Source organism: Echeneis naucrates, chromosome 8 (genome assembly GCF_900963305.1).
Source record: "Echeneis naucrates chromosome 8, fEcheNa1.1, whole genome shotgun sequence".
Taxonomy (NCBI): domain Eukaryota; kingdom Metazoa; phylum Chordata; class Actinopteri; order Carangiformes; family Echeneidae; genus Echeneis; species Echeneis naucrates.
Genome location: NC_042518.1, coordinates 11,976,778 through 12,040,504, shown reverse-complemented (window position 1 = coordinate 12,040,504; position 63,727 = coordinate 11,976,778). Strand labels below are relative to the sequence as shown.

At 40.7% G+C, this 63,727-nt stretch overlaps 1 protein-coding gene across 6 annotated transcripts; it reads left to right on the top strand.

Annotated features, from left to right (window-relative positions):
• The first annotated feature begins 3,390 nt into the window (after positions 1 to 3,390).
• Positions 3,391 to 57,043, top strand: mgat5b (alpha-1,6-mannosylglycoprotein 6-beta-N-acetylglucosaminyltransferase B). 6 transcript variants are annotated; one of them, XM_029507743.1, is made up of 18 exons: positions 3,391 to 3,523; positions 6,942 to 7,054; positions 16,079 to 16,223; positions 20,453 to 20,562; positions 22,044 to 22,117; positions 23,712 to 23,879; positions 25,709 to 25,873; positions 34,014 to 34,183; positions 43,761 to 43,892; positions 45,694 to 45,827; positions 47,256 to 47,386; positions 48,070 to 48,075; positions 49,188 to 49,343; positions 49,484 to 49,630; positions 49,775 to 49,891; positions 52,206 to 52,280; positions 55,582 to 55,853; positions 56,515 to 57,043. In XM_029507743.1, exons 2-18 carry the CDS (start codon positions 6,985 to 6,987, stop codon positions 56,711 to 56,713), a joined length of 2,271 nt encoding a protein of 756 aa, XP_029363603.1. In that variant the 5' UTR covers positions 3,391 to 3,523; positions 6,942 to 6,984; the 3' UTR covers positions 56,714 to 57,043. The 6 variants fall into 6 exon arrangements, with proteins under 6 accessions (XP_029363603.1, XP_029363602.1, XP_029363606.1 ...); XM_029507742.1 differs by lacking the exon at positions 3,391 to 3,523 and adding an exon at positions 5,101 to 5,529; XM_029507746.1 differs by lacking the exons at positions 3,391 to 3,523; positions 55,582 to 55,853; positions 56,515 to 57,043 and adding exons at positions 5,101 to 5,529; positions 52,627 to 52,661; positions 52,977 to 53,558.
• The last annotated feature ends 6,684 nt before the right edge of the window (positions 57,044 to 63,727 follow it).

Below are 63,727 nucleotides of genomic sequence, written 5' to 3'. Positions count from 1 at the left end.
TACACACACATCTATCAGCACCCTTGCTGTGGCTGTGTAGCTATTTTAGATTTAAGTTAGCTCTGCAGTGTATAGTGTGAAAGATATTTTCCATTATGTACAATGAACCACCATAAATGCATATACGTAGAACAGTGGTCTCCTCCTTAACACACTTTTCTTCTTTTCTAGAATTTCTTTGAGATGAAATCCACTTTGTTTAACGTGCTTGAGCTCCAGTGGATGTGTTGAATGAAAGAGCATTCAGTGAGTCATGGCGAGTTTACTGTGAGCAGGAATCGGGAGTTGTTTTTTTTTTTCAGAACGTGAGCGGACATGTCCTGGAATGACTGATCGCTGACGCTTGCCAGTAAAAGGAAAAGAACATAACTTATTACATTTTCACACACACAGAATGTGTTCGGCAGTCTTTCGACTAATGGGATTTCTAAATATGATGACCTCTCAACCTTAAGGTCAATTCTGACTGAACATGTTATTTTGTCTTTAAGGGGCATAGATTTGAAAATGTTTCCCAGTAACTTGGATTGAAGTAGTTTGATTCTTGTATCTGCTTTACTCTAAAGAGCAACTCGCTTATTTTCCATGAAAACATTTCTCTGTGCCCCTTTCTTTAAAATCCAAACAGTTCACAAGGATGTTTGAAAAATTTTTTTTGCTCTGCGTTTCTGTTTCCGTGTGAATTTCTGTTCACACTTGCCCCTGAAAGTATGAGGGTTTGGGATTACTTTTATTTTATTTTATTTTGGATAAGATTACCTACTTCCACTGGGTGTCTGAAGCATTCCATCTCCCTCATAGTCATTTAAACTGTTAGTTTGTGGAAAGACATGCCTCAAAAATGCCTCAATAACCCTCACAAAGGATCTACACACACATCTATCAGCACCCTTGCTGTGGCTGTGTAGCTATTTTAGATTTAAGTTAGCTCTGCAGTGTATAGTGTGAAAGATATTTTCCATTATGTACAACGAAGCCGCCATAAATGCATATACGTAGAACAGTGGTCCTAAAAGTTTTCTGCCAAGCATCTGAAAAGGAGAAGAGAAAGACTTAACAATAAAGATGATAATTCTTTTCTTTTACATCATGCGGTTGGCTGATTTTTAGTTACACACCTTTTAGTTGCTGTTACATGGAAAGCCATTTACACCTTAATGGATCAGAATCTCAGTGGAACATAGTGAACATTAGGACAGCGGCTACACTTTTAGTACCCATATTGGAGCATCACAAGTGCAATACTGTTGCTTTCAGTGAAATTAATGGGTTTATGTACATTTATGGTAATGTTCGGCACAGAGATTTCTCCTTTGTGAGAAATAACTTACTCTGTGGTGAGTGGAATGGGCTTGGAGAGAGGGAAATCAGGAATTGAAATAATTACTTTGAAGCATCCTTGGTTGGACTCAGTCAGCATAAAAACATCTGTCTGTCTTAGTTTGGAAACGCTATTTAACTGCAGTTTTACAGGAACTGCATGAAATGCTTTGCCTGCCCTGATACGTCTTGAACGATGAGGTCTGGCAACACAGCCAGAGGGTTCCACTTATTATTCTTAGTTCAATTTCAATGTGTATTAAAGCATGCAGAGGTTTTGTCATTTGGAAAAAAATATCTGTTCAGATTTAATTTAATCACTGTGCTCTGGTTTGATATGATATTTTCCTTTTCCTCTTTTGACTGAATTTATGAGTTTTTCTCACTGGCTGAGGTTACTAAATAATACCAACCATCTACGAGAGCTGAGAAGTACTTTCGAAGCTTAACTCATTGGAAAAACGGTAAACTGCAGAGCTAAGATCATTTATACACGTAGACTGAATAACCACATAAAACCAGTTTACAGATACTGTTAACTAAATTTAAGGCCATAATAGATTATATACTTCTCTAGCCAGGACACACTTTACCTCACAATGCCTGTTTGCTAGTGCACTTCATGTTTGGTGTTAGCAGCTATCAAGGGCCAGCTAACTTTGTGTAATTTATTTATTTATTTTGTGTGTGCTCTGTCTTTCTTTCATTTTTCTTTTTAACTTTTGTAACCTCTGAAGCACTTTGTGTTGGCCACTTGCATGCAAAGTGCTGTACAAATAAAGTTTGGTTAGATTTTTGATTAAATAAGTATGACACAAGATGGCGGCCATCAATGGGAATAAAGGAGAGCCACACTCAAGGAAAGAGCGGGAAAACAAATGGTGTAAATTTCAGTTCCCATCAAACAAACAAAATGTCAGCTGCACTCTTCCTTAAAGACGTAGCCCTGTGGGGTTAGAGACGGCCCACAGACAAAGGTATCTGACCGTGTCCCAGGTCAGTTGTTAAATTATATTATAAGAGGAAAATGGAAGTGAACTGCACGCTAACTTCCATCATTATCATGAAAAGGGTGTCATGTTTAATTTCTACCCTACTGAAAGTCGACCTCAGCTTCATATGTCTCTAAAGAAAGACCATCAAATTTATGACAACAAATAAAAGTGCAGGTGATAGACTTAATACGTTTTTAGTTTAATTTTGTCTTTTTTAAGCATAATTTAAGAGTCAGGATTTATATTACTTGGTAAATGCCAGGTATCCTGTCGTAAAAATGCTAATTTGAGCTTTGAAGAAAGCTTAAAGTTTAAATCACAGATGTGATCATTATATCATTTCAACCGGGCACCAAAAGAAGAGTTTCACCAGAAATGGTCTCCAAGATAGCATTGATATTTTCAACCATGTACTTTTCCATCCAATGTTATAGTTTTTTTACCCTCCATTGTTTTTATATCATTTGCGAATGTATAAAAAGCTGTTTTATTGCCTTTACCTTACCTTAGTTACTTTTCTCTTCAGTCTCTGAGACATTTTTACTGTCCAGTCCAGATAAGGTCACCAGAGACAGCAACATCTGCTTCTGTTAGGATGATGTTTCTACTTTTTGTTTTTCAGCTGCCTTGAGTGAAGTTCTGATGAAGTAACTTACTGTATGTGGGCTGAAGTGCTGTGAGCTGCTTTGCTGATTTTTCAGTCTCAGATTTTCTCCCACATTCCTGGCAGACAAAAACTGGTAAAAATCAGAGATGTTCCAAAAAATGATTGAGTCTTACTTCTACTCTGATCATACAGCTACAAGCCTAACACATTTGAAATTTTACCCATTTTGAAACACAAGCCCACATTTTCCGCCTCTGCTCTCCCCAGTGTATATTTTCTTGTTCAATAACAATACAGTATTTATTATGAAGGCATTACTTTTAAGAGTTCTTTGTCCTTGGGCGTCTGCGTCTGTGAGTCCAAACCAAACAGTGGGAGGCGGAGAATAACTTTAGAAGAAGTACATACTCAGGAGAAAAATAAACAAATGGAGAGAGAGATAGAGAATTAGACAGTGGAATAGAAATGCAGTAAGTGAAATAAAAAATACTCAGGACAATGCAGTGGAGAAGTCAAGATGAGGCAGAAAAAGACAATAAGAACACCATGAAAAAATAAAGGAAGGGAAAAGGAAGAGGAGCAAAGTTGCTCAGGACTACAGGTAGGCAAGAAATGGAGAGATGGGAAAAGACAAAAACAGATTAAAGATAAAGAATGAAAGAGACCATGACATGGGGCTTCTGTTGTAAGGTCTGTCTTCAGATAGCATTACGATTCATCCTCGTGATGAGGATGAATGTGTTTTACACATTTGTGCAGCTGAAGCGAATAGAGCTTTCAAATAAAACAAACATTTTCTAAGTTTTCTTGCATTAGACACACGTGTGTAATCCTTTTTTTTTTCTCTCTCTCTGGTTTTCTGTCATCTAGCCCTGTAAGCTGTCATTCAACCGGTCAGACGAAGACCATGTCATGCTGCGATTTACAGTTAGTGAGTGTGTTCTGACTAGTGGCACATTTTAAATCTCTTCCCAGGCGTTTAATGTCAACACAGCCAATCTTTCTGGGCTATCGGCCAAGAGTCAATATGGCATCAACAGGCAGAGCCAAAGCTTGGCACAGTAAAAGTGAACATAGTTGCTATGGCAACAGAGAATGCTGTCACTTTCTGTGCATTAAGCCATCATTGGACGAGGCTCCAGCCCAGTCACATTTCTTTGGCGTTTTTCTTCAAAAACTAAGAGTAAAAAAATAATACGAGTAAGGTACTATGGGAAGTGACAGATTTCAGCATGATCAAAATAATGAGCAATCTGGTGGCAGAACCTTTTTCTGAGGCTAGAAAAATGACATTTCCCATTGATGACTGAAAGCCTCCTTATTTTATCTACTTAAAGAATTTGTATTTAAAATTGAATTCGTAGTCCTATACGTCTCATATTGTGTAGTTTGTTTCTAAATCTCTGTTATCTCACTGAGACACCGTAGTGAGAGTTGAATTTGCCCTCAAAAACATATCCATGTTACACATTCAATAATGTGATATAACATTCCTTTCAGTCGAGTCAAAATGAAATACTTGGTTGGTAGGTTTAGAAAGACAACCTCCTTCTGTACTGCGGAGGGGTGTGAATGGAATCAGCACTGAGCCGTGATTCACCGCTTGTATCGGTGCATTCTGTCTTCCGGCCGCTGGGCGTCGCTGCTGTCCGGCTGGCTGCGGCTCGGAGCTGTCCGCGGTGCTGAAAGCAGGCCCGACGCTTCGAGGTTAGAACGGGCTCCAACGTGATGTTTGAAAATGGAGCCATGCTGTAGATGAAGGCCTTTTCATTATCATGTAGGGATCTATTAACCTGCCATTAGAACAGAGTCACGCAGTGACAGCCAATTCGCGTCACGATGGATAGTTCGCCGCCTTTAATCTAATAATTAAAACGATTTATAGCATATTCCAACTGTTTGTTAGAGGCATCAGTCTTATTGGCTCCCCCGTCCAGCACTTAATGGCATTGGAAACGTATTGATGTACGATCATTAAAGTGGACTTACTTATGGCGTATTTTGGTGCTTTTGTCGTTGTTCTTCTCCGTTTCTCTCCACACGGGCTGTCGTGTGGCTGCTTTTGCCGCACACACACAAAATGAACCAACTTTCATGTTCCGGTTTGAAGCATTAGATGGCGCTATCAGTAAAGCGCCGCAGCCCGGGAGCTGCTGATAAAGGCCAATGAGAGGAGAAGGTCCGTCAGTGCTCCGTCCACTCCGAGCATTTCAACAACTCGGCTCTCCGAGCCCACGACAAGCCGCCGTGGCAGGAATACAGCGAGAGCCGACGGAAATATGTTTCCCCCTCCGCGCTCCTCCGCAGAATCGGACTAACCCAAACGCCGCTGCAGGACGCGCCGGCGGGGCTTCCGGCTGAAGTTGTTTACACCGCAAAGAGCGGCCAGGCCAGGGAAGTTGCTCCCAGCGTCAAACCCTCCTCCGGATCGCCGGCACTCAAAAGTTGGAAGAAGAGTGAAAGTTATGCTCTTGACGCCGGTTCTCTCGCGGACTTGGACAATGATAAGGACACCCGGTGCTCTGTACGTGTGCGGAAAATGATCGCGACCAGCAGCGACCTTTCCATTATGGTGAGGAGATGTCTTCTCACTTTCAAACCGTTCAGGTAAGAGTGTCCTCCCCCTTTGATATAACCCAGCCTGAAAGCGTTTTGGTTTTGCACTCATATTCAAAATGGGTGAAGTCGTATTTTAAGTACAACATCGTGGTTGTCTTTGTTATTCCTGCAATGTTATGGAAAATGGAATTAACAAGTGCGGAGCAAAAAGAAAGAAAGAAAAAAAAAAGCTAAAGTTGGTCCTGCTGGCAGTTTATATGGAACTCTTCAGATCCAGACCCTACATATCAATACAGTGCCGGGGGGGGGTTCCTCTAAGCTCAGCCCCCCATGAACTGGAACACCTGGACGCAAGCTGTGGCACAATCGCTTATGCAGCTTAAAGTTTGAGTACCAGCAGCTGGAGAAGCCGCGACAGAAAATAAAGCAGCAGCAAACTCATTAAAAGTTTCAAGTGTGACCAGATAGGTTGTCCACAAGCTCAAGGACTCGTTAGCATTAAGGGATTAGTCATCACAACGGCAGCAATGGCTTCCTTCAGCGTCTTTCAGGCATAAGCTTCCCTGATGTTTTACAACTCACCAAGCGAATACAACTGAGTGCACGCTCTGCCAGGGCGCCAAACCTGATTTAACATGCCAGTGAGCAGCTCACATGCTGATACAGCACTTGAGTAGCTGGCACAGACAGAAGAGGTCTCACCTTAAAGTGATAAGTACAGTGGGTTTCTTTGTGCTTCTCACAAAGCACGCAGTCTCCCTCGCACAGCAAATCCCAGTTTGTCACCATTACCGCACATTTTGGATAGCAATACCTCACCATCCCTCAGCCTGGCTCCCCACTGACTGAGTGCAGCCTCTCTGCTGACAGTTTTCTTCCTTAAACATTCAAGAAAGCGATCTGAGGCCTGCAGAAGTGTGACAGTCTGTCTCCCGGTTCTACTCCAGGAAGATCCTGTTTGCAAACATTTCTTCAGACTGGCATTTGGTGTTTGTTTAAGAGCTTGAGGACTGGAGAGATGTTTGCTGTGTGTTTACTGCTTTCTCCAAAGCACAGCCGTTCACCTGTGATTTTTTATTTTAATTTTTTTAAGTTTCAATTCCGGCTGTATTGCTCACTGAGCACCGTGTGAAGCAGAAAATCCACCCATGCCATGGTTGATTTGAGATGACTACACAATTCCTTTCAGTGAGTTGATTAGTTCAGAATCAGCTAAAACCATTTTGTTTCCATGCTCCATAGAGCTTCACAAAGGACTTGGAAAGATGTTTTCTCAAAGAGCTTGTTGCGAAGTCAATGCACATGTGCTTTTACAAGGTTATGTGTGACATTTTTTCTTCTGCTATCTTGTGCTGTCATTTTTTTTTTTTTTTTTTTTTATTTGGCTGTCTTTCTGTCTGACTCACAAGCCGTAACCATCGCTCCTTATTTATCCCAGTGTTTCTGTTCCCCTCTTGCAGGATATTTGTGGTGGGGATTGGCTTCTTCAGCCTCTGCTTTCTAATGACCTCTCTCGGGGGCCAGTTCTCGGCCAAGCGACCCGGAGATTCCCCCTTCACTGTGCGAGCAGAGGGTAAGCTTGCAGTTGGACGTCAGCGCTGCTCACTAGCCTGTGACTACAGTGGCTGTGCCATGCACTGGTAATGAACAGGCTGGAAGCGTGCTGAGACCTCCACGGGGCTCCCTTGATTGCCGCCAGCAGGCTGACAGACCTGCTCACTTTGCTCATCAGGAGTGCGTCAGGGGGTGCTGTCACCCGCAGAGACATCTCTCATCTTTCCCTCCATCTCTTTTCACATCTCCTTTCATTTCAGCTTAGTGCCTACATGACCTTGTTTTGACCCAAACCCATCTTTACTGTGGTACAAACGCTGGAAATTGTGGAAGTTTAGTTCAGATTTTATATAGCCTTTTTTTTTTTTTTTTAACGTCTATGTGGTGGCTGTGTTGACTATGAATGTACACTCCAAGTCAAAACCCCTGGTAGGTCACATGCATGAAATCTAGGCAGCTCAACAATTCTAAATGTTCCAAAGATTAGCAATAAACTGGAGAAAAAAAAAGACAAAACGGAAAAACCGTGTACATTTAATAGTAGCTAGGTCTTGTTCAGGGATGAAGAAAGTTCCCTGCAGCAGTGGGTGCGAATGAAGTCTTTAAAGTTCATGCAAAGACTTTCTAGAGGTGACGTTGGGCAATGTTGGGGACAATAGTGCGCTGCGGGGAGTGAAACTGTATGTTCCCATCAGTATGGTGGATCAGTCTGGTTGGTCAGGGGCTCGTCCTACAGCTAGATAATGAGCTTTAGAAGAAAAGGAGCAGACAGTGGCTTCAAATGATGGAGGAGCAGCATAGTTACAAACTTAAACCCCACTGAGCTGGTTTGGGATGAACTGGACAGAAGGTGAAACCAAAGCAACTTTTTTTTTTTTTTTTTTTTTTTTAAACTCTGAGACATTGCACTGCAAATGTCTCAGTAGCAGCTACGAAAATTGAAGTGCTCTGAAACCTTTGACTGCTGTGAAGCTAAATGTGCAGATAGAACTACATTTCTCATGTAGTGGATGTATTATACCACCCTATGCAAGTTCAATCAATCAAAAATAAGTCATTCAATTTGGCAGTGGAGCTATAAAACTGAAATGGAAAATACAATTGCCATGAATAATAAACCTGTGCTTTAGATGTCATTGTGATAATCTGATAATCAGAGAAACTGCATCTTCTCTGGTAATTCTGTATTTCCATTTGTCACAAAGCACAGCCAGTCCTGATTCAGTGTCCCTTTTTAACAATTTAACCAGCAGATTGAAAATTTTTTAACAAATCTTATCAGAAAAAGAATCACCTGTCTAATACACAGCAGCACTGACCACATCAAAGCCATGCCAGAGAGAAATCAGAACATTTCAGTGACGCCATTCCTGAAAGGAACTTATCTTTTTGAGCACATTGTCTGTGTTTGCGCAATGTGCCGCCGCATGTCAACCACTACAGCGCAATCTACGTGGGGGATTTGGTGTTAGCTCCTGGACTATTGTTTCCTCACCTTTTTATCGCTGCCTGACTCAATGTTGACATTGCGTGTCAGGCTTTGTGTCAGACACCAGCTGGCACGGAAGAAAGCAATGTGTCTATTTACCACAGGCCATCCAAGGGCAGGAGTTGTTTATAGTTTGTATTAGTAAAACGCTACACTGATCTAAACTTATTTCTGTCCAAATGAAGCAACGGCACCTGTTTCGTCCTTGTTGAAGTACCCAGTCTGTCAGTGGGCCAGGCGGGGACAGCACGACGCCCCGTGGTTGGTTGTTTGTGCAAGATGTAAAGAGACTGTTGGATTGAATGATCAGTTCTTAATATTTGCTCATATTTGGCTTTCCGGAGCACGTCCTTCCTGAAGTGGAGAGGTGCATCAGGTGTCATCATGGGAGACTATATCAAGGATCTCACCCATTTAGAAGTAGTTTATGCAAAAGCTGGTACAGCGTACGAGTAGTGGGGAGAAGAGGGGGGTAAAAAGACAGGAGAGCTGTCTGATTAATTAACCACTCACAGGCTGTAGTCAAGGGAGGGCATCCAGCCTCTAGCTCATTAAACCCTGCCATACCGTCAAACAGGCAGATCCAGGCTATGTAAATTCTTGTCCACTGTGTGCTTTTGTACATGGGCATGTTTGGAAATGAGGATTAGCGGCACGGGGCGTTAGCATAATGAATGAGCAGGGTTGAACTGCTCGGTGGAGCAGCACCTTGATAGCGCTTGCCACTCACAATCTTGCGGCTAATGCTGCTGGGCACTGTGGAATTGTGGGAATTAAATGAAAGAATGCCCCGGCACCTGCTTTTGTCCCCTTTTAAACTGACAGGTATGTGACACGGCTCCATTTGGGGGAGGGGAAAAAAAAAATACAAAAACAGCAGAGGCAACATGAGATTTTGAATCTGAAGCCGTGAAGAAAATGGTCAAGCTGTGCTGACGGGTAGTAATAATACCCTTTCCAGTACTCACTTTATGAATGACAACATTAAAAGAAAAAAGAATGAACTCATTATCTGGCTATCTTCTCTTTCTTGTTTTCTTGTCTCCCTCTATGTGTCCCCCCCAATTTTTCTCTGAGCTTCTCTCTCTCTTTTTTTTTTTTTTTTTTTTATTTATTTATTTATTTTTCAAAACCCTTACCTGATACAGACTGTGGCTATAAAACATGCTTTCAGGTGCTTTTCGGTCAAAAATAGGCCTTTTTTCAGAGATATAGGTTTCTGTGTACTGTGTATCATGCATTGTTGCTGTCCTTGGCTCTTGAGAGACCCAGAATAAGAGATGCATTTGGTTACCAAGCTGTATCCAGATTTAATGTGCATGCATTTCCTTCATTACGTTCTTTTGAAGATACACGGAACTAATGATGTGGAAAAGAAGTAAGGGGAGGACTATTTCTTGTGGAGTGAGGAGCATGAAAGGCAAAAGTGTTTGATCCTAGATATCTTAAAGGCTCCAGAGGTGTACTGTAGCTTTCTAAAAAGCTGTTTGAAGACCACCTTCACACTGTATCATTTTACCAGAGGTCTTAGTGTGGCTTAGCCACAAAGAGAGGAATGGGTCTGAGGCTGCCTTCAGGTTTTACCCCGGTCACAGTAAGACTAAATGGTTCAGGTGTTAATGTGTTTCCCATTCTTACCTGCAAGCCTCATTACCAGTCGTCCTCTAAGTGCAGGGACATGTGTCTTTTTGCATCTCTCAGTCAAGGCAGACATTTTTCTGAAATCTTCACACACACCCTGGAATTACATCCTTTATATTTACTCTTTGTATTTGTATTTGCTGCTCTTCATGCATGTGGCCAAAAATATGTATGAAATGCTCTTGAATGAATAATGATTACTTGGTGAGGTGGTGCTGCAGCGTTTTTACGATCTGTGGGGTTAGATCTTAAAAGAAAACCTACCGTTTCAATCCTGTGCTGAGTGTGACCCTTTCACAGATGCTGACAGATTTATTTATTTTTTTTTCCGTGGCTCAGCAATTTTCACTAGATGATGCATTGAAATGAGTCTTTCCTGACATCACTTGTAGCAAGGGTGTGGCATTTGCAAAGGCTTTGAATTGAAGTATTTGTCTTGGATGGAAAATTGGAGAAGTAATCTGCTTGAAACGTAAGTGCACTCCCCCACTGTGTGTAGATGTTATGAATAAAATAAAACTGACCTTTGCTGCTGATAGAACTTCACCAAATAGTTAAGAAGAACTGGAAATGATTGTGCGGGAGACTGCCTGCCTCCCTGCCTGACACGAGTCGGAGAGGTTTAAATTAAAGATGAATATGCTTTGTTCACCCTTTTGCAAGATCCTGCACCTTGTGATTTGCTTTGCTTTTTGTTTTGCTCATGGTGTGAGTGACTGACGAGTGGGGGGTTCTACTTGGGTAAGCAGTTGGAAATGAAGTCCTACAGTTTGTCTGTAAATTAGATGCTGCATCATTTACTTTATCTGACAGTGCATGTGAAGTGTGCACACATGTACATATCAGTGCTCTCTCTCTCTCTCTCTCTCTCTCATTTTTTTATTTATCCGTCAGGGCTGCGGTGGCCAATCCTGGCCAACGCTCCTGCCTAGAGTTGCCAGTCCATCGCGGGGCCAACACGTAGAAACAGATGGAGATAAACCTAATCAGTGTTCATTCGAGCAAAACTTGCACAACTCAATCCGAAGTAACGAATAAACGAGCAACATTTCTCCCAGTTTAGTGGAGAGATCCTGCGTTGTAGGATAATATAGCTGAGCGCTTCATTTGGAGCTTATGTTCTGTTGATCTGGCATTGTTGGTTCTGTGGAATGAGCAGCAAACTGAGTGAGGAAGTTCACTTTTAGACTTGGTTTAGGTTTTCTATTCTTTTTTTTTTTTCTTTTTTTTTTTGCACACATGCTGTGTGAAAACAGGAAATATGTTTATGCAAATGCTCATCATATTTTATGGCACGATCTGAGTAGTCTCATTTTGGGGGGGAAAAAAAGTAGGTTGTTTGCTCTGACTCTCACACTAACCCAATGCAAGGTGAACTTAGAGGTGATTGATACACTGGAAGATGGAAAAAGCACTCATGTATTCCACATAAAATAGAAATATGCTTGGAGTCTGTGCTGCATTGATTAAAAACATGTTGGTCTGCAGCTGCATAGTTTGGATAAGAAGTGAGATAGTGAAGGCGAGATCTAATTGAAGCCACAGAAAGACACGTTGTTGTTGTTGTTGTTGTTGTTTTTTAATAGATAAATAAATAAATAGCACAGGTTGTTTCCCCTTTTCCAGACTGTCAGGCACAATAGGAGACTGAAGCCGCACAGTCGATAAGTCACAGAGGTTTTCTGTTCTAATAGATCCTAGCAGCTTCCCCAAAGGTGTCAAAAAGAAAAGAAAAACTCAATCTCAATCAGCCTGTTCTGTAATGAATATTTGAGTCTGCAATGAAAAGACAGGCAGAGGGTTAGCTGTGCATGTGTGAATGCGAAGAGTTTATTGCAGGAGGGAATTTATGAATAGACGCTGGTGGCAGGTGAGATGGAGGGGTCTGACTCAGAGCTCCCTCACAAGGAAAAGCAGTCAGCATGCATATTAGGGATGACAGCGTTTATTTATTTAGCTTTCAATGGCACCATGGAGGAGGAGAGAGAACTGCTGTAAATAAATCAAACATGGTGCGCAGCTTCCAATCAATAGTTCTGTTGACGTGTGCATTACCCAATTTAGAGCTCATCGTAAGATCAGGTTTTATACAGGAAGTGATAGAGCTATACTTTTAATCTCACTTTACATTCTGTTCAGGCTTGCAATGCTCTCAAGATAGTATTTAGTCAACGTTCATATTTGTGGTAAGCCAAAAGAAATTATTAAGAATCAGATTCAAGCTTAATCATCAGCAGATCATGAAGAAGTTCACTTTAATAGCGTTTTAATTTCTGTGTAATGAAACCTGCCACATACGGTTAATGCACATCACCTGCATTACACCTGATACAGATTACAAATCAGATGTTTTTTTTATTTTTTTTTTTTGGAGCCTTCACGAGCTACTGCTTCTAAAAATAACACATTGGCAGCAAAGGTTCTCTGCAGTGTATTACATTTTGTGCTTCTCTCCAAGAGGTCTTTGCTACTTTTGCTGTGGGATCTTTATGTTCCTGCTATGTTCATTTCAGTGACCAATCTCCCCGGACACATTGACTAGATGTTGTACTTTGCAGTTAGACCAAGTTCTAATACTGAGGTGAATTTCTACATTGCGTAGGAATAAAAAGAACAAAACAAAAACGTGTGCTAAATAATTAAATAAATAAAATTTCATGTAAAGTTACAGAATTAAGGTTGTGATTTATTAACAAAATTTACAAAATTATTATAAAGGGACAAGTCACTTAATCTACGTGTTAAGTGTTTGTTTGTTTGTTTTTTTTTTATATCGTGCAGCGATAACATCTGAGCTGGAATTAGTCCAACGTAGTGGAGACACCATACCCAGAGCCTCCTGCTGAGATAATGTTGAGCAGCGTCTAAATCCATACGCTGCACGAGAGGGAAGCTACTGAGATATATGGAGAGATTTTTTTTTTTTTTTTTAATCCTCCCAGATGGCTGCATGTTTAAAGGCAACAACAGTTAAATGCATGCAAACAGTGTGCATAGTGTGATTTGTCAATCCAACTTTTTGTCAAGCTTTAAGAAGCATTAAGTGGATTATTGGCCAGAACAATGGGTCAGGACGTTGACTTGCGTTTTCAGTGTTTAGAGGTCATATCTAAATATACCATGAAGAAAAACATCAATAAAAGCACCACTTTCTCTTTCTGCTTGACTTTAGAAACTCATAGCTATTCACCTCCTAGAAATATGAGGAAACAATCAGTGGTCTGTGGATGTGCCTGAGGATGAGCTTGATATGCCAGTAAACATTCAACAAGGAACATTCAAAGTTTTAGAAAATATTTATCTGTCGGTCTTGTAAAATATTTTGGCTTAAGCAGCTCAATGAAACAGCGCGATGATATAAAAGCAAGAAGTCTGCAAAGAATTTTGCGTAACCTTTATTTAAGCAGCAAGCCCCGGAAAGGATGACGCACCCAATTATCGGCCAGAGCTTAGTAAATCAGACAAGGAACAGAACAGGTGGTGTAAAAGCAAAGTGCAGGAAGGTCGGTGTATCCACCAACAAAAGGCAGAATAGGCATTTACATGGGAGACTGATCTGAAAACAGCTTGTTTGAGATCAAGCAAAGGTGTTTACAATGAAAATGGCATGTGATGGACATTAGCCATATTAGGTGTTTTCGCTCCCTTTAACACATCTTCAGCGCTGGAGTTAGAAGTGTTTTCTGCTTGGCCATGCACAAAGCCAGTGAGTCTCTATGGGAAGCTGTTTATAGCACGCTGGTCAGTGTTCAACTGTGGACGCAGCAGGCTACAGTACAAATGATGATCTAATTGGAATTTGTTCATAACATTGATTGTGCTGTGGCACTTCCGAAAAGGAGTCGTTAAACAAGATAAGCTGCTCCTAAGTCGGCCCCTTGATTAAGAGCAAATGTTGAACAAAGAAACACATGAGCCAGTTTTTCCTGAGAGGCGAAAAGAAACAAGAGTGAAAGCTAGCCTTATCAACAGTTGACTGTAAACACACATAAGGCTCAGCTCTAAAATTGTACTGTGTAGGAAGGGTGTTCGGTCTCAGCAATGGTGCTTTACGAGCACAATGCGCACAAGGAGCATCGCTGTGAAGAAACACGAGTTCTTCTTCCCACACTTTAGCCCAGAGGCTTTGTTTAGATTTGCTGCAAAGAGTGAACTGCAGCGCATGGAGGAGCCCCTGAACTTAGCAAATCTTTTGGATCCTCCTCATGAACCTTCAATCTTTCTTTTACAAAAATCTGGATAAATAAATACACATGAGGATGGGAAAGAAATTGTTTGCTGAGATTTTATTCTGTGGATCTGGGGTCTCACTGGCTTGCGTGTGCGTGCAGCAGGGTTTGGACAGCATAGTAATATGTTACCCATAGTGCTTTACCCCCGATGGAATGTCTCTGTCTTTCCATCTGCGGAAGGAAAACTTGTTTTTGAACTCTTGAATTATTCAGAGAGAGGTGTCTTTGGGCCTTTGACTGAAGATATTCTGGAAATAACTGAAGATTTATTAAAACAAAGAAGAAAGTATGTACAGGCAATAAAGGAAGAGATTTGGGGAAATATCTTGCCTCTCTGCGTTTCATTTAGAAGCTGAAGTCTCACCCTGCAATTTTCTTGTTGTAGCTCTTGCTTCTGTTGCTGAGCGCTTCTCTTTCCCTTTTATAGCTCGACAACAAATATACACAGAGGCCTCTCTCGCACCTTATTTTATTTACGGGTGATTTAATACAATTTTTTTCTGTGAAAGGTGACTTTTGCCTGGGCAGTGATGAATGAACTCTGGCGGGGAAAGTGAGCCTGCACACATTGCAGTTTCTAAGGCTTAATGCAATTGGTGAGGGGAAAAAAACCAAGATGGGAGGCTTTATTTTTACTCAGTTTGCAAGAAAGGCTGTTGGTTTCTGTTTTTCTCAGAGTTTCAGACCACAAATTTAGTCCCAAGTCTCGAGAGTGGAATTATTTATCTTCATTCTTTGAATTTTTTTCATCAAATAAGACTCAACACTTTCTGCCTTGGGGAACAAGCTAATTGTGTTTTCTTAGCAGCAGAGGCACATGCTAAGCCTTTGGTGGTGGGGAATTCTGGTGCAGTCACGGGTTAATAATTACCCTCTGTATTGAGTTTAGTGTGATCAAACAGCACAGTGTCAGGACCTCAACACAGTAGCAGTGCAGTCTGAGACCTGCTTTGACCTTATTGTCTGAAGCTGCAGGCTGGTTAATTGACTAGGTGCTCCCTAACAGCATCATTCCAGTACACCATCAGTCAGGTCATTAATAATTTGAGCCATGCGGAAAGACAAAAACCAATTCTGTCAGACTAATTTGCCCAGCTCTGTGTTTTGTGGCAGAGCTGTTTTCCCGGTGAGCTTCTGGTTTAGTAATGAAGGACAAAAATAAATAAATAAATACATAAATAAATAAATAAAATTAGACTGAACTATTGTTTTAAAGTAGCACAACAGCAAAATAGGACATGAAGAAATGTGGCCTTGATGTAGTTAAATTACAAGGACACTACATTACTAGAGAGAAATGATTCACTGTACCGTTTGTGTTGTTCCTTTGGCCTTTTATTTTAAAATACAGGAGGGTACATATTGTTATCCAAGTGGCAACTAACTAGAGAAGTTCCATCTATCCATCTATCCATCCATTATCAGTTCCTATTGTCTGAGCAGGCTTACCTGGTACACCTTTATCTGGAGTCACTAATTAACATAACTGCATGTCTTTGAACTGTGCTCCTGGAGGGAACCCTTGTGGGCCTAGGAAGAACAGAGACACTAGGTTTGAACCTCGAAACCATAACAATGACAGTATACCATGCCAAATTCATTCACTTATTAACTTTGCTTTGCTTATCTATTCTTCATCCCCACTCTCTTTACCATCGCCTTTTTGCTGTTGTTGTTTTAGTGCTCGGTGGCCAAGAGTCTCGTGGGGTGCTGAGGAAAATCAGCGACATGCTGGAGGTCATCATGAAGAGGATGGACACGCTGTCTAAACTGGGCAACACTACAGATGCCCACAGGTTGGATGAGCTCAGCTCAGCACTGGACAGGTATGGCGCCTACTTGTTGCCTGTATTCTGAAGAAACTTGTTCCCAAGTTATTAAGTCCAAGAACATTGGTTTAGTGGAGTAAGTGCAAAAAGCCTGAGTTCCAGGATAAGTGAAGGACATTTCCGTACCAAAGTAAAAACTACTTAGTACTACGTAGTATTAGAGGTAGTCACTGCGGTGGTGTGATTGAAAGGTACTGAAATGGAAAGGCGCAGCAGCTCTAAGCTGCCAAAGCTGAATTTGAGGTGGTCTCCATCTTATCCTGTCCAGCTCAGTCCATGTGGCAAAAATGAATACCACTGGCACAGGACAGGGGAAAAAAAACATGGAAGCTTAAATGGACTTGAAAGAAACAGTGTGAAGAAAAGAAGGGGGCCAAATATGGAGCCTTGGGGCAACCCATTAGAGCAGGGCAGGCATATGCAGTGGAAAGGGGCTCATGCTGTGGAGGCCTGGTGTCAAAGAATATGATAGAAGGTGTTGGAGAAGATGATACGTGTTAAAACAAACTTCATCCCTCTCCCTGGGCTGCTGAAGAAATGAAAGAGACTGTCACTTCTATATATAAAAAAAAAAAGACCATGGGTCACGCTGGACAGAAACTGCCTGCAATGAAAGGTGTGTGTGTGTGTGCGCGTATGAACTCTTGTTTCCTTGGCAACAAACCTTTTCTTATGCCTGCACCTGCTCAGAGTTTGAGGAGAGGATGCTGCCTCCTGTTTCTGCCTTCACTGTCGTTTTCCCTCCCGAATACTACCTCCCTCTTCCTCAAAGCCAGGAAATATCTTCTTTGAAATCCACATCAATAGAGTTTGCACTCAACGACAATCCATAATATAACCACCTCTCTTCGTACATTAAACGATTTTAAGGGTCTTCACTATTCTACAATACTACTGGCCACTATTTGTTCTGCAAAATATGAGCAATAACACGTTAAGAGGTACAGCACCTGAGTTGACAACAACTGTTTTTCAAACGCCTGGTGAAAAATGCTTATTGCGTTCCAGCTAAAACTCTGTTTAGAATTATTTTTGCCTGCTAATTGATATTAAGTCTCTCTATAAAATGCTGTGAATGCACTCTGTCATATAGTTCTAAAAATCATTTAATTGGCCTCTCAGGGACGGACCTGAAAATATTAATAAATATATATATATATATATATATATATATATATTTATTTTTATCTAAATTGGTGATATAAATCTATCTAACACAGATAGTAGGCCTTAGTTTGCCTCACTCAGGTGATTTATAAAACATCGTAATGGCTCAGGTTCAGACCAGAGAATAGTGTGACATTTTCAGGCAGGAAAAACTTGCTACCTGGTGTAATGCGAAAGAAACAATTAGGTTGTCCTCCTGCTCTTTATCTACTGATGGCACCTCCTGGGTCAGAATCCAAGCTGTGTAAATATTGGATGGTTCTGCGTGCCTGCACAAGTGAAAGCCTTTTTGCCGCTGCATATTAAATATTGTCTCTGTGTGTGTACTTTGTCCGCATTGTCCGCCAGTGTCACTGAGTAATTAGCAACTAATTTCAGCGGACTTGCTGGTCTACGTGGGGAGAAAAAAATATTTGGGCACCACTTGCCTCCTGGGTGCCGCATGGACAAACACAACTGGGGTTTAGGATTATGTTAAATTATGCATATAAGCAGAGTTAGATTTGTTTTCACCTCACAAACACCCAGAAATACATGCTGCCTCAATGAAATCAGACTTCTACTGGCCCAGAACTGTTCCATTAGGCTTTCAGAGTTCCCTGAGTTTACATATTCAGGGATTTTTAACAAGCAATCGAAAATCCAGAAATACCCGCGCACAAGTGGGTTCATTTAAATTAAATCATTTAAGTGTTTGTTTTCATGTAAAACAAGCCAAATAATGGTTTATTATTACAGAGATATGATGTGAATAAGTTTGAAGCCAACATATGCATTTATCTGTTATTGTTGCGTGTGACACGTTAGTTCGTGGAGTGGCCTAAGTGTTAAGTTGTGTAGAGACAAGATAACACTGCTAAGGAGTACCACATCCCAACTTAATGGAATTTGCCAACTACTGCAGACATAAAGTATTTAGAAGCTTCTTCTCTGAAACTAGCAAGTACAAAGCTTAAAAAAGACAACAGGAACTTTCTCTCTGAAGACTTAACGTTTCATTAGTTTGAAAGTATTAAACTTCTGTATGATGGATTATCATATAAAGTATACACCAGCATAAACCCAGACCTATACATGATATCTATGTACAGGGTGTGTATGGAAAAATAGCACCAAAGTAAAAATCTCTTTCTTTAGTTCCTTTGGGTTTCGTATTTTTGTCAGTTACCTGAACACAATCAATGTCAAGAAATATTATTCCCATTTTCGGGCAATTGTTTCTTCAAACCGAGCAATTTGGGGACATCTGGGCATCTGGCAAATTGTGGTGGGCATTTTTTTTACTATTTCCTAAAATAAAGTAATTGATGGGCAATCAGGGTAATTGTTAGTTGTAGCCAGGGCTGCAATAGTTAGACATTGTGTTTTCATTAGATTAAAAGACAATGAATCACAGCAATTTCTGATTGTTATCGTTGTTGTTGTTAAAGATCGCAATGAAGCACCAACTGCAATTTCTAATGTGAACATTTTCCAGATTTCTTAGTTTTCTGTGACAGTCACTGAGTACTCAGTGACAGACTATCTCTGGTAAATACCCAGACATCGCCTTGGAATTTATAATGTCCATTTTCAGTATTTGCTGATGTTTCGCAGACCAAACACTTTATGAAGTGATTAGGAAAGTATTGGCAGATTCATCAGTAATGGAAATACAGAGTATTCTCAGCTCTGTAGTATTTATGGCGTTACCTTCATAAAGACACACACTCCCCACACAGCAGATGTCTGATAATTCCAGTCAGCCTGACTATAAAACTGTTTTTTTTTTTTGTTTGTTTTTTTTGTGATCCTAGTAGAAAACTCTGTTTTGTTTTGTTTTTTTTTCTTTTTTCAAAAATATTTTATAATTAATTGCTTAATCCATTAACCATGAATGAAGGCAGTTGTGGTGCATTCCTAAGGTGCTGCAGCAAATGCTAAAACATTTGCCCTCTTTCCTTTAAAGGTTCATTTTAACTGACATTGATCTTTTTTTTCTGCATGTTGTACATCAGCTCATGTCTCATGAGCTTATTTCTGTTAAGACTGCGCAGCAGTAGGTCTTGGAAAATGTTTAATCAACATTAATATCAACAATGAAATAAAAAAAGAACTGTGCTCTTGGACTGAACAAAGGTTCAGCTAATTTGCTGTTGCTCTACTTCTCTTTTGACGTGGTATTTGCAAATCTTTTCTCAAATGTAATTCCGCACTGTGATGTGGACGGTGGGTAAAGAAAAAGGGGGGGGAAAAAAATGAAAGAAACCATATCATTACAATTCATTTCCACATTGTTGCTTCAATGTTACTACTCCACTAGGCAGTAACCACAGGAGCACATAGGCCCACCATCCGTGATTTGTCACCAGAGAGAAACTGCAGAAAGCCGCGTGAAGTGTCTTTCCACCAGCAGGCACCTGGAAGGCTCAGGGAAGGCTCGGGGAAGATACCAACACGATGGGGAAAGAGCGGAGGAGCAGGGGGAGCAAGGGTTTAAATTGGAATGGTGTCAGCCTCTACTGCTTACACAACAAAACCTTCTCCTCCTGGTTTTACCCCCCTGTGCTACTCTGCATTTCACCCCCCGATATCTCCCTCACTCTTGTAAATATTGGTTCCCGATTGTTTTTCCAAAAGCGTGTAGGTCACAGAGGTCAAGTGCGCTGAAATGCATTTGCCAACAATCTAATTGACTTCTTTTTTTTTTTTTTACCCCCCCCCACCCCCGAGGATGCACTTCAACATGCTGACTCACTTTTTTTAACTGAAGAAATAAATTATCTGTCAATGTTAAAGTTTTTCTTTTCCATTTCACGCCTCAAGTTGTAGACAGTTAGCACTTTTTCCCCCCCGCTACTTCACACTGAAAGAAAAGGGTGGGAAAACAAATACTGTGGATGGAGGGAGGCTATAAAAGAAATATACTGTCCTCTTTCTTTTGAAGATGCCTGATTGCTGTTTATCGAGAATTCAGGTCACGAACATGATACTTCTTGTTGGAATATTTTTAGACTTTGTCTTCTACTTTGCTTGTGTGTGTGTGGTGGTGTGCTTGTTTGTGTGTTGTGCACAATCAGGATCCAGCCAATAGGCCTAGTGGAGCGCATCCAGGCCATAGCGCAGAACATGTCTGACATGGCAGTGAGGGTGGAGCAGATTCTGCAGCGCAGCATGGCCAGCAACAGAGGTATGACTTTTTAAAGCTCAGATGACCAAATATAGCTGTAGCCCTTTATATAAATCCCCTCTGCACACAAAACCCACTGGAATACACAATTTCTAGGTGTAACATGCTGTTGCCGGTTGATCATATAGAACATGGCAGACATTATTCACTGCAAATTAAGTGTCCAAATAGCAAGCTGCTTTTGTGCGTCACGGTGAGAGATCTCTTTGCCCTCACACAGTGCTGCGCCACAACTACACAGCTGCAGGTTGTTGGGAGGACAAAGATGAATTACCGCCTAGTCAATGGGATCTGCATCTGTCAGCTTTCTTTATTAGCCTTCACTCTCAATTTCTTCATTGGGCACAGAGTAGAAACTGGACAGCACAATTTAATTTATAATTTCATTCCTCATTCCTGAATCCACCATGTAGCACTGAAAGCAGTTCAACTCACTGTCTCATTAAAAATTGTGGTATAATTTGTCTGTTGTCATAATGTCTGATATCATTTAAATGAGGCTGCTCTGAACTTGGCTGGGTTTTGACAGTGGCAGGCAGTGACAGTCTTCATCACGAGAAGTCTGTCATTATCATGCTAATCAGACAGAATGGATAGCAATTATTTGTCTGTGATTGTGCTCGTCGACGCTTGGCAGGATGCAGGTGGAGAAGCTGCAACTACTCCTTTAATTAGGCTCACTGGCGCCTGACTTCGAGGGGAAGAAAGGAAGGGAAAGGGAGGAGAGGAGAGGAAAAGAAAAAAAAGACGGGAGCAGTGAGTCAGCTGAGCAGCAGAGGGATGCAGGAAAGATGGGAAGAAGAAGAAAGGGGAGTGAGAGAGAGAACGGGGTCGGGGGGTAGTTAACATTTTTATGAATCCCGCTAATGCAATCTAACTATAGTAAATCCAGCATTTAGGTTGGAGCAGAGACTTGTCCCTTCAGCAGGGGAGCTCAGGCTTACTCTCTAATTGATCTGTTCATCCCAAAGGCAGGCAAATACATCCTGTAATGCCAAATATAAACACTTAATACCTGAGGCAAGCACTTTAAAGACCAGATCAATCAATATGAACCAGCCTTGTGACCAACTGAGAAGTCCAAGGGGAGTGTTGCATCTATCTATTTATATCTATCAATTTCATGTTGTGTGGTTTTATGGTGCTAAACTAAAGCCAACAAAAAAATTGACATACTCATAGAATTTCTATATAATAGAAGTGAAGCAGTATTTATGGCACAAATACAAAGCGGTTGCTTTATTTTCCTTGACCAAAGAGGTAAAAACACAACAGATTCATAAAGGATGTGCCTTGCCAGCATGTTTTTCTCCTCTAGCTTTTTGTGTGTAACGGACTGCTGTGAAGGAAAAAAAAAAAAAAAAAAAAGAACACTTCAGTGATTTGTGCTTATTGTGCCAGTGTCTAATGTGTGTGGTCTTTTTTCAAAATGTGTGCGAGTTAAAGCTGTGATAAAGAGCCTTTATTTTTCTTTTCTGCAGGTAGGGATGGAACCATGGCACAATGTGAGATTCCTAAAGATCACCGTTATCCAGACTGTCCCAGCAAGATGGATGTAAGTCTTCGTATCTCACTTCAGTCCAACCTGGTTCACAGACAGAGCAAACGTTCCCTTGTCCTCTGTTGGAAACTCACCTTGGTGCATCATGAATTCTGAATAATAAGATTAGAGAATGTTTAAGGTTCCTTGTGGAGAACTTGGTTGTTCGAGGAAAAGAATTATACTGGGTGACAGCAAAGAAATGCAGGAGAGGATAAAATACGAATGCAATAGTTTTGAGCAGAATATACAGTTGCATTGTTTGAATGATGAATTCAAAACAGCGGCAACAACAAAATTGTATTGCAGCATGTATTGTACAATCATTAGCAGTCCAGTGGGCTTTTTTTAAATTGATTGCCAGAAGAAATGCAAGGAAAGCTAATTATTTGAAAACAAAATGAATTTTTAAAAAGTGGGCTTTTAAAAAATAGCTATGGGGAAAAAGGTGTGTAAGAGGTGTGTTTGTATACAACAGTGTTTCCCCCAGGATTGGTTTTCAGCATCAGACTAGGCTGAACTGGGTCTTCTGTGAGCCGTGGCGATATTTGTGTACTGTGCTCACATTATTAAGTTGTTGCCACTTCCAAGGTTACAGTATGTAATCACCATTACCGAAATCACAAGTTTATACCATCATGAAAACATAATGAAACGTGACGTGAATAATTCTACGTATCAAGGTGGCGTAACACAAGCTGTTTTTTTTTTTGTTTAGTTTTTTTTTTTTAGGGTTTGGGTTGAGTTTCTTGAGAAATGCATAACAACAACAAAAAAAAGAAACCAAAAATCAAAAACTGTCCAAATAGTGGCTGATGAATGATAGCATATTTAATTTGTTGCCTCATCACCAGTTAATGATCAATGTATAAATGCCACTGTCACATTTAGGATGGAAAGTTAATTTAGTTGTTAATGTTGAGAATCAATGTGCTCGCATGCATGACATGTCTTAGTATTGATTGCATCTTCAATCATATAAGAAAATGTGTCTACAATTCAACCTGTTCATGTGAACTGCCAATATTCTGTATCCTCACTGACAAAAAAACCTCACTTGAGTGTTGGAGGAGTACAAAGTGACAGGCACAGGGAGAGCAAATAGAGAGACTGGATGTTTAGATTACTGCCCCCCCCGATGCGGTGACTGTCTCTACTTTATCCATCATTTCAAATTAAAAGCCGCCTATAGGGCTGTTTAATTATGACTCCACAACATTGCAGCGGTGGCAATCATTTTGGATAATGTACTGCACAGATGTAGCATCTGTATGGAGAAATGCACATATGCATCATCTGCCTTTAGCTCACCAAAGAGTGCGTGGGATATTTTGCCTGGCATGATGTTCAGTTCTGGTCTGTGTCTAAATATCCCGTCTGTTCCTTCCACGTGGACGTGTATTCTCTCAAGAAAAAAGCAAGCAAACAAACAAACAAACAAGCAAAAAAAAAACAACAACAATCGGTTAATTTCGTTAATCTGAATCTCTAGATACAAAAGTATTTTGCCTGCATGATCACATTTTGTCAAATTAAAGAAAACATGAGAGATAGGCATGTAAACTATCTCCTGAGAATTGGCCTCACAGTTTGCCTCCTTGCCGTACAGTGGATGCGCGCTCGCTGGACCTCAGACCCCTGCTATGCTTTTTACGGTGTGGATGGCTCCGACTGCTCATTCCTCATCTACCTGAGCGAAGTTGAGTGGTTCTGCCCCCCACTGGCCTGGAGGAACCAGACTGCGACACCCACCTTAAAGCCTCCACCCAAGAGACAGGTAAGCCGGAATTTGATTTGATTCCACAGCAACACAGTTAGCTCAATAAGAACCAGGGAGCAGCAGAGCAGAGAGAAAAAAGCAGCTAAACAATTACCCACTACTGCAGAGAACCAAGTCCAATTCCTGGGAAGCAGCCAAAAAAACAGAGTTGCTACTTTTCTCTGGTGGGAAGCCAATAAGGAAATGTACTCTTGTCCTTGCACTACAGACTCTTGCTGTTTTTTGCCTGACCTTTTCAAAGTAAGGAGGAAATATATGAGAAAAGTATTAAACTTTTGAAGCTATAACCTGTGCAGGCGGGTGAAACAAAGCAGCTGAGGAGGTACACAACATTCTGCACGCTGTTGTAATGCTAATGGAGCAAATGATTTCTTAGCAGTGACAGGTGATGTTAAAAATGATGACTTGACCAAACTGGTATATAATAAAGTATATATATATATTTTTTTTTTTTAAGCAGTCCTGCTGTAGATTTAATAGCTTGACAGTGATGCTGCACAATGTTTTGAGATTATTCTCTGTATGTATTGATGATTAAGAGATTCAGTGGAACATTTGTGTTTATCGGTCAGATCTGAAAGAATTTTAGCACCTTAATGTACCATATCTCCCGCTGGGTGCTAGCTGTCACTTCCAGGTTTATTCACTGTGGTTGCTACTGCGGGCAGCACGGCGGCATAGTGGTTAACGCTGTAGCCCCACAATAAAGTCACAGCCTCGGTTCCCGGCCTCGGTTCCCGGCCTGGGGCCTTTCTGTGTCCCCCACCGTTCAAAGACATCATGTTCAGGTTAATTGGTGACTCTAAATTGTCCGTGAGTGTGAGTGGTTGTCTGTCTCTGTATGTTGGACCTGTGATGAACTGGCGACCTGTCCAGGGTGACCCCGCCCTCGCCCAGTGTCAGCTGGCATTGGCTCCAGCGCCCCCCGCGACCTGGAAACCAATAAGCAATTGAAGATGAATGAATGTTACGACTGCATTTTTTCATTTTAATTTTCAGTACAAACACAGTTGCCATTCTGTCTCCCCAGTGTAAAGTACAGCAGGCATGGCAGGCCCTGATGTAAATTCGGTCTGCACTTCTACCTCCTGCTCTCATTGCCAGCCTGTATTCAGTGAGACTAATCCCAGGGCTTCCCTTGGGCACTCTGCATTTCGCTGGGCCATACACATACGAGTTGCTCCAGAGCGCAATAATTCACCTGCTCTGTGAGACTACAGTGCAGCTCTACAAATTGATTTTGCCCTTTGTAAAAATTTAAGTTTCTTTTATAGTGACGTGTGTTTGAGTGATAGACAGTTTGTGTTTGACTGATGTTGCTTTACGTCCTACTATGCAGTTACACCACTGATCAATACTCACTACTACTGGCATTGTGCTGCGATTCAGCGATTATCCTGGGCAGAGGAGGAGATGTAAAAAGAGAACAGACTATTTATGAGGATGATCAAGGAATCCCACAGGCAACCTCTCTGAGAGGCCTTGCCTCAGGGCACCAGCAGATAACTAGATATAGCAGACTTTCTGTCCTCCGTACAGTCTACCGCTTCCAATAAAAATAGCTCCACTTGTACAAATAACCTAACAATGTCTATTTTTTGGGAGTTTTTTTTTTTTTTTTTTTTTTTTTTTGGGGGGGGGGGTCCCCCTTCTGTTAAACTCAGGTGATATATTTTAATATCAGCCGGTTCTTTAGTAGTTTCTGGTGCAGAACCTTTGCTCAAAGTCTACATAAAGAAATGAAATACCACATAAGTTCTTTGTACTTATGATCTTTTTTTATTGATTTTATTTATTTATTTTTTTTTATTGCTCCTGCCATCCAGGCTGTTTTCCAGTCTGACATTGGGACTCTACTGGACCAGGTGGGCACCGGGAAGGAATCACTGAGCTTCATGAAAAGACGCATACGCAGGCTCGCAGCACAGTGGGCCTCTGCTGCTCGACGGCTGGATGACAAGCTCCGCAACCAGTGGAGAGAGCAAAAAAGGGTGAATAGAGGGCATTTCCATTTTCCATAAACAAATATGCATCTGCATGCAGTGGGGGATGAAAGTGTACAAACAAGTCTGTTTCATGGTTTTCTTTTCAAAGTGCTCTCGAGCAAGCATAGGGGGGTCTAAGTTTCAATAGATATTCTTTCTTATTTCTTCTGTAACCCTGGAAACACAGCTCCCAATTTGATGTAAACCCATCTGTTTAGTCATTGAAGAAAAAAAAAACAGGATGTTTCAGATCAAACAGTTCTGTCAAAGCGAGACAGCCCTTTAATTGCTGCATGCTAAACTACTAAGTCACCACAACAGCTGTCACAATTTTCTGGACTAACATTTGCCTCTTGTTATCTCAGCTTGTCTGTGTGAATCACAGTGTGCTGAGTTACCGACCTGAGTAGATAATGATGAAGGGTAAGCCTTTGCAGGCCTCAGTTGGCTTTAGTCCACTTTTCCCCACTGACATTTGCGTGGACATCATCACAAACTGTTAACAGCTCGCTGCAGCAGCAGTCTGATGATATTACATTACATCGCTCTGGTGTTTATATTAATAACGTAAGGAACTGACTCGCATTTTACAAAATAATTTGTGTTGCACATCAGGAAATCCCCAATTAATGTTGAATATTTAATGTTTGCTTTATATGATGCTATATTCTCCAGATGAGCCAAAGCATAGTGCCAACCCAACTACGCTTTAATTTTATGAGTTATTTGTAGTGGCTGTTTTTGTGTGTTAAAGACAAAATGAATTGCATGGTGTTGAGGTGTTTCTCTCTTGACCCAACCTTGTGTGAAACTCTGCAAGTTTTAATTGATGCTTACAGTAATCCATCCAGTCTTTCAACTCACTTTGTTTCAGCTCCATCGAGATTAAAATATGGTTTTAGAATGAGATTATTTAAAGGGCATCATTGGCATTACCATCTATTCAATATCATCATTTATATTTATTATTCAAACCTTAACCTTAAAACCAAAAATTAACATTCAAACTGCTTTTTGAAGTTTTGAAGAAAAGCAAGCCACACAAGGCAGCTACACACATGCCCATACTGTGCCTGATTAAAAGCCACACAAAACCAAAGCGCTTTCAGTTTATTCTGTTCCCGACACAGACACAGGAGCCATGGCCTTTTAATGGTTTATATCCCAGAAGTAAATTCTCTCAGGTGACCGGGTTCTCAGAATTGCAGTGATCTGAACGTTTTAGTGATGTGTTTGGCTGTATTCTGAATGAGTTGGAGGTACTGGATGGATTTAGAAATAGGACCATCGAGAGTTTGTCTTGTGGGGGCAAAGGCATGAACATTAAGCTGATAGTTTGGGGATGCAGCTGATATGCAAATGAAAATCTAAGTCAACATCTATTATAACTGAAGTTTCGGGTAAAGCACTTGGAATCCAAGTACCTGCAACCTCTTTGCCATTGCACCACACACTATGATTTCTGTTTTCTCTCTGTTCAGGTGTAGAATGTTCCATGAATTCCAGAGACAGAAGCCCTTCAAGTAGCAAATGTGTTTGAATTCTAGATGAGTGCTACAGCTGTGTGTTAACTTATGACGGAGCCAAGTTGGTGCTCGTTCAAATTAAACAGCACAAGTCCACAAATGGATCCTGGTCAGGTCGTCAAATCTCTTTGAGCTAAAATTACCTCAAGAAGCTGTGAAAGTACTCTGTTTCAGATTAGATCTGAATCAGACTAGCTCAGCTTCACAACCTTTTAATGTTATTGAACGCTAAGGTCAGGTCAAGCATAAAAGCACAGACTTTTAGCATCAGTGCTAACCTTTAATCTTGATAAGGGCTATTACATCACTGTGATGATGCTGTGATGATGCTGGTATTTGCCGTAAATGTTGGTCCCAAGATAAGTGCAGTTGATCATAAACCTCAGCAAAGGATGGAAAAGTTTAGTTGAGATTGTTACAATAGTTAATTTCTTCTTTGTTAGTAGGGACCTATTAACAAACATTTTTAAAGAATATGGAAAACGTCCAGTGATGAATATAGGCATAGAAATATCGGCAAGGTGTTTGCAGCAGCAGTAATTTGTGGAATTAGACTAAATCAGTAAAGCAGCCTCACAAACAGGGCTGAAATCTTCGAAGCAGAACTGTCAATACAAATATTCAAGTCAACGCTTACAACTATGCTCTGATAAGACCAAGATTTAGTCAACAGATTTTTAAACATCCAGAATTTCGAAAGTACCCCTTGTGAACCGACTCACAAAGACAAAACTCGCACATCACTTCAATCAAGGGCATTCAAAGCTGGGGAAATCACCAAGTGAAATTTGCCAACAAATGAAGCATTTGAGAAGATTATAGCAAAACCAACCCCTTCATCTATCCTGCTGAGGTGTGTATGTAAAAAAAACAAACAAAAAAAAAACAAACAAACAAATAAAAAAAGAAGTTCTCAAAGGAGAGGTGAGGATCCAGAATTCATCATTAGTGGATAATTTGCTGGCCATATACTCCTTATTGGTCTGGGAATATGCAGAGAAAAACAGCATCTTCATAACCTGTGAAGAAAGTGTGGTAATAGCAGAAGGGTCATGTAGTCACAGAGGTGGCTACAGTTTATACCACTAGCTTTCTTTAATTGAATATTATAGATGCTTACATTTATATCAGGTGGTAATGAATTTACATGAGGGGCATAAAAGCGCCATGGCTGCGCACAGTTTAGTCAGGAGTCAGACTAACCTCAGATAAAGCACTGTAAGGTCCTTGGAGTTTCAATTATCATCAGGCTGCAGACCGTGTGTGCAGTTAAGCAAAGGATATTGGTTTCAAGCAATTTATAACGGCATGTTTGGATAGAGGCTTTCGAAGGCAAATTCCTTGAAAAGGTTAAAACGGTCATCATCAAATACAGTTAATATTGTATTTGCTATATGCAGACTACAGCCATGTATGGAGGAATGAAGAAAACAAAGAATGTGGCCTTCAGAATGTTATTGGAGGGCAATGCCAAGATAAACAAGCTCAGCCTTCACAGCTCAGAATGCATCATTAGTCCTGACATGAACAACCACAGTGTCTACGGTGCTTTGAAAAAGGTAGTGGTACACCATCCGTCAAATCTTGGACCTCTGCAACAGTACATATGCACCAGTTTTAGCTGACCCACCTCATTAGTCACAAGTGATGAAATGGAAATAAACAAAATAACAACTAAACTCCAATTGGCATATTTCTACTGTGTAATGTGTGCTGCCTTTGGTGTGGTTCTCTCCCCTATTTCATCTACTGGTTTGAATATAAGGGTCCTTATCTCCACCTAACATATGACAAGCTGTATGACTAACACTGCAAAATCTTGGCATTCGCACACTGACATCATCATAGCTTTGCTTTAAGTGATTCGGTATACAGCTAATTTTATTCTCACACTACGGATAGCAAAAGAGGAGTCATCCTCTCGTTTGAAAGTAGACTTTGTTAAACATGAGAAATATGTGGCCGCTAATTGTTTGTCTTTCCATCACCAATGTTTTAACGCATGCGCTTCATATTTGTGATAAGGTCTTCCACTCAGCCTGTGAATTTAGTTGCATAATGTTTTCTCCAGAGGACCCTGACAAAGCCTGACAAAAATAAAACCTTGTGTTATGAATTAGAGGAATGGGATTTGCAAGAAGTGGGCATTTAAGAGGCAGGGTCAGCTTAATTAGAGGGGCTTCCTGGGTGTACTCTGGGAAGTTGAGCTTTTGAAAGTGCAAGTATGTGTAAAACCAAATCATTGGCATCCCTCTTTAAATCATTAGCAAAACAAGGAGAAGATATTTTGACCTCATGATATTATTATTTTTTTTTTTATGCATAATAAGATAATGTGCTTCTATTTAGCATCAATTCTGAGGTCAAAGTCAACACTAAATTAGGAACGAACTGCATATTCAACACTTGTCAACTGTCAGCGCTGCACAGGAAAAATATACAGTTAATAATAATAACTTTAATGCAGAGCAACAATCTGGCACATTTCAAGTTTGGTTTGGCCCGCGGTTCGTCTAGGATCCTTTTTGGACACATTTGTATTCAGTATGCATGACTTTACAGAGCATCATGTAAATATAGCCATGTCGTTATATACGGGTCTGCTTCTCTCAGTGAAGTGGGGTCAGAGCACCTGTGAGCATTGCGCTATAAATCACATCGCAAGTGTGCAGCTTGCCGCAATCCTGTGTACTTGAAAAGCGGCTTGATTTTCTAAATCCATAAATGAAACATGAGAACCGGAAGAAATGTGTGTTGTATGTTTCTTTCTGTAAACAAGCCGGCACTTTTTTTGTTTTTTATTTCCATCCCTTTCTTTCACTGGACATTTTTATTTATTTATTTATGTATTTTTACTTGGATAAATCAAAAGCCTCTTTGTTAATAACACTGCACTCTTCCAAAATTTTGCTTTCCCTCCTTTGCTTCCCCACAGGGGAGAGGACTTTGCTTATTGTAATGGTTTGCTTGACAGTAATGGCTCCTGTGCATTAGCGAGGCCATGCGAGCTCGGCTTCATTCACAGAAAGTCTACGGGCCGTTGAGAGACAGAAGGAGATGTAGAGGATTTGTAGAGGTGACAACTGTTTTATGGAATGTCTTCAGCCAACCTGTCTATTTTTTTCACTGACCCCCATTTTACTGCTTTCAGGAAACCCATTTTCAGCCTCTGCTTTACCCTCTGGATATGGTTTTCTTAGCCCCCATCTGACGTTTGAATCATTCCTGGTGTCTCAGTCATATCCCACTGTACCTGGAAGTACAATGGTGTAAACAGGATCAAATGTGTTTATCGGAAATTAAATAAGGAGGTTAAGATGATGTGTGAATTCCAACTTAGTGATAATTAATATTCAATAATTTTTTGCAAAGTGCGGCGTGCTTCTTGCACATCTGCTCTGTAAATCACATTCTGAGCTCTCCTTTGAAAAAGTAGATGATTTTCAGTAACACTGAGAGGAAAATCTGACAGCAGCCTGCCAAACAACACAATAGCCACAGACGTAGCAACAACAACTTTGTATCATTTTTCCAGTTAAAATATAGTTTTCTGAATTCCACACATAAACAGAAATCTCGTCCTTTCTGCATCTTGGGGGGATTGAATGAGTGACCACACAAACACATGCTGGGGAAACAATTTCTACTAACATCTAATACTAGATATCTAATTAGCTACTCATATGTAGAACATTAAACATCATCTAAATGCTGCAATTGTCCCTCCTGTAATTTCGACGTTGTTGTGGGCCTTGCTCTTCCTTGCTAACATTAATACACTGCTTATGACGTACAGAGTAAGTTTGCCTACTTTCACATTCATATAAAGATGGGCATGTGCATTTTGTAGTTTGTTCGCTGATGTAACCTTTGAGGAACTGGACAGTTTATTTTAAGCGTATATTCGCATGCATACTTTTTTTTTTTTTTTTTTTTTTTTTTTTTAATGAAGAAAATGTAGAAAGAGACTAAATGTGTGAAACCACATAGGTGGCTTTGAGCCATGTTCAAATTTCAGTCTGTATTTCTGTCCTTTCTTTTTGTTGATTTGGGTTAACGAGCTGTGAAAGCTCAGACTTTGCCTGAGAGCCTTCAGCAGCACCCATCTGTGTTGCTCAGGGTGCTGCGAAAAAATTTGTCAAACAACTCAGCGGAAAAACCTGTGGCTAGCTTATATTAAATGTAATGCTCATGACATAACGTTCACATGGCCACGGTAAGTACTTTGCAAATCTTTGGATTGGTTCCAGGTTATTATAAGCCTAATTTCTTGCTTCTCCAGACTGCAGAGGGTAATGACGTTTCCAGGTAATGGTTGAATATCCCAGTCCTTCACTTTTTACCATAACAACTAGCATTTTACAAAAACACGCAAACCTGGCAGCGCATAGTTGCTGCACAAAGATTACAAGTGATTACACGGTGTTTGGTTATAATGTTAAAATTGGTAGAAATGGATAAAATCATAGTGTGTTGAGAAATGTTAATGATAAAGCCAATTAAGGAGAGCCTTAATCGGGGGGCGACTCCAACACTTATAAAAAAGTAAAAAGTACTTTCATAAAGAAGTCTGTAAGAAAATGGGCCAACTTCCGACTTGATATATTGCCTCACCAAAACATTTTCCCTCAATGTTTATGGTCTCTTCAATACATTGTGATGTTGATTTTCCAAATAATGAAAAAAAAAATAGAATATAGGAGGATATGCATTTGGGCATGACTTCATTCTTCAAACTGGGAGCTTTAAAGAGACCACCCACAGACCAGTGAGTGATATTTGGCACAAAATATGTGTAGGGGCAGCTCAGCAACACTTTGGAGACTGTGTAACCCAGAGCAGGTGTTGGGGTGTGATGGGAAATTTGTGTACATGAGATGTCATCGCTGGTGTGTCCTGCCTTGGGGAAATGGCCATATACCTACAATCTACAGCCTAAGAAAGCAAAAGTTGTCAACATGTTCCGCCTACTTGGTGTCTCTATCTTCCAACAGCCATATCACTGGAGACATAACCACCCTAAATCGTGTCAGTGTGTCAGCGTTGTTTTAACAGTGTGTTTTAGGCATTGCAGGGGGTGAGTGACTGACACGTTTTCCCCTCGGGGCGTACCATAGCTGTATGTACCCGGTGCTGCGATCATTTAGTATAACAAACCTGTTTGCTCCTATCGACTCGGCTCCTGCTGACACTGGCTCTTGTGCAGCCCTGCTGTCCCACCCACTTACAGTATGAGCTGCAGACCATTCGCTGAACAATGCCTGGGAAATGAGGGGAAGCTCAATGTAGCTGACAGCCTAATATTGTGGCAGCATGATAATGCTTTCTTTCTTTCTCCCACAACAGGCCATAATAGTTAGTATCGTGCTCTAAAAGTTTGCAATTCGTGAGTTCGTGAGGGTGCAATTTGACCCCAAATTGCACCCTCTCACTTTAATGCAGGAGTTGACCAGGGACTAGACTTCAACACAAGAGATGTACTCACCTCCCAGCTGCTGCCAATCAAACTCAGACAGGGGCAAGGTGGAATTAATGGAATTTTGACATTTCTGCCATGTTGGCTGTTGGCGCAGTGTGTTTAACATCTGATGTGGTGCTCGTGCGTGTGCACAGCGCTGCAGACTAAACGACTTTGCAGCGTCCACTTTTGAAAAATCTTTAATATTAGTAGTGTGGGAAGTGAATTGATTGCAAAGTCAATGTCCAGTGCATATAGTTTTACCATCCCAGCTACTTGTAAGTTACATTTAAATAGCTAAAATAGCTTACTTATAGCTACAACATGACTGAAAAACAAACAAACAAACAAAAAAAAAATCACCCCTGTGGAAACAAATATATCCCAGTCGGTGAAATATGGGGAAGGTTTAGATACTAACATGACTTGACATCTTTCAAAACCCTATTAACCTCTTTCTAAACCAGGTACTGTCTCTGGGATATTCATAAATTGAATTTGGAGGACAGTGGGAGTTGACGCAGAGTCTGATAACAGGTGGAGGAAATGTGGATGTGGATGTCCGGCTGTCGGTTCTCATTCATTGCGACATGCCGAAACAAAGAGGTGAACAAATGTCTGGTCAAGCAGGAGAATAAACGTATTTTAAAGGCAAAAATAAACAGGACAATTAACTGTTGCCATCTGTTATTGCATTGTGTATTTAACAGACAAGAAATTCCATCCTGCCCCATCAGCAATTACAGTGCTTGTGTATCGTTCTGCATATCAATTTACCCTGAGCGGGTTAATTTTCATTTCAACCCAATGCACAGCTGATTTCTTGGAAAATGTGTTGATGTGAATATGCTTTCACTTTTCTCCCTCGCTCTCATTAGTTTCATTCAATTATATTTCAAATTTGACTTCACTGATCCATCCTGAATATGGAATCTTTTGAAATCACTCTCTCAAATATCAATTATTTACCACGGGGAGCTAGAGATTGAATGCAAGAGTAAAAAAAAAAAATAATAATTAAAAAACATACAATTGTGGATTGATGACTGTAATAACAGTCAACAGAACAACTCTACACGTTACATTTAATTAAAAAAAAAAAGAATTGTTCTTTGGCTGGCCTCTGTTGCTGTAACTTCTCTCTTTTTCCTTCTAAATTCAGATTCTCGTCCATGTGGGATTTCTGACAGAGGAGTCCGGGGATGTCTTCAGTCCCAAGGTGCTGAAGGGGGGTCCTTTGGGTGAGATGGTGCAATGGGCTGACATCCTCACAGTCCTCCATGTGCTTGGGCACAACCTTAAGATCTCATTTTCTCTCAAGGAACTGCATGGGTAAGTCAAAGCTAGGCTTAGGCTATTCCTCTCTGATTCTGTTATTCTCTTGTATTGTTTTCAAGCTGGAGGCAGAACTGCTGCCATCAGTACAACACACAGCTCTGCGAGATGATGTTCCTCCCATCGAAATTTTATGTGAGATCCTGCAGGGCATCGATGCAGGAATCATATGTTGTTTTATGAAAATGCAGCTATAAACAAAAAAAAAAAAAACCCCAAAAGCGTATAAACCATTCTCTTTAGCCTTTTTGTGGAATTAAAATGGTCTATTGTTCTTTCTGGATGCTCTGTAAGTGATCAACAGTCCAAATGGAACGCTGTTTTTTTTTTTTTTCCCCACAAACTGCTTTCGCTCACCTTTAGCCACACACAGATAAGCTATCTCTCCTTCCTGCAGAGTGCCGTTTCAGCCTGAGGGCTTGACAGCATCTCTACAGCTGGTGCACCTCCTTGCTGCTGCAGCTCACTGACTCCGGAGTGATAACAGCCTTGTCGCTTGTCACCATGAATATAAGTCCTTATGCCAGCAGACACACACACATACACACACACACGCGCACACATACATATACACAACATGCCTTCTAGTCAGACGAGATGGGTTCATTTTAAAATATGTGTCTATTGATTGTGTCCCTGGCGAGGTGCAGTGAGAATTCAGAAGGCACGCAGGTTCAGTCATGCTTTGGACATTTTCTGGCCGCCGTGATCTTTCAGAACTGCTATGGCTCCACGCTGGCTGGTCAAGAGAAGGACTGTGTGCAAAACTAGATTTGCTAACAGTTCCTTTCCTTTCCTTTCTGCCATTGGGTGGTGTGAAGCTGGAGCAGACAGGCTGACGATAATGCGTGCTGGTTTTTGAGCACTGCATCCTTTGCTTTGGGGAAGAGGTAAGGGCATTGATGAGTTGGAGCTGCCCTTTGATCTTAAATTTCAGACTGTAAAGAAAAGCTGCTTTGATAGGAACGGGCTCGGGAGATCAGCGAGGTGGGAAAGACGGCACAGCGGGAATGCCTCTTGACCGTGCTATTATTTATCCCACTAATTGGTGTCATGTTGCATCGAATCACTTTAGCCTGCCTCCTTTGGGTGCACCATCAGAAATGTTGAGAAAACTGCAAAAGTTGTGACAGAGTCAAAGGAAGGAGGAAAAGAAAGGAACAACAGCCAAGGTTAAGACTAACAACCGATTGTTATGATACAACAGAGAGAGTCCGTTGAGATTTTATGAGTAAAGGCACATATAAGTGCTTTTAGGGTTGATGTCGGTCTCGCTTCTTGAGGAGCACATTTAAATGCCAGAGAAAATATGCAAGTAAAATAAGTAAAATGCAGCATTTAGGCTCATCCCTGTAATCTTTACTTGCAGCCACAAAAGCTGAACCCAGTGTACATATCCCATCCTTTTTAATGGCCTTCTTAAATCGGCCAGTTAATGGCAGATGCCGAACCGGCATAAATCCCTTTTCTGCGACTGTTAATGAATAGAACCAGGGAACATTTCTCTCCATCCTACTCTGACTCTCCCACATGCTATTAAATTGACAGATTGTTATGTGGGCAGTGCTCCCACAGATTCCCCCCAGGCTTGTATCTATTTACATTTCCCACTCTTCACTTTCCCACCCAGGCTTTGAAAAGGCGCTTAATATCACTGGATGGCCCGCCGTGGTTATTGTGGGGACTGGATTGTTGATGTGTTCAGTGTTCTCTCCCATAGACAGATTAGCCACACTGGGAGTTTAGTTACAGTGGGAGGCAGACCGTTGCTTTGCATCTCATAAATGACTCTAATTGGCAGCACTCATGCTCTCTGGTGGCTTCACTGAGCAGCCACTTTGGCTGGCTTCTCCCCTTCGCTGTCCCGCTTTGAAAAATCACTAACACTCACATGTTGTTTTTCCCAGGAAGATGCTGCTTTGCATTCCCTGTTTATTCACTGGATAAATATGTCTTTTCTCCTTATCCACTTCGCAGGATTCTCTCAAGGGATGCAACTGCACCTTCATTGGTAGTTGTGGTGACTCACTTCTCCTCATTCAAATTATTTATATTATATAATGAATTATTAATAATGAATTCGGTTTTTGTTCTATCAATCCTTACACCCCAAATCACCAGTGTTGCTGAAATTACGCAGTACCTGTGGTAACAATCGATGAGCTTCCAACCGAATTTTCTGTGGATAATGAGAATGAATGTGTGTTTCCATCACATGCTGTCAGCAGTTGTTTTGCACGAAGGAACCACTGGTTCCCACTCACATTTCTTCTGCGCAAAGGGAAAAAGGCATTAAAAACAGCTGGAGACCCAACCAGTTAAGAACTTCCTTCACATATCATTTGTAACAAAATTGACGGGGGGATTCAAACAGCGCATTGCTCCTAACAGATGGCATAGCAGTCCGTGTAGTCATCTGGATTGTGTCGGGGAACAGTGATACATGTCTCTTTTGACAAAGTAATATCTTTCCACACCGTATTACCCTTCATACTGCAAGACAGTTTACTATAGCAGAATCAGCTCCGTCCCCCAGCATACTGTTTCTGGCAAAGTTGTATTTTATCATTTATCTCAATCACATATCTGTTAGCACAGCTTTGGACCCAGGCTACGCTCACCTGAGCATCAGGTTGACTTCCTGGTGGTACTGCACACAAGTGACACACATTTTACCAGTTTGCACATTTCTTTTCAGTTCTGATTCAAACCAATCAAGATATCATCTTTCACACTCTTTGTATATCTTCACCGTGCACATTTCATTTCATCGTAGTCATTCTTTCCTTTGAAAGGAAACATAGTTTCTCTGCACATTCTGATCACAATCCACGAAAAGCTTTACTCATTAACTATGTCTCCAAATGCTGTTGCAGTGCTGATATGAAGGATGCACTGAGACATAAACTTGCTGCAGGGAAGTGAGTAAAAGGAAGATCCATGCAAGAGCCAGAGAAGCAGAACAGTCTCTGTCTCTCATCTTTCCTTGATTTACTGTAATTGAGGTGGAGACTGTGACATCATTTCTTTCCGTAACACCGGTACTTGTCGCACTCTGAGGGGAAGGGAGAGGAGGGTCCCACGGCAGTTTACAGCGCGGCAAAGACAGCTGTCACTTTCGCTTTGGGATCTCCCCTCATTTCCTCCCAGAGCGACGTGGGTAATTAGCCGGAGGAGCGACAAAACAGAGGAGGAAATATAAGAAGAAGGAGGGGGAGTCAGGTACATCCAGCTGAGCAGAGTAGAGTATTGTGCTTAGTGGTGATTTTCATCCGGAAATAATTGGAAGAAACCAATATTTTTGATTTACTACACTATCTCACAGAATATCTCCAGCTCCACTTAAAATGCCTCTGTCAGTCTTCCTGGTTATATCTCCTGCTGATATAATCGCACTTTCAGGCTCTCCTTCGTTTCCTCTCTCTAGTTGGAGGAACTGCTTTGTCTAGCTAGTGTTTTTGTATGAAACATTCAACGTTTAGTCATTTGCACAGGCGCCAGGTAATTTTCACCTGCCACAGCTGTGCGATTGGTTACCTCAAGAAATTATTTCATATATTGAATGGGTTTCAGATGTGTCGGTAGTCCTCAAGCCTAGCCTGCCTAATGGCAGGAGTGCAGAAGCATTCTAAAGTGCAAAATAAGACTCAAAGCAGTTTTTTTGCCGAGAAGCACCAACAAAGAGCCTTGTTATACTGCCAGTGTCAGGTTGTGTCGCTCCATAAGTGCTGATTCACTCTCACCCTGCAGCCTTCTGATTGATGAGTCTTTGTTCCTATGCTTTGAGATGAAATGCAAAAACAGCAGCACTGTTAAAAATAGTCAGTGTAGGCCAACATCAGGATTCATCTTCAGTGGCAACTAATGGACAGTAACGCTGCATTGTTTTTGTGTTGCATTTAGCTTTTGTGTGATATTTCCTGATTGTGATTACTATTCATCTAAGATCAAACTGCAGGTTTTGTTTCTGAATATGAAGACTCAGAGGTCTATTTTAACAACCCAAAGCACATTATATAAAAAGCTGGGTACAAATGCATTTAGGACAGCACGGTGGCATAGTGGTTAGCACTGTTTCCCCCCAACAAGAAGGCTGCGGGATCAGTTCCCGGCCTGGAGCTTTTTCTGTGTGGAGTTGGCATATTGCTCCGGGTGCTCTGGTTTCCTCCCACCAGGCTTCAGCACCCCCTGCGACCTGGGAACAGAAAAGGCGTTAGCTCAGCCTCGTGTGTGAGAGGAAACGTGTGTCTTCCTCGTGTGCCCACTTTTGTTGGTGTGTATTACTGTCCTGATAATCCTTTGCCTGATATTCAAAGTGAAACATTGCACCAGGGACTTAAGACAAGGTTTCTATTGATCAGTTGAGCAATGGCAATGTGCCTAATATGCAAAGATTTTGTGCTGTATGAACAACATGGGTGCTGGAAAGGAAAATGATTCCAGGTGTAAGATACAGCTATGAATGTATTTCCAGTACAAGAGGTTATTTAACCCTGTTCTTTAGGTTAAGGTACTACTGAATAACTGATGATAAGATGAGGTGACCAGGCTGAAGATAGCTGGTTTAGATGCTGGCTTGTTACTTAAACAGAGGATGCTCTCCACTTCTGGACGGAGCACCTGGCGAATTAAAGAATCAAAATTCATGCTGCATTTGTAATGTTTTCTCTCTCTGTAAATAAATATGCTCGTAATGTTTATGTTAAAACAAAGAAGAATAATTTTCCCACATATTTTGAGTCCATACATGACTGAAATCTTTAGTGCCTGCAACATTGTTTTCTAGAGTTTAAGAAAATTGGGCTTTTTGCGATGTGAGCGTGCTCTTAAAATGCCTACATGGTCGAAAGTGAAGGGAAAAATTGAATAAGCAGAAAAAGAAAAAAAAAAGCGGCTGATTTTTATACTATAGTTCCTCTTAGTAAGTCAAAAAGAAAGTTGAATATCAGATATTTCCCTAGATGGCTGTTTTATTGATGTTTCCCCAATAAACAAATATATGTGCAGATAGATTTCCAGTTTTCAGGGTTGTTTTTTTTTTTTTTTTTTTTTTTTTTTATAAAAACTTAAAATAATGAGCCCTAGTTGCTTTTCATGCATATAAAGCCATCCAACACAAAGAATGGGATGTTTATCATTTGCTGTTATAGCGACATTTTGCCATTTGGTGAAGTTGGAGACAGATGCAGCGAAACAAAGTGACACATTCGCTGTTTCTGATCATGACTGTGACAACATCTGAGTTTTTGCCTCCTCATCCCTTTTCCTGCCGTCTAAAGTGATCAATTAGCATACCAGACCCTCTGCCAGGCCGGTTTTACAGTCAGCAGCACATCAGCTCTGCTCCCTGCCCATCTCATTCTCATCACACTGTAAGCCCTTTCTCCATCCTGCCTCTCTGCGCCACGCACTAAACTCCATGCCCCCAGCCTCAGCCCCTCCACGTGTGTCTGGAAACATGGCTCACCTAATTGCTTTTCCTGTTGGATATAGTTAATGTGTCCTCATTTTAAGAAAATAATGCATTTTGCGGGTATGGAATCTCTTGCTTGTTTGTTTCCCTCATGTTTCCCTCTTTTCTCAAAAATAGTAATTGCCCCTGGTCCCACTGGCCAGCAGTAAAAGGCACAAGAAGCTACTATGTGGTGCCTTTGTGATTCTCTTTACAGTCTTTCTTTTGTAAATTACTTCTTTCACAGCTTACTGCTCCTCATTGAAGTTTGAGCAAGATTTTCCTAAGTCTGATGTTATTTAATCTTTTCCTCAGATAAAGTTTAATTAATCCTACTTAGAGTAGTTGTGTACACAGCCAAAGCCGGATAAAGCTAATGCGTACATGCCAACTATGGTGTTGTCCAAAAGCTATTAAAAACACAATTAGAAACATATGGATAGATAAGGCAACACATTCCATCATGATGATGACCTCAGCCTGCGTGATCTATCCTGAAACAACTTTCTAGCTGGGCTTTCATCACTTGAAGAGTAGCTCTGTGATGGGAAGACATCACTGAGCATACTCATGAATGGGCTGCCTCTCTCTCTGTATCTCTGGCAAGATTAAACTGCATTTGCTCTCTTCTTCATAGTAAAGCAAAATGTCACCAATATGCAATATGCAGTATGTGCAACGGCTTTTGTTTAATGTGTTTTTAATTGTTTCGAGAGGATAATGAAGTTGTGTGCCACTGATGCATGAGCTGTATTAGACTGTCTGCACAGACAGTACTTGTTGGGAGAATAAATCTGCTGTTCGTCTTGGTCTTTTCAAGGGATTTGTTGGTAGTGATAAAAAGATAAAACAATGCCAACCTTATCCTTTTAATCTTGTGCGTACATGCTTCTGCGAAAGAGATAAAGATGTGTTTTTGTTTCTTCTTGTGTATGCCTACTTTATATATGAATGTGTGCTTTTGAGCTAAAGAATGCGCGCACTCCCGTTTCCTCAGTCTTTGCTCCGTAATGCACTTTAATCCCTTTACTCTCCCCTTAAAATGTCTTCAGATTTGCATATATCCAATTAAACCTCTGAACAGCAGCACCTTCAGTTGATCGGTGTGGAGCAGAGCCACGCAGAGCTCTGCACTCTGTCACTGTAACACATCTGCTTTCACATTAATGCGTGCCAGCATTAAACCATGAGGGCCAATAAAGGCCGTAATTCAACCGTACGTATACTGGCACAGAGAAATCTCACGTAGACAGACGGATGAAAACACTTGTACATTCGTAGAATAGTGGCAACTGAAAGCGCTCATGCTTTGGAAGGAGTGCAAACAACATGAAATTAAAGAACAACATCGGGAATGTTTGACATAAAACGAAAAATAACGAAATAAAGAAATTAGGGGCACGTGGGCAAGGTTTGCGTTATTGTAGACGCTTCAGTCGTGTGTCAGCTGTACAGTACTGTTTCCTCCATGATGCATACCGCGCATATTATACAGTGAAGAGCTCTTTTTGTTTGTATAAGCACCGAAATGCCTGGGTTCGCATTTTTGACTGAGGAATCCGCAGCAGCGTAACGCACCATTGGCTCGCACACTCTAGGTCATTATCCCTTTTTTTTTTTTTTTTTTTTTTTTTTTTTTTCCCCCCCAGGAGGAACAGGCCACGATAACTGTTTCCACAAGGCTGCAATGCTGACTAAATATGTTCGCCATCCAAAGGAGTATCGATCCTCTCCTGTTTTGTGTGTGTGTGTGGTTGCTGGCTTGTGCAGGTTTTTTTCTGCCCCAGTTGTCAGAAGGTGCAGGGAGTGTAAGGTCATGGGCCAGCGACTCCTGCTGCAAAAACTTAGATATATTATATTGTTATATTGCTTAACCAGCAGTGATTGGTGACTTTCTTCAGTATTTTCTGTTCTATTTTGGTCATTATCGTCATCATTCATTTCCATTGGTCTCTTTTCTTTCTCATTCATATTTAAACAGAATTGTTCACTTTTTAAGAATGTCCTTTGATCAGCAAAGATTTTGATATTGAAAATCCAGTTCACTTTTGTTGGATTTTGCCATCTTGATTTTTTTTTTTTTGAAACCAACAGAAAAAAAAAAAATGCAAAAATAGGATCTGAGGACAAAGACGTTATTCTGGGGTTCTTGGTTTGATCAAAGAGTCGAGTAGAGATGAGTTTCACTCAAGGCCATGGTAGGTTGAATATCAGCATTAAGTATGCAGCATATATGAGTAAAGTGAAGTGCAGAGTTTGCATGTTCTCCCCCCCTGCCTGTGTTTCCACCTTGCGTGCTGATTCCCTCCTGGTGTCTGCAGTCAAAGACACGCAGGTTAATTACGGACCCAAAACAGCCTGCATGTGTGATAGACTGAGGACCTCTCCAGGAAGCACTCAACAATTTTAATGTTGCATTATCCTGGCACACAGTAAATTACATTTGAATCATCCACAGGAATGCTGAAGTTTGACAAAGCAGTACTTCCTCCTGTGATGAAAGCTGACACACTTGATTGTGTTTTTCTAAAACAAAGTGCTACCTTGATCCCGACCGAAGGCAGAGCACTCTGAAGCTGCACTCTACTTTGTCATAGCAGACAACAAATTTACATCTCCTGTCTTTCCCTTTCTTTCTTTTTTCAATCTTTGGAACAAAAGGCTCTTTTATAACTGCTCATGTCTGGTTTTATTTTTGCCTTCTGTTAGGCGGCAGACTTTCAATAGTGACCCCAATCAAGTGAGACTGATTTACTGTAGTGAATGGCAAAGCAACAAGGGCACGTTATGTTAATACAGCGCTGACTCTTATTCTCACACATTTAAATTATGCCATAAATATACAGAGAATATAACTGTCACTCCCATGTATACCTCTGTGAGCTTCTGTAGTTTAGTTTGGTTTAGTTCAGTGTAAGCCTTGTTTTAATAAATGCTCCCCTCATTCACTTGATTGTAATCCACTCATTATTATTCTCTCAAAACATCTGGTAAGAGGTAACAATCCAAGAAAAAAACTGCAAAATCTTCCCATTAATTCTAATTAGCCATCTAAGAAGAGACCTGAAAAAACACAAAGAAAGATGAGAGCTAATCATTCAGCTAACGAGCTAAATGATTAAAATGGCGAGTTGGAAGTGTTAAATAAAGCCGTTTAAATTTACAACCAATGCCTCAGCTAAAATAAAAATTTAGATTGGGAAGTGCGTGGTTGAAAGACAGACGCTGCACAAATCATGTTTGATAGCAGCCTTTTCTCAGTCAGAGATGTTTGTTTAAATGAACATGCTGCACACTTCTGCCAATATATGTTTTCATGTCTGAGTCAGAAGTCGTGCAGACAAACTGAGTGCCCCCCCCCCCAGTGAGAGACATCACTGCCTAGTAGTGTTGAATTGTGGGTTGTTCGGTTGAATGGCTCTGCTGTCGTCTCGCTGAGCGCTGAAGTGGTTCATGGTGCAGGTGGGCTTTTTCATTCTCCCTGCCTTCCTCTCTCTCTCTCTCTCTCTCTCCCAACCTGTCATTTACTTGAAAGAAAGGGAAGAATTGGTACTAGACTTCTATGAAAAGTAAAACAGTCTGATCCCAATCAGCTACTCTGCTGATCAGTTCTTTGCCTTACAGTTTTGCAGATTTTAATTATTTACAGTCCTTTTGTCGGGAATGATTTGTCAATCACAATTCTATTCTTAGAAATGCTTTATTGTCCGATTCCTCTGAAAAAAATGATTCCCTTGCCAAGCTACAATAGCACAGTTAACAATTTCTTGAAAAATCAACTAATTAATCATTGACTATTTGTTAACTGTAGCCCATTTAATATCAGTGTGAAAGTGCTGGACTAAAGACACTGAGCTTTGCGACGACAGAACCTTAGCTGAGATTCTGTTCAAGCACTCAACACATTAGTCCCTGGACTGTTTCCCTTTTGCCCGTATATTTTCTCTTTCCACTCATGAGATGGCCACTCAAACTCTCTGAGGGAGTGACATTTGCTTTGTCTTTTCTTTTGTGCTCCTCGTCTGTTCTACACAGGATTACAGTGAGCATTTTTATTCCGCCGTGAACATTTTCTTTGGGTAGCATCTGTGTAACAGTGTAACATCTGACACGTGTGTGCAGGTTTTTGGGTGTCCCTCCAGGAAGAGGAAGCTGCCCCCTGTCGGGACCTCTGCCCTTTGACCTCATCTATACGGACTACCACGGCCTGCAGCAAATGAAGCAGCACATGGGCCTGTCACTGAGGAAGCACAAGTCAGTCCTTTTCTCTCCCTTTTTCTCTTTCTGTCGCTCGCTCCGTTTTCTCACACTCATTTCTGTTTGTTGAACAATATCCATTTGTTAGTTGCATCCATTCGGAGTATCACTAATTGTCTTTCTGTTGAAACACCTCACTATTGGCTTATTGACTTCCTGGAGTTACAGGCTGGTTGACACTGGGCTGTTAATTTAGGCTCTTTACACATTGATCAATAAACCACGTTAAGACTTCTGAGCTGATGTCATTTCCTTTTACTCAGAGTCGCAAACTGTTTCTGTGCATCACATTGAGAAGGGTGAGGAAAAAAATGAATGTTTCAGATTATAGACGGATTATTTATTTGCAAATATCAAAAAAAACAAAAACAAAAAAACAACATATTTCATCACTCTTTGAGGTTGCAGGCTCTTTTCTCCGACAGCAAATACAGTTAGTAAAGTTTTCCTCCTCTGTTCCATGAGCAGTATGGTACTGTCAGTGAAAAAAAAATCTTCTACAAGAAAAACTATGCAAAAAGCTCTGAATACGAACTACCATCCTTGGGGGGAAATATCTAGAAGTGAAAGAAAAAAAAAATCAAGTTACAGCAATGTGAAAATAATGTTAATGGAAATCAGCGGCCTGTAGTAGTGTGTTCAGATTACACACTGTAGATAGAATTCAGTTAGTTTCCATCCGATATATTTGCATCCGATATATCCAATATTATTGTTAATGTATATGAAGAGGTGCTAAATTTATTAAATGGCCAGGCCGCAGGCATTTCACAGTAATTCATCAGGATTCTCCTGCTTTAAAATGTGGCAGGGCAGGGCCTGCAGCCTACACTGATTCCAATCAGCATCAGTCCAAGGTCAAATGATCAACCAACACTCCTCCGCTGTCAAAGTGTGACAGACCAATACTTTCATTTCCTCACCAACCCCCGTACTGATTAGAAGTGCAGCGCATTGATAAATCTTCTCAGATTGGATTACATCAGTGACTTTTTTTTTTTTTTTTTCTCCTTCCCAGTGTGAATATTCACCCCTGATAAAGTGCTGGTGTTCTTTATGTCTTGTTTCATGCTGCTAATCGTAAACTAGATGTTCAACCTCAGGTTTTCTGTGTGGGTTTAATCTGGAGAAATGTCAATATGTCAGCATATTTTAAGATGTTTAAGAGCTAATGCAGCAGAAGTAGCACAGCCTATTCCCTGCTGCTATTATTGTCTCAACACGATCGGCAAAGATTTCAAATATTTTTCATTCTAGGGAGACTTAGATATAGCAAGTAAGGTTTAACATTTCAGAAAGTAATATCGATTGATGTGTTTCACTCAAATTCAGTTTAGACCAGTCCAGGTGGTGTCGTAGTCTTTTCCAGAAGAGGGGATTGTAATAGCTGAGGAAACAAGACTGCGATTTAAAACCTCAGCTGTCTCACGTTGGAGTCCCTGTGAACTCTGTTCAACAAGGGAAACTGGCAGGGAACATGCATGTCCATCATTGCTGACAGCTTTGTAAACCCCACTGACAACAACACACTCTCATAGCTCCATATATCAGAGTTATATATATATTGTTTGTTTTTCCATAGCTGTCATTCCTAATAGTCTAACTAGTTGAGCATATTAATATATTACTCTTACTGTGTATGGATATGATAACTGAGGAGAAAAAGTGAAACTGATGGGGTTATTTATTTTATTTTTTTTCCTCTTTGTTTCACTAATTCTGTGGAGACTTCATGATTTGAAAGCAAGAGACAACTTTGTTCTAATTTTAGCTCAGCCTATTTCTTATTTTGTCCCAGGTGCCACATCCGAGTGATTGACACCTTCGGCACTGAGCCTGCTTACAACCACGAGGAGTACGCCACTCTGCACGGCTACAGAACGAACTGGGGCTACTGGAACCTTCACAGCCAACAGTACATGACCATGTTCCGTATGTGCACTTTGACTTTTCTCTGATTTCCACTTTACCCTCACTTAAGCTGAGGCTGCATACTTCTATTTCATTTATTGAATTACAATGTCCACATAAATTCTCATTCGTTGCAGTCAGAATGTATGATGATCACAAATTATATATACGAGTATACGAGGTGTTTTGACCTGTGTACACTTGCATCCGTCTGAGAGAGAGAGTGTGAACACGTCCACTGACTTTAGAAAATCCTCAGGCTGACGCAGTTTGTGGCACAAACACTACAGAGCTGGTTCATAACAGATGTGCACAGAGAACTGTGGCCAAGCACCAGCAGCGTTGCACAGACAAACAAACAAATACATTCACGGCACATTTGGTGAATCTTCAGTTGTTTGAGCTAGTCTCCAATTAATTCCATGACAGTGGGAAACCCCTGCTGTTTCCAAAATACGTTGTTATCACAAAGCACGATACCGTGAAAGATGTCAGCTTTCATCTCAGGTTTGAAAATTGACTGAAAATACCCATTCTTTGGCTTTCTCACTTTACAACTCTCTGGTGTAGCAGATCCTCAGAGCTGTTTTGGGTTCTGCAGGCTAAAAGCTTTCATTAAGCTGCAATCCATAATTCTGTGTTCATTTAAATCACAACAAAGGTGATGGAACAAAAAAAGTTTCACCTCTGTAAAGCTGCTTCACCTTTTTGCTCGTATGGAGTTCAAAACCAGCCAACCAGGTGATAGGAATGCCAATACACTGTACACAATACACTGCACATAGAGCATTATAAATGAAGTTAGTAGAGGTGCTTCACCTTAGAAGCATCATTTGAGAGTGATTTTGAATCTGAAAACAAGCCCAGTAATCTTACAAATAGTACCGTGTCAGTTTCCACACAGATAAAACTCCCAGGCAAAAGCAAGATCAGTCTGCAGTTTGAGCATGTAGAGGAAAAGATATTTCTGATGCATGTATTTATATCTGCTCCATCTTCAATGGCACATTTTAGATTTTCTAATCTCAAAGGGAAGAAGGAGCTTAATCAAAGCCATCGTATACATAGGCTTTAGAGCTTGCTGTGGAGGAATAAAGTGTGGGTCATCCAAGAGCTAATAAAATCAAATGAAAGGGTCAAAGGCAAATGGTTGTTTAGTAAAGCACAGAAAATAAACCTCGGGAATAACTGTAATATGATTTTCAATCAAGAATTCATTTTCATTTACTGCCTGATAAAGAATGGAATTCTAAAGCCTGTCAATTGAAATTCTCCTTTAGAAAACTCTTTGTCCTTCTTTTATTCTTTATTTTTGAATTGCATAAAGGTCTAGATCTCAACAAGCTCCAGCAAATTTAATTCAATGGCATTCTTCTTTCTGAGATGAATCTGGTATATTTTATTATGAATTATAATTGTGTTGTCTTTTGCTTTGTTTGTCCTTGACAGCCCACACTCCAGACAACTCCTTTATGGGTTTTGTGGCAGAGGAGCTGAATGAGACAGAAAGACTTCACATTCAGAGGAACAAGGTTCATAATATGGCTGTTGTGTATGGCAAAGATGCCAGCATGTGGAAGGTGCGTACCTCGTGATGAGGAAGACTGATGATGCCATAGATGTGTTTTCCATGTCATAAAGTGAGCTTTAAAAGAAGCAAAAAAAAAAAAAAGTTTGGAGAACTTTTGACGATCACGTTCCTTAAATGTTAAAACCCGATAATATGTAATGTCTCTAAACAACTTTCTCACCCAAGAGTCTATGCTGAAGTACACTGGTAGAGGAACAATTGGTTTTGTTCAGAGTAAATTTTCCCCTCTGAACTGCTGGCAAGGTTTCTCTGTCGTACTGTAACTTTGAAGTCTGCTGCTTCTCCCAAGGTTTGCTTCACTTGAATCTAACAGGAGCTTTGTTCCTACACTGCAACGGCAGTCCCCTGTTTCTCAGAACAACTTCAGCTGAAATGTAACACTTGTGAGTGTGAAAGATTGCCATGTAAAAGCCAGTTATGTCAGTGTCTCTGCAGGCCATCAATACCCCGGTGAAAGCAGTAGCTTCCTGCACCTCTGTTCTGAGATTCAGATGTGAGATGCATGGCTGGCAAAGGTCCTACGAGAGGGAAAAATGACAAATTTTTCATGTCACATTCTCTTTTCCTTTACATCTGCTCCTCCCTACTCACTTCGCTCCTCTTCACACTTCTCTCATCCTGTACTACTCTGTATTCATGGTACCATGATGCATCATTGATGGATCCACGCAGCTTCAAGTAAGTGCACCTGCCTTTCACCAGCATTATTGATTCTCCAAATGCCAAAACCAAAACCAAGAGTGTTCCTAGACTTTTATATTGCCAAAAAATATGTTCCAACTTCTGTCATGTGGACATGATTTTATATCTAAGAGGCCAAAGTTTTAAATGTCAGTTCAGCAAACTCTTATTCCAGAAAACGTGTGCTGATAGTGAAAAAAAAAAAAGCTATAGAGACATCCGCCAGAATGTAACTGTGTAACACGGGACACATATAATATCTACTTAAAACTGATTTTAAAGAGAGGACTGAGTAAAGTTAGGTTTTTGGCTTATTTCTGTGGTGACAATTATAACTTGCACTGTTATAATATAGTTACCAGTTACCAAAGGGACGATGTTACACAGCATCATGCTGAGTCACCTCCTTCAACTGGTCCAAGTAGAACTGGTGCTGTGGGAGAAGTGGCTCACTCTTTTTAATGGACCTCTAGACCTCACGCTGGACCCCCTGCACCTCACACCAAAACAAATGCTTCGTTTAGCAGCTTGTAAGGCTCTCCGTCTCAGTAAAATCAGACCAGGTTAATGACTGCTCAGTCGCACACAGAAAGAAAATCAGCCTTGGAGTTTATCTTTTGGCACCAGGTTCCCCAAATAACACTGATGAAGCGAGTAAAAACTTTAAAAACCTTTGGATGAGTTATCAGGGTCAGTAATCTGGTGCCTGGGCCCTTTTAGCTTAAAAAAAAAAAAAAAAAAAGTAGCTGCTTTAGCCTCATTGTGTCTTTCTAAATGGGAGGACAACAAGTAGTTGAACAAAGAGAAACTGCCATACACATGCACTATCCACACACACATTAGACCAAAACAAAGGAAATTGGATTTAAATGTCTTTTCAGGATACAATTACCTCAACATAGTTTTGCATGGATATTTATCTTTCAAAATGTTTACAGAGCCTCCAATGTGAAGAACCCAGAGGCTGAAACTAACCATGAGAACTGTGGTGGTATTATTTTAAATGAAAATTAAGACAGCTTAACTTTGTAGATGCTAGATATTGATTGAACAGTGATTTTATGATGCCCTTTTTTTTTCTTTTTTTTTTTTTACAAATTTTGCAAAAGGGTAAAGAAAATTTCTTGGCCATTCTGAATCGCTATATGGAGATCCATGGGACAGTGTACTATGAGGCACAGCGTCCGCCTGAAGTACCTGCCTTTGTCAAGAACCACGGTCTGCTGCCTCAGCAGGAGCTGCAGCAGCTGCTCAGGAAGGCCAAGGTGCAGGCGTTAGTGATGCTTTCATGAAAATGCAAAATTTTGAGGTGTTGAAATGAAACTCCTTGTGAGTGTTGACCTGGATATGAGCAACTCAGTGTACATACTCACGCTCTCCTCCTTTTCTTTATTGTCCTGTGAAGCTTTTCATTGGATTTGGCTTTCCATATGAAGGCCCTGCCCCTTTGGAGGCCATTGCAAATGGCTGCATTTTCCTCCAACCCAAGTTTAATCCTCCTCACAGCTCTCTCAATCATAACTTCTTCAGGGGCAAGCCCACTTCCAGGAAGGTATTACACTTCTCGTCATCTTCATAAGATTGTTGGCAGTTGACAGTATTTCTGCCTCTCAGTCCGTATATTTACCCATTCATAACAATCCTGATCTTGACTTTTATTATGGTTGTGAATATATCTCATTTATCTAACCCTCAGGTCTCCTCTCAGCATCCCTATGCAGAGCAGTACATTGGGAGGCCTCATGTCATCACAATTGACTTCAATAATTCTGAAGAGTTTGATGCAACCATCCGTGAGATCATGAGTATCAATGTGTGTTCATTTTTTTATTGTTTGAGAACTTGTTACCCCCCATTCAATAAAAAATTATATCCTGTAGCATATTGCAGCACAATTTACGCTGCAACATTATAGGCAAGGTGGCAAGATAATTTGAAATTGCTCACTTCACATTCACATTTTTGAGTCCCTCAGCTTTTAATAGAGCCGTTAATCATGGCATCCAACATTAGAGCAAAATGCTTACCTGGCTCCCTCCCTCCTCTCTCCACACTGCTAATTGCTTGAGATACTGAGCGGCTCAGTAGGTAAACTATGCCCACACCTGGGTTTACATGGCCGCCTTCCAGAGGCCAGCACCACAGTCGGTAAGCTTTGTCCACAGCAGTTCATATTAATCAATCACACTGTGCTCAATATGTCTCCGCAACAACACTGAGTCACAGCCATTGCTCTCGCAGTGCCTGAATGCATGTGTGCCCATGCCTGGCAAATGTGTTAAATAGACCTGGTGTTTCTTGCTGATGGAGATAAAATATGATACCAGTTGTGGGGGTTGGTAGGTGCTCAAAATAACACTGATCACACAGGCTGACTGAGTAAATTTGACTTTACATTTCAAAGATTACATGTAAATTAAATATAAATATATGTACAATTAAATATATGAAAATGTGTTTTTATCGGAAAAGTTTGATATTTTGGGAAATTAGCAAATGAATCTTTTAAGAACAGAGTTAGATCATAAATATCTCCATCCACTGGGTAACCTTAGCCAAATGTCTGGAAAAAGGAGAATAGTCTCAAATCGACACATTAGAACTGACAAGAAATGAAACAACCAAGACCTAATACAAATCGGTTAACCTTAGAGGTTGTTAGTTATCTTTAGAGGCAGTCTAGCCTTTTAGCCCCCCGCCCAATCTCCAGCTGTTGAGCTTCTCAGGGTAGCTTTATATTTTGTGTGATTTAGAGTGATGGGAATCTCCCTAATTTTACTTTGCAAAGAAAAACTTCCACCCACAGGAAGACAAAGGCTTGCTACAGGCGCAAAATGAAAACCTCCACTTGCTTGACACTCGGGGCTGCATGATACATTGTTGAGATTTGGGATCGCTGGTCCTATAAGAACCTTCTCTGCATACATCCGTAGAGACGTTGATGGAAAAAGTAGCTGATAAAAATAGCCTAAAATGGTTTGACAGGTTGTGTACTTGCTGGAAGCAATTTTGTGCCATTTCCTGAACATAGCTGCTCCGGGCATAACTCACCACAGGAATGTGGATCAATTATTTTATATCATCAAAGATGACATTATGGCCGTTAGTCACATGTTGTTGAGGATGAGCAATGCTGTCACTTTTGGTGTATAAATTCCACAGTCCTTTTAAAACGTTTTCTGTTGCTGAATTCAAATCACCATCCATGAAGCTTTTTTTTCCCCTTCCCACTCTCAGATTCTATTATATAAAGATGCCCAAAAGGCAAATTGCATTGCAGAATAGCTGATGAAGTGCCAGATACATTTCATTAAACTCAGATGAAATAAAGTAATAAGGGAGGGCTAAAAGGAACACAACACTAAAAGGAACCATTTATCAGTTCAAAAGCCCAAGTGGCCTGTAAGCAGTAAGATCTCACATCAGCTGCAATGGGAGGCATTCTGCTCTGGGATCATAACACAATGAATCCTATCCTGATATATTTAATAATTACTTATGTCAGCAAAAAACAATAGGTTTAAATTCAGTAATTAATATACACGTCTCACGAGGCATCCTGCAGTCATTTTTCTGTGCCACCAATAAGTGAGTTCCTTCCACTGCTGTGTTGTCACATCTCTCGCTAGCTTGTTAGCATGAACTCGAAAAAGACCGAGCTATCGATCAGTGCTCTCGCTCAGTGAATTTCACTACACTGTGTGCTGTCAACATTCACGCAATGAATGACAGGCCGTGGCAACATCACTGATAACTGCACTGGGGGGGACCTAGGATGCACTCAATAAAAATAAAATATCGGTCCTGAGCTTTTCTGAGGACAAAATAAACTGCGCCCCACTGTCAGTGTAATCCAATGCCTGACATACTGATATAGTCATCACTAAAAGTAATGAAATTAATTTTCAGACCCGTCACCTGTGATGTATTAGGTCATTGATTTTAATGTGAGGCCTGTGGCATGATATAAGCCCTTCACAATTACACTAATGAATATGTCAGCTTTGATTAAGTATCAGATGCTAGCTCCTGTAATTACAATGGCTTGGTCTGGGGGGGGCATGCCCCCCCCCCACACACACTTTCCCCCACTGTTTCTTCATCTGTGTTAACATCTGTGTTTGCAGGTGGAGCCATTCCTGCCCTATGAGTACACCTGTGAGGGAATGCTAGAAAGAGTTCATGCCTACATTCACAACCAGGTCGGTTTCAAACCAAATCTAGATCAGGAAGCAAAGCCTGTTAGTTTTTATGATACAAGTGAAAAGATTTGCTTGTTTGTTGCCCATCAGCAGGTCAGGTTAATGGCAGTGTTGTGGTGGGAATCGATCATAAAAATAAACGTGGAATGCAAGCACAAGATGAATTATTCAGCTACAGCCGTGGCCCTTTTTTTCAAGAAATTGTTTAAACCTCAGCTGTTGCCAACAAATCCAGCTAAATGTTATGGTTAAATTCCTTCTTAGGTTAGGGCTTTTTTTTTTTTTTTTAGTGTTCACATTGTTTTCTGTTACAGTGTTTAAAGAGTGTTATTTTGTTTTGTTGCAGCCAGTAAATCCTTGGACTCCTTGGGAGATTCTCAGGTGGAAGTGGTTTGGTTAATCCTGTATCTCCTGGCATGCTTACCAACCTTCACAAAATTCAACAATGCATATTGATAGCAATTACCAGAATGCTAACGCAGCGCATTAGATGAGGCAGGGCACGTAACATATTCGCTCTAGACAGTGAATGAATGTATTCACCTCTGCTTATCAAGCTGGACGTCTTTCAGAGTTGTCTAAGCTTCCCTGTTGATGAGAAAAAGGATTTAACTGGCTCTTTTTTGAAGTTTGAACTGTTTTGGAGGTGTTGTCTGTTTCTGAAGCATTTTACCATTTGTCCATCTCTTTGAACAGGTACACACCATCCAAACACCACTGCCTTTGTTCAACACACTTACAGTTTTTTTCCCTTCCCTGAGCTTGAATGAGTTTGTTTGAATCTTTTGTGTCCCTGCCTACCTTTGCAGTTGCTTTTTTCAGTCAATGGTGGCAGTGCGTTTGGAGGTATTTTAACAGTTCAGTCAGTTCTGAGAAGGGCTGTCTAGATAAATGGCGGATAATAACTGAAGAAAAAAAGGAGTAGTTTATCCTGTTGTTTAAGCAGTCACATATCTATTCAGTTGGTCTGTGTAGAATTAGATACTTCCTTTATCCATTATCCATTCTTTTGCTGCATGTTGGTCAGATAGCTGCAGGCATAATAGACACTATGTAGTGCCATGACAGGACTGAGATGAAAGAGAAAAATAGTGCCTATATATAAAAAAATGACTTTCTGGGTCTTTTGCACACATTAAATTGTGCTTATGTTATGCTATATTAAATACTTTGGTTAGCACTGTTGCCCCACAATAAGGTCACCAGCCTGAGGCCTTTCTGTGTGGAGTTTGCATGTTCTCTCTGGGCCTGTGTGGGCTTCCTCTGGATACTCCTGTTTCCTCCCACCGTCCAAAGACATCATGTTTGGGTTAACTGGTGACTCTAAATTGTCTGTATGTGTGAGTGTGAGTGGTTGTTGGTCTCTGTCCGTCTCTGTGTGTTGGCCCTGTGATGGACTGGTGACCCCGCCCTCACCCAGAGTGAGCTGGGATTGGCTCCAGCCCCCCCGTGACCCAGAAATGGATAAGCGGTTGAAGATGAATGAATGAATGAATACTTTTATAATCCAGGGTTTGTATTCACACAGCAGTATGACTACCACATCCAAACCCCTCACAAGCACACATTTATGTATTTGTATATTTGCAGGCCTTGTCATACTCTATAATGTTTTGCTCTAGGTAGAGTGTGGCAGTCACAGTTTGAGGAAATGTGTTAGCCTCTGCTCTGCTCTGACACAATCTCTCCCCCGCTGTCAGAGACGCACACACACACACACACTCAACATGCTGTGACTGACTGGCTGGCTTGTGCAAGGTCAGACTCTCAATCAGACTTTCCTTCCTTTTGCTTTTCTTCCACTTCTCTTAACTCTTTTTCAATTTTGTGCTAACTACACGAGTCGCTTGAATTTTTCACCGTCATTTTTCTACTTTCCAGCTGAGCGTCTAATCTAAGCAAGCAAGCCCCCCCCCCCCCCCCCCACCCCCCCCATTCCATCCTGAAAGAAATGACTGTATGGCAGCATGATGGTACATGACGCAACGTAAATAATGCATTTCACACATCTGACACTTTTAAATATCCTGTTATTGTTTGTTTTCCAAAGTGTGCCAAGAATTGTTGTAAAAGCATTCACTGGAAAGATTGTTTGTGACATTTTAAATGTAATTCTTCGGATATGCTAGTGAAGCTTTTCTCTACTTTTTCTGTCCGTTTGTCTATTTCAAACGCACAATGAGATAGCAAATAGAGAACGTTTTTTCTTTACTCTCTGGCCACCAGTCATACAGGCGTTATTTTTATCATATCATTGAACTTACGTGACTTTACGAACGCTCACTGTAAAATAAGAACAAAGACATTACTGTAGCGTACCAAGTAACTTTGAAATAAACTGATGTGGTTTGGTTGGCAGCAACCCCTCTTCTACAAATGATCGCACAGTGAAGCCAACAGCGAGCCAACAGCGAGCATGCTCAGTCATCCATTGCATTGGCAAAGTGCTCTAATACTGCATGATTAGAGGAGACAGTCTAGATAATGACTTTCACCTGCACTTTCTATGTTAAACATATAATATGTGCATGACATCATGAAACAACATTTTTCCCAATAAGCAAGATCGTCTGACTGCACAAATATTAAGATGAAAAGGATTGTTTCACATTTTTTTATTGTTTGGAGTCATGGACATTTTCTGACATTCATAGTGATAGTGTCACAAAGATGGCCTGTTACAGTTGCTATAAGACGATATTATACTGTAGGAAGCAACTCCACACCTTTGCTGTTCATATCTGTCCCTTTACTTCGCTGCATCCCATCCTTCTTATTTTCTTAATGAAGTCTGTGTCTGTGGGATTGTGTGTGTCATGGATGATGTCTGTGTTTAAGACTGAAGGTGCGGCAGAGATGGAGGGATTGGAAACTTGGTTATTGCCTGTGGGCACTAGGAACCTGTTTAATAAATGGGTCTGGAGGCCAGAGGGACATGTCAGAGAAATGTTATTACCTGGGTCTTATGAATAGCTCCTGCTGGAGGGGGAATCTAATCAGGGCTTTCACCAGAGCCTAATTTTGCCTCCAAACCTCATTTGTTATTGGCTGACATAACTGTATTCATATAACTTTCCAGGAAGATTGTCAAGGACTTGTCAGTTCTGATAAGGACCTTTATAATCTAGCACTTGCATTATTATTTCCTGTATCAGCTGTCCAGAAATGGTATGTGTTATGTTAAACTGAAATTTTCCTGGGTCACTGTTCTGTAATGGAGTGTTTATTTTACCTGACGGGTTTTTGCAACACAATGGCCAATATATTCCTGATCTGGGGCATTTTATCTTTAAAACTGCAGGATTTTTGTTCTCCTGAAGCTCCATTTCCTCCGATAAACTCATCCAGGACATGGCTGGGCAGCCCTCCCAGTCCTTTCATCCTACAGTCCAACTCCAGCTTCCTAACTTGGGCATCCAATGGCAGCTCTTTCACCTCCTGGCCTCCTCTCAGTGCGCTGAGGCTTTTGGCTTCGTTGGAGGGTCAATCTTGTGTAAAGGCTTGCCAGAGTGCAGGACTAATCTGCGAACCCGCCCTGTATCGTTTCATCAACATAAAGGAGGCCTTCAGCGCGTAAGATGTCTTCATTTGGATAATTGCTTAGATTAATTTGACCCTTCAGACATGTAATTTGCACATTTGCTCCTGTTGACACTGCATTGAGTTTTCACTTCTTAATTAGACAGAATTAAGCATCAGTTGAGTAAACAGGAAAATATTGAAACTGTTTTATGTACATGCTTCTTTATTATTCACAAGTCGTTAATAACACACAAAACACATAATTGTACATTTGGATTGTGTAGATATCACCAAGTCATGTTGCATTGTGGAGTAATTTTCTTACAAAAAGAGGCAATTTGCTTGCTCCATACATATTGACAGTATTCAGTATTTTGTGAAATGCAACGTCTTTTGAGGAAACTATTAATTCTACTAATTCTCCCTCCTCACGGTTTTGTGTGTCATTTATGCTCTGGATTATGCAGAAGCATAAAGTACGGGAGAAGACAACGGCTCACCCTTCCCCTGTAACATTTCCCTTCCACCCTTCAGATACTAGAGGTCACACTGTAGATTATTATTAAATGTATTAGTGGAATAATCACTGGTACCCTCTGGCACCCTTGCTAACATTAATATCAAACATACTAATAGGGGAATAATGGTTTCGGTGCTATGAACCTGAAAACAATAAATGTTACATTGTATGCTCCTTTGTTTTTGTGTCCAGGCTGGACTTCCAGTGTTACGGACTGGAGTCAGAGATGAACCACCTCTTTCCTGCCTTCTCACCTGAGCATGCTGAATGCAGCCTGCAGCAGGAGCCACTGTTGTTCAGCTGTGCCGGCTCCAGTGCCAAATACCAGCGCCTGTGCCCATGCAGGGACTATCGCGTCGGCCAAGTGGCGCTCTGCAGCGACTGCCTATGACCACAGGAGCATGTGGTGGACGGAGACGCTTTTCTGATCCTTAGTGAGTCCCAGGTGACTCAGAGAGGGAGAGGCGAGTGCTTAAACACTGACCCCTCTCCCTTACCACTGACCCAGGATTGCTTTGACTGCCAAAGTAGGTAAGGTGGTGAAAACCTCTCAGGGAACTGCATGATTGTATTATGAAATGTGGTGGGTTTGAAGCCGTAGTTTAAAGGTTTACATAGCAGCATCAAGACACAGTCACATCAAATGTCATGATGTCATGTGACATTCAAGGGATGTTAGTTTAGTAAAGAAATCACAAGCAATCAAAAGTTAAGACCGATCAAAAAAAAAAAAAATAAGAAAAAAAAAATGCTAATGCTTGAATTTCATAATGTGTTCTACAGTGTCGTGTGAATATCTATGGTGTCATAGTGGAGCTTCGATATTTGTACTAGATGCACCCAAAGCCATTCACACCATGCTGAGATATACTATTTTACATGTCCCATAATAAATATATTTGTACATATGTGTTGTTTAATAAAATACAAGGGGAAGAAAACATGTTGCTTTTATTTATATTAGGATGAGTGACATCACATTTTACAGACTAGAATTCACAGTATAAGGCATCATCAGTCTTTTATGGTCAATTTCACGAAAGCCCAGTATGGGGAAATATCCTAATTAATTGTTTCTGTCTGATTTCCGTGCAAACAGCCTTGGCTCAGGCTCATTAGTTTACAGAGAACTCTTTGGATAAAAGATAACAATAGTGCTTGGGTTGATTTCTGCGCCGTCTTTTTTCTTCGTTGATTTCTTTTTCAACCCTTCCTCTGTTCAGCTCAGCAGAATGTATTACTTTTAAATAATACTCTTAAAAGTAACCCCAAGTCCATTGTAAGTTGTTTTTGTTTTTTTTTATTCCTACATAGCAAGATAATTTCTTTCTCACATTTATGGTGAAAAAACAGAGGCAGAGAGAGCAGGCAATGGGCTTCACTGTAACTATACAGTGGCGGATACATTTTCAGCAGCAGGTGATATCACAAGCATTCTCACATCTCATTTTTCCTCATGGATGTTGGTAAGCTCATATTTTCCGGAAGTATGCCTGAAAACGTTTACACACTCGTACATGTGACATACTGAGCCAAAATGACTTCTGAACTTGAGCTGGGGCTAATGTGAGGCTCTGACTGTAACAAAGTAGAATAGCGGCTGATTGCAGTGACCAAAAGCTGCTTGAATGTTCACATATGAGTTCTGTGTTCCAACAGATGTTTTTTAGCCAGAGCACAAAGCACCTGCAGCAGGGTGACATGACTGAAAATTGGTTCTCATGCAGTTTGAGTCATTTCAAACTTTAACCAAAACCCCAGCAGCATTTGCTGAATTTATGACCCTGATGTAGGCGGCAATCCAAATCACACCAGCCTCACAACAACGTTGTTCTACTTTCTGCATGTACTGCAAGTGTTCAAAGGTTTGATCTCCTTAGAGCGTTAACATTCTGCACTTGGGAAGGAGACGATGACTCTGCTTCTGCCATCCTTTCAAACCTCGCAGCACACCCTCCTCCAATTATCTGTTACGTGATGATAGGCACATTGAAAATGAAATGGTTAAATTCATTTATTCATCTTCTACCACTTATCTGTTTCCGGGCTGTGGAGAGTCCTGGAGCCAATCCCAGCTCACTCTGGGTGAGGGCGGGGTCACCCTGGACAGGTCGCCAGTCCATCACAGGGCCAAAATACAGAGACAGAAACCAACAACCACTCACACTCAGACCTACGGACAATTTAGAGTCACCATTTAACCCAAACATGATGTTTGCAACATGAACATGCACAGAAAGGCCCCGAGGCAGGGAACCAAACCCACAACGTTCTTGTCATGGGGCAACAGCACTTACCACTATGCCGCTGTGCAGTCCTGATTAAATTTCTCTCAGAAATATTCCTGCCAAAAAAAAAAAAAAAAGAATAAGGATTATGAGATAATATTAGCAACATTTTTTCAACAAGACAGTAGTTAAAGGACATAAAAAACCTTCAGTTCTGCCCTGAGCAGGCCAACTTTAATGAGGCTGCTCATGCCCACACGATGTTGAGTCCTTCGTAAATTTATATTTGACCATATGTGTTTCGGTTTCTTTTCATAGTATCATTTTTGCGATGGCTATCCATAACGAGAGGTTGCCGCAACAAAATACGAATACAATAAAACACAGCTGTAATAATATAGTGTGTTTTAATAGGAGATGATGCAATTGTTGAAAAGTATACACTATATTAATAAATGCAGAGAAAATGTCCTTATAGCTCAATGTTATGACATGGGAGTGCATTTCAGCACTTTGTTAAAGCTTGTAAATTACGTTGGTTATACATATTTAACTGACGGTCTGAGCAGCTGATGTATTCAAAGGATTAAACATCAAACACAAAAGGCCCCTTTTCTATAAGCCGGGGACATCAGTATGGATTGATGGGTACAGTCTTCATACGATCGTCAAATAAAATCGCTCTCTTCAATTTTCTTCACTTCAATAGTACGGATTTATATTTATATACTCAATCAAGAAATGCTTTCTTTCATGATTGGATGTGCGCTTGTTTTCAAAATAGCAGAAAAACCTCCAGCACCATTGATTTTCTGCACTTTCCCTCAACAAACTTGAAAGCTTGAAGATCAGGAATTTATAACAGATCTTTCTTTCTTTCATTCATTTTAAATCACCTTTACAAATGGACAGCGTAATATGCACAGAAATGCTACAATGTCACTAAAGTCATTAGTCAATGTGAGCTGCTGCTCCACTGAAGCTGTGAAACCCTTCTCTAAGATAAGAGGATTTTAATGAGACATCCTCAAAAGATAGAGTTGGACTTTGCCAATTTTCATTTAATGATGGTGTCTTTTTGACTGATAGTAAGCACCGTTTCGCAATATGCCTGGTTCTCCTTTCCAATTTATAATCTCTGAACGAATGTTGAACTTTCTCTTGATTCTGAATAACCAAAGGAAGAAGACTATGTGTGTGTGTGGTGGCAGTGGTGAGGAGGACTTTGAATCTGTTCGGGCTTTTGTGGTGAGAATTCAGCTGGTGGAGAAAAGCCATTGGGATTTAAAGCTATCAAGATAAATATGATAGTTTTCTAAAATGGTATTTTTCCTGAACAAAACCTGCAACACTGTTAAACACTTTTCGATTGGACAATACAGAGGAGAAAGAAAAAAAAATTAACAGCTTTCGTCAATTCCCTGCGAGAGACAGCAGACAAAGTAGGACACTTGCCTGCATTGTACCAACGATATGAAAAGTTAGTTTTTTATTGTTTTGTGGCAAGTCTTTTCTCCTGAAACCCTGCTGACTTTGACCTCAGATAGATTCTCCACATCCTCATAGATCAGTCTGGGACTGTGTGCTAGAGCGCGTGCAGGCAATCTCAGTCTATTTCAGGTGACAATGCGAAAAGCAATAGGAGAGATGTTTATTCTTTAGCTCCTTTTATCATTCAAGCTATAAAAACTCTATGCATGGCCTTAAGATGCTAGAGGTGGAATGCGGATGATTTATGCTGCATTTTTCTCTCAGGTAGGTTTATTCCCTTAACTGTAAGTGATGTAACAGGACATGTAATTATGTATGTTCTTATTTCATCTGTGTAATGCTCTGTGCTGTGAGGAGGTTAGGATGCAAGCTGCTGTTTCCTCTGTCTTTCACTGGCCAGTAATATTTAATTAGGATTTTCTCTAATCCACACAGGGTCAAATATTTACACAGAGCCCTGCTAATATTTGGTTAAATGTTCCTTAGCAAGTTTCACCTCGACCAGAAACTTCTGGTAGCCGTCAACAGTCTTCTGGCATAACTCCGGCTGGATATTTGACCACTCTTCTTGGCTGAATTGATAACGTTAATTTAAATTGCTTGGTTTTTAAGCATTGTCCACAAATGTACAATAAGGTTTAGGTGTTCCAAAACCAGTTTTGATGTATGTTCGGGATCATTTTCCTGTTGGAGCACCAACTTGTGTCCAACTTTCAGTCGTCCAGCTGTTGATTTGAGGTGAAATTGACCAGTTTGGTGCCAGTCCTCCTTCTTCATTATTCCATCTACTTTGTGCAGTTCACCAGTAACACTGGCAGCAAAACAGCCCCAGAGTATGATGCTACCCCCTCCATGCCTGACAGCTGGTAAAGCGTTCTTAGGTTTGAAAGCCTCACCTTGACTCCTCCAAACATACTTCTTGTCATTGTCGCCAAGTAGTTCAATCTTTGTTTCGTTTGACCATAAAAGTTTTCTCCTGAAGGCATTTGGTTTGTCCGTGTGGGCAGTAGGGGTTTCTTTCTTGGTCGGCACCCTCTCGGTCCACGGCGATATAAAGCTCTCTTCACTTGGACAGTGACACTGGTGTTCCAGCAGTTTCCAGTTTAGGGCAGGTTTGAGCCCTGATGGTTCCTGGGTTGTTTCTGACCATCCTAGCCAATTTCCTTTCATCTGAGGGTGACAGTTTGGGTCTTCTTCTGTACTTTGGCAAAGTGGTGACGCATCTAAATAACTTTGATCACCATCATTACTTGTATCACATCCAAATAACTTGTAAATGCGCGATGCCTCTTCTTAGAGCTTCAGAGTTCCTGGGACTTTTCCCGTTGTTCTTAATGTTGGTCAATCCAATGAGTTCTAACAAATGCTTTGTATGCTGACAGAGAAACTACCAGCTGCAGTCAATCATGATCACTAAAGAGAAGTTAACAGGGCTTGACCTCGTCATGTTAAGACATTATACAACTTTCAGCACCCCTTATTTAGACATGTAGGTGTATATATTTTGACTCTGTGTGGATTAAAGAAAATCCAAAATAAATTCACATTTGTGCACCCAGTTCTTGTTTTTAAAAATCATTGAAGATGTACATTGAATAATCATTCCACCCTGGAAAGAGAATGGTTCAAATGTATCAAAAAAATCATTAAAACCCCAAAATGAATAGGACGATGATGAGTGTGAGCCAACTTCTGACCCACACTGTGTGTGATGAATGCTGTTTGACCAGTGGCTGCTACAACTCTCACAGCAGTGTGAAAACATGTTTTCCTCACCGGTCAATTAGAGAGTGACTGCGGATGACATACAGGACAACTTTTGCAGAGATAGAGGTCACACAGACCAGGATTAATCGTTTTTCTCCACACATAGCAGGGGCCTTCATTCCCCCTGCCTCCCTCTAACCTCCTCCCCGCTGCCCTTTCCACCCCTTTACTCTTCAGTTCCCCTCCTTCCGTCATCTGTTTTTTTTTTCTTCTCATTGCAAAATCTCAATTTATCCACATTATTTTTCATGTGACTGTTTTGAAATATCAGGCTGCACCTCATCTTTTCTACTAAAGGGCAGCAGAGTTTGGACTGCTTGCTTACCTTTCCAGTAATTGAAACTGAAACAGTGAAGCGTCTCCATGACCAGTCACCCACCTTTTACATTTCTGCTGTATTATATTTGAAACTTACTGATTTCTCTTCTTCACCTTGCTCATGTCTCAGTAGAATGGGTGACAGAGGGGAGACTAGCTGCCATCTGCTTGTCCTACTTCCCACAAAGATAAATGCATCTCATGTAATGACTGCCCTAGTACTTGCGTGTGCATACCGTATGTGGATGCTTTTCTCCAAAATAATAGGCGGTAGTCTAAAAATCCAACACTTTCCGACTTTATTTAATGGATTATGCTGGTAAGCATCGCAGAGTGTAGCAAATTTGTGAGTCTGTGAGGCCTCTTGGCATCTAAAGTGGATGTACTGCGCTGCAAAAAAGATTATATGTCGGAGTTTACCAATAAAACCATTCAGTAAAAAAAAAAAAAAATCCAGAGAAGTTGATTCGCTGTCTTTTTTTCTTCTCCTGCCTTTATTTATAGCTTACTGATTACACTTCCACACACTCCGCAGCTGTTAAAGACACCGACTGTAAGATATCACTTCCTTAATCCCACTTCCAATGCATTTAACCAAGCAAATACGATGAAAGGAAATTTTGCTCAATGAGAGTGTGTAACTGTTTTTCCAGGAAGTAGTGTGTTTGTTGCACCTTAGGCAACAGATTCCCATGATGAGAGCTTTTTTTTCTGGTGTACGCTACAGCTGTACTGTCAACTGCAGTGAAGTCAACTTCAGGTCACATGAAGCGCTGCAGATAAATGTGAGGCAGCTTCACAAAGAGAACAAATATCGACTGACAACTAGGTCAAGTTTTTGTTATGTTTTTTTTTTTTTTTTTTTTTTAGTTTAATATCCTCAGAGAAGACTTCATGTTACAAATGTTTTTGCAACACCTCCAAAGATGGTATGACATTTTATTTCAGTGGTAAAAGGAATAATGTCTTATTATATGCTCATTTGCTTTCTGGTAAAGAGTTAGACCAGGACAAATTCACTTATCATTCGGAAGGTAAAATGTTACAGCCAGCGTCTAAAAATTAACTTCAAACTCCCTCCTCTCCCTAAAGCCATATAACAATCGTGTTGCATTTCTTTCGTCATCTTTATAAGAAAACCGAACTGTGTAAAAACAACATATCACAGCTCTCTGTTTTTTACAAAGCCACAGCAGATCTTCCTGGTGTGTTTAAAAAAATATGATTTGCTCTCACTTGGGTTTTAACGCAGACTAAACAGAAACAAAACAAACAAAAGCACATTTGTTCATTTACTCTTTTGCCAAGTGTTGGATGAGCAAACTGATACCAACTCTTATCTTTTGGCTACAGCCAGCAGCTGCAGTGGATATGCTGCGTAGTGTAGCTAGCATAATGACCAATGACAAGGTCAACGGCTCGCTGTGCTCACAAAATCCTGCATGCACCTGTAAAACTGACAAATTGACATTTTGAAAAAGTGCCATCATGTGTTACACGTAGCTATTTTTATGCAGATAGATATAATATAGATAGAACGTGTCAACTAGTGAGTAGACATATTGGAATATACCAGCAATAACTCTAAAACTCAGTAATTA

Excerpts from the sequence above, each read along its gene's own strand:
- mgat5b (XM_029507742.1), top strand. The coding sequence starts at position 5,462 with ATGATCGCGACCAGCAGCGACCTTTCCATTATGGTGAGGAGATGTCTT. Across the intron at positions 34,184-43,760 it reads TCTCTCAAGGAACTGCATGG|GTTTTTGGGTGTCCCTCCAG; the intron begins GTAAGTCAAAGC and ends ACGTGTGTGCAG. Across the intron at positions 49,892-52,205 it reads GTGAGATCATGAGTATCAAT|GTGGAGCCATTCCTGCCCTA; the intron begins GTGTGTTCATTT and ends CTGTGTTTGCAG.